Source organism: Miscanthus floridulus, chromosome 2, assembly GCF_019320115.1.
Source record: "Miscanthus floridulus cultivar M001 chromosome 2, ASM1932011v1, whole genome shotgun sequence".
Lineage (NCBI taxonomy): Eukaryota > Viridiplantae > Streptophyta > Magnoliopsida > Poales > Poaceae > Miscanthus > Miscanthus floridulus.
The window spans coordinates 179710694-179779789 of NC_089581.1; the positions used below are offsets into that span (position 1 = coordinate 179710694).

Below are 69096 nucleotides of genomic sequence, written 5' to 3' on the forward strand. Positions count from 1 at the left end.
CCAATAAAACAATAAACCATAAAATAATTAAAACTCAAACCAAGGAATAAAAGGTTGAAAGAGAAAAACTAATTCTATTTTTGCATAACAAAAACCACACCTATTTTTTTATACAAAATAGCTAAATAAATTACTAATATTTATATAAGTATGTTGTGGGCCTCATATCAAAAACTCCAATGAATATGGTGCACCAATTTGGAATCCAAATTTAAAAATCAAAATTGAATTCAAATAAAGAAGAAGGAAAATAAAACAGAAAAAGAAAAAGGGAAGAAGAAAGCCTCGTAGGCTCGGCCTGCTCGGCCCGCGCCAGCCAGCCCAACCAGCCTGCCAACCCCCTTCCCGTCTTCCCAGCACGTGCGTGTGGCCCACGAGTTGGCCTAGCACGCCCGCGCACCCTCCGCTCACCTGCTATCGCTGCCTGTCGAGCCCCACCCATCAGCCTTTCTCCTGTTCATCTTCTCCACGCCACACCCCAACCGCTCACGCCGATCGAGCCCCGACAGCGGTGGCAGGGGCGGGCCAGGGGGTCATGCCCAGGGCATGGCCTTGTCCCCTTGGCGCCGCGCCCACGCAACCACACACAGCCGTTGGATGAAATGCACACGCCTCCGATCCTCCTCAATCTCCTGCCACCGAACGCCAAGCTCCACGGTCGAGCTCGGCTATAAGAGCCCCGGTCCCGGTTGCCCTAGTGCATTCCCATGCCCACAGCCACCTTGTGGCCACCCCCTGTGCACCCGAGCCAAGAGAGAGAGCTAAGAGAGGAAGAAGGAAGGGAGCGGGGGAAAGAAGAAGGAGCCGCCGATGGAGCACCTCCGAAGCCGCCAGAGCAAGGACGATGCCACGACGCTGCACGGCACTATACGGCTTCCAGAGCTACATGGCCGCAACTCATCACTGCACCACCATCCCCTCTTCCACAACACCTACGGTGAGCCCCTGGTTTATCCCCTGCTCACCATCGGACCCTGCTACTCTGGCCATGGCACTCCATACCATGAGCGCGTAGGCCAAGGCCATCTTCGGTCTCTAGGCACACAAGCACAGCACACTCACGCGCACGTCGCAACCACCTTCGAGCACCAGACCACCGGTTCGAGCACCAGACCATCGGCCCGAGCACCAGACCACCGTGGCCAGTACCACTGAGAGCGCCTAGCGCCTCCCTGACTCGCCCGCCCTATTTGCTGGAGCCACTAGAAACTCACACGCCCCACCAAATGCGCTCTTGGCCACCACCACAGCCTGACCATGCCACACCGATGAGCGCCGCCATGCCAAGCCACCGACCACCGTGGCCGACGCTCTGGAAAGCCCTAGCCACCACTTAGTTCCCACCACCGTGTATGCCGAGGCTCGGCGGAGCTTATCCCCTCCTCAATTGGGCACCAGCGCCTATGGCAAGGCTCACCGACAAGGCATGTCGCCAGCAGGAGCATGGCCGTGGAAGAAACAGAGGAGAAGGGGCGATTTGAGTAGCGTAGCCCTGCACTCGGTGCATGTGAGCCGAGCCGAGGGAAAAGACGGTGGCCTCGATCCACCATGGACCCCGCCTTAGGTCCATGGACCGTGAACGTGGGTCCACCGTGAGCCACACTCACGCCCATAGCCTGGAAATGAGGCCTAGTAAAGGCCCACGGCTACGATGTGGTAGCGTCACAGCTTGCCACGTGTCCAGCCCGGCCCGGCCTAGACCCAAAGCCCGCCGGAGCCCGTTTGAGACCCAGTCCATGTTGACCGTTGACTGGTCAACATTGACCGTTGACTTGGCCCCACATGTCAATGGCACAGACACTCTGGACCCACACATCAGATGCTGACATCACGCGGGACCCACATGTCAGTAGCAACACAGCCGAGGTGACGTCATGCTGATGTCATGGTGATGTCAGCTGCTGACGTCAGCAGCCCTAGCCCCACACGTCAGTGACCTGACCCATTGGCTATTGACTCACCGTTGACTCTCCATTGACTTGACGTTGACTTTGGGCGGACCCACCTGTCAGTGACCCGAAAGTTCTGGTCCCACCTGCCGGACTGATGACGCTAATGACGTCATGCTGACGTCAGCTAGACCCCACCTGTCAGCTCGGAACCGAGACGCTGATGTCATGCTGACGTCAGCATGCCACGTGGACTAGTCACTGCATGACACGTGTCAGCCCAGAATTAATTTAGCATTTTTCTATTTTCAGAAATGATTTAAACTTCAGAAAATCATAATTAATTCATACGACCTCGGAAAAATATGAAACTAGGACCAAAATTCATCTAAAAACGAGCTCTACGCAATGAACTCATGTTTGAGTGCATTTGGCTCTTTTGAATTTTCATTGTTTCTTTGTGCTATTCTATAGACGTCGCTAACGCGACTATAATGCGATCGTTTGCAGACTCAGAGGAGAACCAGACAGACGAGGATCGTGAGTACCGTGAGGAGTACGGAGATGACTACACTGAAGGTGCCACATCCCATCCAATCTTATAGCACCTATTATGCATGGCTAATATAGAACTGCTATTGCTTTACTGCTACAGTCATATTATGATAGGAATTGCATGGTAGTATGCTTACTTGAAGGCCTTTACCTTGACGCAACCTTACCCCTGCATACCCTGCTATTAGGCTAGACACACGCTTACTGCTATATATTTCATTACTTATACTTCTACTACACTTATACTACATGCGTGGTGGAAAACTGGTGTTATCTGGACTATGGAGAGAGTGCTGCGTGTGTGACTTGGGTGTGTGGAGGGTGAGGGTTGTGTCGACCAAGTTGGAGTATACGATGAGCCTAGGCCAAGTCATGCCATGGGATGCTACCTAGGCACCCTTGGAAATAGATACCTGTGGTGGGTAAAAGGCATATGAGGTGGTCCTAGGTGTGAACCAATGATGGGAGGAGCCCAGGATGGAGGTGCTGTGGTGGCACGGTAAATGGAAACCCTATTGAAGACATTCTGGCTTGGTCACCCCTAAGGACTTACTAGTACTCAGATTCATCGGGAAGCCTTACATACCACTCTCCCTATATGGTGCGGGACGGCCGGACTACTTGGTAGGATATTGCCACTACTGCTAGGTTGATAGCGGACAGTGCGAGGGAGGTACGAGGCATGGAGGATCCCCCACACCCTTCCGAGACTTCATGGAGACCTTGTGGACCTGGCTCATGACTCATAGTTTTAGCCACCCTAGACAAGACTTGGGGTGTACCAGGGCTGAATGGTAGAGTGGCATTATCCTAGGCTAGCAAGCGGCCGGAATCAGCCTAGTTGACGACAGTCAGTGAGGAAGGCGGATCTTGTGGTTATGTAAAACCTCTACAGAGTGTATGGTTGATCGATCGATACATGTGCCGACTTGTCGGCTATGGACCTTTCCTGGGTTTCGCTTAAACTAGATAGAGAGATGAGTCCTTCTCTTCTTCCCCTGTGAGAGAGTGTCGGACGTAGCCAGGGGCTACGGGCCTTGAGACAGTGCTGAGAGGTATTTGGCCTATCGACTGAGCGATGGTATGGTTATGGTATGGTGATGGTGTGGAGATGGTGGTATATCGATCCTAGGATCGAAACCTGGCTCTAGGAAGGGAATAGGGTGGAATGTGTATGGGAATGGAGTTAAAACTTGACCAACTATTATTATATACTTGATATGCTACTGCATAGGAAACCCCGGCCTTATAGGTTTCTTTGATTATATCTAGCTTGCATCCAATTTCCACAAAGCAATGCTCATAGGGTGGGAGTGGCCAGTACAAATCGTACTGATAAATTTTGGCACACAGGTTCTGCTGAGGAGTTTAGCTCCGAGGAGTTTGACGGTTGAGGGGTTCGTGCCTACGCTTGAGTTTAGTGATCTTATCTTCAAGCTGTTCTGAATGAATGCTACTTTTGATTCCGCCAATGCGGTGATGTAATAATTTATGTAATTTCGTACTATTTGTACTCTGATATTACGTTGTATGGATGTGATATTCGACTGGAATTCAGGTAATATGATCTTCAATGGTCTTATTACACTTTGATGTTGTGGTTTTCCCTTCATGGAAATCAGGGTCGTTTCAGTTGGTATCAGAGCCATACTTGACCATAGGATGAAACCCTTTGGAATGGATAATAGAATAGGACGTGAACAGCCCTTCTTTCGGTTATATACCGACCCTGCATTTACTTTTATGCAAGGCTTATCTAATATTGACCTGCTAACACCTGTTCCTTAAAACATGCAGATGGCAATGAACGTTGATTGGCCGCCTCTAGGACCGCTACCTCTAAACCACGCCAAGCTTACCTTTGACCTATGTGAGCTTGGGGGTTTTGCACAGACCCTCTGTCGAGTTCTCGTCATGTTAGGTGTCCCCGATGAGCTTGTCAAGGTCACCTACACCAGGAAGCCAGCTCAGAAAGGAGGAATCGAAGGACCGATTGTCACCTTAGTCGAGTTCCCAGCTAGCACTACCTTACCTTCTATCCTAGCTTTCACCGAATTGACTATAGAGGACACAGTCAAGGAGGTACTGCGAGCTATCTCACACAAGGCACTTCATAGAGTGATGAGGGACCACTATGAGCACCTGAAGATGATAGAGTTCCGTCTACTTCCCCAGGCCCTCGACCTCAGCCTTACCCCTAGTGAGCAGAGTTTTGTAGCAGGCAGAGTTATCCTTGCCGAGGAGGATAGATGCCTTCATGTCTCAGCTATTCACCTACTAGAGTAGGACAGGTACGTGACTTAGCTGGAGCAGAGGAGACGTTAGGACTAGGCCCTTCAGTGGGAGCACCAGGAGCAAGACTCGTAGGGAGCACAGGAGCAGGCTAGTCTATTGGAGACAGTTGCTAAGCTACAGGACGAGCTCAACCATCGTAAAGAAGCCCACAGAGTCAAGGTCACTGACTCATAGGACAAAGTAGCCGACCTAGGCAATAGGAACTACTACCTCGACAGCAAGGTATTGGAGTTATAGAGAGAGTGGGACGACAAGAAGGATGAGGTCAACCGCAGAGGAGATAGAGAGAGATCCAAAGGAATTGATATGCTGAAAATCCAATCCCAGAACAAGACCATGACTTAAGAGCTAGAGGAGTTTAGGAAGAAGGTCGTTCACAACCAGGGTCACCTGATCGAGGCACTCAGGCAGACTGAGTACCTACAGGACAAGTGTGAGAGGACATGGCAGGCTTGGCAGAAGTCTAATAGGAAGTGCCTAAGGGAGATGAAGGGTATGTGGGATCAGCTACCCAAAGAGATTCGCAGCAAGACAAAGTCTAGGATAGAGGAGTTTGAGTTAGCCCCAACTTGCCTCAACCTAGATGCCTGCCCTACCCTACCTAGAGCCAAGCCTACTGCGGAGCTCACCGAGGCCTTGAAGTACGTATCCTGACTTCACAAGTCTGACGAGGAGATCGAGATCGAGAACAGTCGTATCCTAGCTGCGGTGTATGAGTTAGAGTAGGATGACCCTGTGTGGTCATGAGTCATGTAAGTAGCTTCCGTAAGTTGTACCCCATGATGTACCCCTTATGAGATGTATTATGAGACTTTATGCATAGTATGATTCTCACACATCTTCAAGTGTATCTACTGGAGATGATGCTATGTAATAAAACCCATGTAATGAATGTTTCAGATCTTATTGCATCTTATGAATCTTATTGCTTCTTTGTAATGAGTGTTGGATAGTATAAACGTTTTTCTTTAAATCATCAAAATCATGTAATCATATTGAATTATAAGCACTTATGGCACAAGCACTAAAATCTCTATGATCCGTGTTGCAGATGCTGAACCACCGATCTAATCGCCTAATGAACCATGGACGTGCGCCCACCCCCGAACCAGCCGAACCAAATGGGGGCATGGTGGCAACAATCGTGGCCGTGGATGTGGAGGGATACCCTTCCACCTAGAGAATACCCTGCCGCTTGGGGAGAACATTCCACCACCACCACCACCGAACCTGGCAGAAGTGATGGCATAATAGACCCAACTTCTTGCAGCTCTTGTTGAAGGAGCAAACCATTGCTAGGGAGGTCAGCAGAATGACTTCCAAAGGAAGCTGGAAGGATTTTTGAAGCTAAGGCCACCTACCTATGATGGCACCGACCCTGACCCGCTTGTAGCCGATGATTGGCTCAAGGAGATGGAGAAGTAGCTTGACCTCACTACTTTCACCGACGATGAGTGTGTTGGAGCAGCCGCACACCAGCTCACAGGTGCAGCATGCGCCTAGTGGGACAATTTTAGTGATTCCCATGAGGACCCTGCCAACATCTTGTGGGATGAGTTCGCTGAAGCATTCACTGAGTATCACATTCCTAAGGGTGTCATGGAGGCCAAAGCTGAGGAGTTCTGCAACATCAAGATGGGAAAAGACAGGGTGACTGAGTACACTACTCGTTTCACCAATCTTCTTCGCTATGCACCTCCCTATGTTGTGAACTCTGAGAAGGAGAAGCTGTACTATTACCGCAAGGGACTTAACCCGCACATCAAGCTAAAGTTTGGCGATATTGAGAGTAACACGTTGTGTGCTCTGGTGGATCGCTGCATCCAGATTGAGAAGGACCGTGCTGAAGCTGGAGAAGAGTACAGGGCGAGGAAGCATAAGCCTAAGGAGTCTCTCCATGGTCATGATCGTAAGAGGTTCCGCAGAGATGCACCATCTAGGGAATGCTCTCACCACAACAGGGATGATAACCCTAGATCAAGTAGGGGTAGTGGAGGCTACACTGCCAAATACTCCCACTTTGCTCAGGATCGTTACACCTAGGACCGTTATGTTCAGGACCGCAACACTCAGGACTATTTCAACTACCCCCGCTCAGTGAATGAATGCCCAGCACAGAACCGTTCCGCACTAAGCACTGGAAATTAGAAGGCACCCACACCAACCCCTATAGGCGGTTCACCTTTCACCTGCTTTGCTTGTGGCCAACTAGATCACAAAGCCACTGAATGCCCTCAGAACTCAGTTGCTCAGAAGTCTCAGTTCAAGGAATCTGCTACTCGTGGACATCTCAACCATCTGGACACCGAGGAAGCATAGGCTGCCCCTGACATTATGTACGGTATGTTTTTAGTTAATGGCAATACTGCATCAGTTCTATTTGACTCTGGAGCAACTTGTTCTTACATATCATCCAAGTTTGCACGAGAACATGACCTGCCTGTAACCCCACGCGAGAAGCCTATCATCACTAGCTCACATTTAGGAGACCTAAAATGCACCCACATCTGTAAGGGAGTGAGTCTTACCATTGAGGGTCATATCTTTAAAGCCGACCTAACCCTGTTACTTTCCACCAACCTAGATGTCATCTTACGTATGGATTGGTTAACCATTCACTGAGGTATCATATCATGTTCGCCTAGATATGTCCAAGTGACCCACCCATCAGGCCAAGTCATCAGATGTGAACCCTAGTCCAGAAAGTCCACCTCTATCTTGTGTGCCCTTAAAGCCAGTTTAGAAACATAGAAAGAGGAGAAGACAGTTCATGATGTGCCTGTGGTCAGAGATTATCCCGATGTATTCCCTAAAGAATTACCGGGTATGCCACCAGACCGTGATGTAGAGTTCATCATTGATCTTTTGCCGGGAACAGGACCCATTGCCAAGAGACCCTATCGTATGTCTGTTGATGAACTAGCCGAGCTCAAGAAACAGCTTGATGAGCTCATCTCGAAGGGATATATCAGACCTAGTGCTTCACCCTAGGGATCCCCTGTTCTATTTGTTAAGAAGGATGGCTCGATGAGAATGTGCATTGATTACCGGAACTTGAACGCAGTCACCATCAAGAACAAGTACCCCCTGCTAATAATTGATGATCTGCTTGATCAGCTTCGAGGAGCCAAGTATTTCTCCAAGATTGATCTCAGATCTGGCTATCATCAGATGAAGATTCGAGAGAGTGACATCCCGAAGACAGCTTTTGTGACTAGGTATGGGCAGTTTGAGTTCACTGTGGTATCCTTTGGACTCACGAATGCTCCCGCATACTTTATGAACATGATGAATAAGGTTTTCATGAATGAACTGGATAAGTTCGTGGTGGTGTTCATTGATGACATCCTTGTTTATTCACACATCGCTGAAGAACACGAACATCATCTGAGAACGGTGCTTGAGAAACTAGCCCAACATCAGCTATACGCAAAGTTCAGCAAATGCGAATTTTAGCTATAGGAAGTTGCCTTCCTAGGCCATGTACTATCAGCTGAAGGTGTCACAGTTGATCCAGCCAAGATTGGAGCCGTGAAAGAGTGGGGTCAACCCCGTAATGTGACAGAAATCATAAGTTTCTTGGGATTGGCCAGATATTATCGCCGATTCATTGAGAACTTCTCCAAGATAGCCCGTCTAATGACCAACCTTCTAAAGAAGACTAAGGAGTTTGAATGGATGCCCGAGTGCGAACAAAGCTTCCAGAAATTAAAACAGAAGCTTACCACAACTACTGTGCTAGCATTGCCTGATATCAGCAAAGATTTCATAGTCTATTGTGATGCATCCCATCAAGGACTTGGTTGTGTACTGATGCAAGATGGGAGAGTGATAGCATATGTGTCTCGACAGTTGAAAGAACATGAGAACCGTTATCCTACTCATGATCTTGAGTTAGCAGCAGTTGTGCATGCCTTGAAGATCTAGAGACACTACTTGATAGGCAACAAGTGTGACATCTACACCGATCACAAGAGCTTGAAGTACTTTTTCACTCAAGAAGATTTGAATATGAGGCAACGCCGATGGCTAGAGTTGATCAAGGACTATGACCTAGAAATTCACTATCACCCAGGAAAAGCTAATGTAGTCGTAGATGCTCTCAGTCGCAAGAGTTACTGTCACACCTTAATCACTGAATCTGTACCATCTGACCTCAAGGTAGAGATTGATGATTTCCAACTAGAGATACTACCGCATGGCTTGTTGAATGAGCTCCGCATACAGTATGATCTCACAGATCGCATCCGTCAAGCTCAGAAAAATTGTGAAGAGATCGAATATCTCTGTGGTTTGATGAAACTAGGCTATAAGACCAACCACCAAGAAGATGAACAAGGAACCATCTTGTTCAAGAACAGAATCTATATTCCATCTGACCCATTACTATGAGAGGAAATTCTATCAGAAGCTCACGATTCCAAGTACTGCATTCACCCTGGAGGTTCAAAAATGTATCAAGACTTGAAGAAACACTTTTGGTGAAAAGGCATGAAGACAGACATTGCAGGACATGTGGCATGTTGTGACACCTGCAATAGAGTCAAGGCTAAACATCAACAACCTATAGGTTTGCTAAAGCCTCTTGACGTTCCCGAGTGGAAGTGGGAGAGCATATCCATGGATTTCATAGTTGGATTGCCCTGTTCACAGAAAGGCAATGATTCTATCTAGGTGTTTGTTGATCGCTTGACTAAGATTGCTCACTTTGTACCAGTTAAGACAAAGACTAATGCTAAAAAATTAGCAGATCTATATGTTGAGCATATTCTCAGACTGCATGGAGCTCCCTCTAGAATTATATCTGATCATGGTCCCCAGTTTGTGTCTCGATTCTAGGAAGCTTTGCACAAGTCCATTAGAACCAAACTTGATTTTAGTACAGCTTACCACCCATAGACAGATGGACAGACAGAATGAGTAAATCAAATCTCGGAAGACATGCTTCGTGCTAGTGTACTGAATTATGGCACCGATTGGAAGAAATGTCTACCCTATGCAGAGTTCTCTTACAACAACAGCTACCAAGCCAGTATCAAGATGTGGCCATTTGAAGCTCTGTATGGCAGACCTTGTAAGGCACCCTTGATGTGGTCCCAACCAGGAGAAAGATCGTTCTTTGACTCCGCCAAGATTCAAGATGCTGAAGAAGGAGTTGCTCAAGTGAAGGAGAACTTGAGAATTGCTCAAAGTCGATACAAGAGCTATGCTGACAAAAGGAGAAGAGAACTTGAGTTCAATGTGGGAGACTTCATCTATCTCAAGGTATCCCTGCTACATGGAACTGTCAGATTCCATGTGAAAGGAAAGCTTGCCCCTAGATTTGTTGGCCCATACAAGATTTGTAAGAGGATTAGAAAGCTCGCCTACAAACTTGAGCTACCCAAGGAATTGATGGGTGTACACCCCGTATTCCATGTTTCACAGCTACACAAGTGCTTGAGAGTGCCCGATGAAGTAGTTCCAACTGATACACTTGACATTCAAGATACACTCGAGTATAAAGAACATCCTATCAGAATTCTGGGCAGAGATATCAAAGAGACCCGAAGCAAGACTATTCCTATGTGCAAGATCCAATGGAGCAACCACACCGAGAGAGAAGCAACATGGGAGAAAGAGTCTGACCTTCGACTATGATACCCTTACCTCTTCGAAGAGTACGTTACGCTTTAATCTCAGGGACGAGATTCTGTTAAGGCGGTAGGACTGTAACAACCCAAAAATCCATACACCCAAAAATACCAACTACAAAATTTTTCTTAAAACTCCCATGTGATGATGAGTGTCATATATAGAAAACCAACCTAAGAGATGCATTGGGTCTAACCCCAACCCAAGTTAACACATAAGCATGGCATGTCATTAGTTAATTGTGTTTAATTAAATTCTAACAAATAAAGTATTGCATATATTGTTAATTCAAAATGTGATTTGGATTTCCATTTGAGTTATGATATGCTTAACAACTCCAATAAAACAATAAACCATAAAATAATTAAAACTCAAACCAAGGAATAAAGGTTGAAAGAGAAAAACTAATTCTATTTTTGCATAACAAAAACCACACCTATTTTTGTTATACAAAATAGCTAAATAAATTACTAATATTTATATAAGTATGTTGTGGGCCTCATATCAAAAACTCCAATGAATATGGTGCACCAATTTGGAATCCAAATTTAAAAATCAAAATTGAATTCAAATAAAGAAGAAGGAAAATAAAATAGAAAAAGAAAAAGGGAAGAAGAAGGCCTCGCAGGCTCGGCCTGCTCGGCCCACGCCAGCCAGCCCAACCGGCCTGCCAACCCTCTTCCCGTCCTCCCAGCACATGCGCATGGCCCACGAGCCGGCCAGCACGCCCGCGCGCCCTCCGCTCGCCTGCTGTCACTGCCTGCCGAGCCCCACCCATCAGCCTTTCTCCTGTTCATCTCCTCCACACCATGCCCCGACCGCTCCTGCCGATTTCCTTCACCGACCGAGCCCCGACAGCGGTGGTAGGGGCGGGCCAGGGGGTCATGCCCGGGGCATGGCCTTGTCCCCTTGGCGCTGCGCCCATGCAACCACGCACGGCCATTGGATGAGATGCACACGCCTCTGATCCTCCTCAATCTCTAGCCGCCGAACGCTGAGCTCCATGGCCGAGCTCAGCTATAAGAGCCCCGGTCCCGGTTGCCCTCACGCATTCCTGTGCCCACCGCCACCTTGCGGCCACCCCCCTGCGCACCCAAGCCGAGAGAGAGAGCCAAGAGAGGAAGAAGGAAGGGAGCAGGGGAAAGAAGAAGGAGCCATCGATGGAGCACCTCCGAAGCCGCTGGAGCAAGGATGATGCCATGATGCTGCATGGCACTACACGGCTTTCGGAGCTACATGGCCACAACTCGTCACTGCACCACCATCCCCTCTTCCACAACACCTACGGCGAGCCCCCGATTCATCCCTTGCTCATCGCCGGACCCTGCTACTCCGGCCATGGCGCTCCATACCGTGAGCGCGTAGGCCAAGGCCATCTCTGGTCTCTAGGCACACAAGCATAGCACACTCATGTGCACGTCGCGACCACCTCCGAGCACCAGACCACCGGTCCGAGCACCAGACCACTGGCTCAAGCACCAGACCACTGGCCCGAGCACTAGACCACCATGGCCAGTACTGCTGAGAGCGCCTGGCGCCTCCCTAACTCGCCCGCCCTGTTCACTGGAGCCATGGGAAACTCATGCGCCCCGCCAAACATGCTCTTGGCCACCACCACAGCCTGACCACGCCACATCGATGAGCGCTGCCACGCCAAGCCACCGACCACCGTGGTCGATGCTCCAGAAAGCCCTGGCCACCACTTAGTTCCCACCACCGTGTACGCCGAGGCTCGACAGAGCTTATCCCCTCCTCAATTGGGCACTAGCGCCTACGGCAAGGCTTGCCGATGAGGCACGCCACTAGTGGGAGCACAACCATGGAAGAAACAGAGGAGAAGGGGCGAGTTGAGCAGCGTAGCCCTGCACTCGGTGCACATGAGCCGAGCCGAGGGAAAAGACGGTGGCCTCGGTCCACCATGGACCCCGCCTTAGGTCCATGGACCATGAACATGGGTCCACCCTGAGCCACGCTCATGCCCACAGCCTAGAAACAAGGCCCAGTAAAGGCCCACGGCTACGACGTGGCAGCGTCACAGCTTGCCACGTGTCCGGCCTGGCTCGGCCCAGACCCAAAGCCCGTCGGAGCCCGTTTGAGACCCAGTCCGTGTTGACCATTGACTAGTCAATGTTGACCGTTGACCTAGCCCCATATGTCAATGGCACAGACACTATGGACCCACATGTCAGTAGCAACATGTCAGTAGCAACACCGATGCTGACATCATGATGACGTCACGCGGGACCCACATGTCAGTAGCAACACAGCCGAGGTGACGTCATGCTGATGTCACGGTGATGTTGGCTGCTGACGTCAGCAGCCCTGGCCCCACATGTCAGTGACCTGACCCATTGACTGTTGACTCACCGTTGACTCTCCATTGACTTGACGTTGACTTTGGCCGAACCCACCTGTCAGTGACCCAAAAGTCCCGGTCCCACCTGCCGGACTGATGACGCTAATGACGTCATGCTGACGTTAGCTGGACCGCACCTATCAGCTTGGAACCGAGATGCTAACATCATGCTGACATCAGCATGCCACGTGGACCAGTCACTGCGTGACACGTGTCAGCCCAGAATTAATTCAGCCTTTTTTCATTTTCAGAAATAATTTAAACTTTGGAAAATCATAATTAATTCATACGACCTCGAAAAAATACGAAACTAGGACCAAAATTCATCTAAAAACGAGCTCTACGCAATGAACCCATGTTTGAGTGCATTTGGCTCTTTTGAATTTTTATTATTTCTTTGTGCTATTCTATAGACGTCGCTAACGCGACTATAATACGATCGTTTGCAGACTCGGAGGAGAACCAGACAGACGAGGATCATGAGTACCGTGAGGAGTACGAAGATGACTACACTGAAGGTGCCACATCCCACCCAATCTTGTAGCACCTATTATGCATGGCTAATATAGATCTGCTATTGCTATACTGCTACAGTCATATTATGATAGGAATTGCATGGTAGTATGCTTACTTGAAGGCCTTTACCTTGACGCAACCTTACCCCTACATACCCTGCTATTAGGCTAGACACACGCTTACTGCTATATATTTCATTACTTATACTTCTACTATGCTTATACTACATGCGTGGTGGAAAACTGGTGTTATCTGGACTATGGGGAGAGTGCTGCGTATGTGACTTGGGTGTGTGGAGGGTAAGGGTTGTGTCGACCAAGTTGGAGTATACGATGAGCCTGGGGCAAGTCATGCCATGGGGTGCTACCTGGGCACCCTTGGAAATGGATACCTGTGGTGGGTAAAAGGCATATGAGGTGGTCCTGGGTGTGAACCTGTGATGGGAGGAGCCCGAGATGGAGGTGTTGTGGTGGCACGGTAAATGGCAACCCTGTTGAAGACATTCTAGCTTGGTCACCCCTAAGGACTTACTAGTACTCAGATTCACCGAGAAGTCTTACGTACCACTCGCCCTATATGGTGCGGGACGGCCGGACTACTTGGTAGGATATTGCCACTACTGCTAGGTTGATAGCGGATAGTGCGAGGGAGGTATGGGGCATGGAGGATCCCTCACACCCTTTCGAGACTTCATGGAGACCTTGTGGACCCGGCTCATGACTCACAGTTTCAGCCACCTTAGACTAGACTTAGGGTGTACCAGGGCTGAATGGTAGAGTGGCATTATCCTAGGCTAGCAAGAGGCTAGAATCAGCCCAGTTGATGATGGTCAGCGAGGAAGGTGGATCTTGTAGTTATATAAAACCTCTACAGAGTGTATGGTTGATCGATCGATACATGTGCCGACTTGTCGGCTATGGACCTTTCCTGGGTTTCGCTTAAACTAGATAGAGAGATGAGTCCTTCTCTTCTTCCCCCGTGAGAGAGTGTCGGACGTAGCCAGGGGCTACGGGCCTTGAGACAGTGTCGAGAGGGAGTTGGCCTATCGACTGAGCGATGGTATGGTTATGGTATGGTGATGGTGTAGAGATGGTGGTATATCGATCCTAGGATCGAAACCTGGCTCTAGGAAGGGAATGGGGTGGAATGTGTATGGGAATGGAGTTAAAACTTGACCAACTATTATTATATACTTGATATGCTACTGCATAGGAAACCCCAGCCTTATAGGTTCCTTTGATTATATCCAACTTGCATCCAATTTCCACAAAGCAATGCTCATAGGGTGGGAGTGGCCAGTACAAATCATACTGATAAATTTTGGCACACAGGTTCTGCTGAGGAGTTTAGCTCCAAGGAGTTTGACGGTTGAGGGGTTCATGCCTACGCTCGAGTTTGGCGATCTTATCTTCAAGCTGTTCTGAATGAATGCTACTTTTGATTCTACCAATGCGGTGATGTAATAATTTATGTAATTCCGCACTATTTGTACTCTGATATTACTTTGTATGGATGTGATATTCGACTGGAATTCGGGTAATATGATCTTCAACGGTCTTATTACACTTTGATGTTGTGGTTTTCCCTTCGTGGAAATCGGGGTCGTTTCAGCTGTGGCTTCCTATGCTGCACTCACTGTTCACCTAAACGGTCATTTAGCCCATTTAAACACCGTGTAAACGCTACATGGTGGTGCGTCGTTTCTGTTTAATCACCTATTTACCCTGTTTAATTGGTCGTTTAGCCCATTTAATGGGACGTTTTGCCTGAATAATGGCTAAACAGTTGGTGACCGACTGTTTACCGTTTAGCGTTTAGGAAAACACTAGCCACACTCAATGGTTGTGGTGGTGATGAGGTGCAGTGCCCCATCTGTTGCGTCCCTATTCCTCAGATGGGGAGCAAGGTCGTGAGTTGGCGTCGTGATACAGAGGACTCCGCTTGTTGAACAGCGGCGGTTTCCAGCAATGCCTGGAGGTTCTGGTGGATCGCCCGTTCGCGAGGGTCATTTGGCTCGGATAGGTCGCGCAGGAGCATTACCGCGGCGGCAATGTTCTAACTGGCCCGAGCGAACTACGGGGGATTGGTCCCCCAAACCAGGCGTGGTGCTGGGGCTAACAGGCATGACCCTGAGCGCCGTTCGCCGGTCTATGTGCACGGGGCGCAGTGTGGTGCGCTAAGCGTGCTGGTACAATTGGTGGCTGATGCGGCCACTGTCATCGTAGATCCTCCCCGTGCTCACGTGTGAGCTCAGGGGTCTCCATGTGAGGGCCCAGCGGGGCGTGGGTCCGAAAGGACTCCGTTACCCCTAGCGGCTGTTCTAGGGCGTCCACCACAGCGTACTCCCGAGACCGACGGTGGCTAGGCACCATGTCGTCGATGGTGGAGTTGTCACTCCCGACATCATCATCCATGATGTCGAGGAAATAGGTGGGAGCATAGCTCGCCATTCCCATGAATTTAGACATGAGATGGTGCGGCACCAGCACCTTTTGGAGCCCCTAGGCATATGCGTCCGCGGAAGACACGAGGCTATAGGGTAACCAGCCATATGGCGGCTGCGACGGGGACAACGGTAACCCACCGGGTATTTGGTGGAAGATAGAGCATAGTACGTAAATAACAGGATGTATATTACTCACAGCGAGGTTTGAGCAGAGAGTTTGCTTAGAATGAAGTGTAGATGTCGCGTCGTCGAAGTCGTGCGTCCCAGAGTCGATGGAGGATGTCCCTCCGATGCGTGCTGGGTCGTGAGCCTGCTCGTGGAGGTGGAGTACACCAAGTCGGTCGGCGACAAAGTCCAGGCTTCTGAAGAGAAAGGCCTAGGATGGCTCGAAGACGGGTGGAGCCCACACTTCGATGGGCGAGAGTGCGGGAAATTCCAACGAGCCGAAGCGAATTGTATCGCCTGAGCCGGCCACGGCGGGGGTGGCAGAAAAATGGGCCATCCGATGACTGAAAAGTGTTGAACGTATAGCATCTTCCCCGGTAACGACGCTAATTATCGGTGCAGAAAATGACCAACTAGTAAATATTTGTAGTTTTATTGTACGTTGTGATCGAAGGTGGCCTAGCACTCAATGACACAGGATCTATACTGGTTCGGGCAACGTGCCCTACGTCCAGTCAGGGTCAATCGATGACTTTATTTCTGAGCCCAGGTGCTCAAAGTTTGCTGTGGGGTTACAAATGAGAGGAAGAGAGATGTGGTGTACAAGAGGTTCGGTTGGCTCCGACCGGAAGGGTCGCGGTCGGAACTTAGTGGTTCTACGGTTGTGGGGTGTTGATGTCGATCTGAGGAACTCTAGTCTTCTTGAATCCATCCCCTTGTTGGAGGGAGCGTATCCCCTTTTATAGATGAAGGGGATGGCTTTATAGGTGAGAGAGAGAGAGTATAGATGTTTCTAAGCCTTGTTGCCCACACTGATGAAGACTGGATCACCATAGAATGTCGAATGCGGACGGGAGGTCGTGCTATCTTCTCCAGGAAGGATGGACACTGGTACCTGTAAATATTATTTGATCCCTAGTGGCATGTGAGGAGCCATGCTATGTTCACCCGGTACGACAAATCCTGGTGCCCATACTGCGATCGATGTCTAGAGACATGCGGAGGCTTACCGTATGAGAGTTTTTAGCGGCCCCTACAATACCATAGGGGGAGATGTCGGCGCCTACAATACTATTTGTGTTAGGGTGGTTGCAGAGTACTATTTTAGGCAGGGTATGGTCCCTAGTACAGTGGTTTTGACTTGTGAGCCTACCTTGCCTTTCTCCGCACGTCTTCCGGTGCCCTCCAAACAGGGTGCCCCTAGTCAGATGGCTCTAGTCAGCTCTGAGTGCGCTGGTCAAAGAAGAGCGGTGAGCAGAGTTCCCACGAGCCCCGGTCGGGGGGTCAGAGTCGCGGGTTTGAAGTACGAAGCAGCGTTTTGGGCCATGCCTTCCTATTGGAGAGACCGTTTGGAGATGGCTGGTGCCTAAAGCGAGTTCTCCGGTTGGAGAGGTGGGCTGAAGAAGTTGATGAGCGGGCACTTGTTCTTTTGGGTAGACCTTGCGGTCGGCGACCGGACTGCCTTTTTGGTCCGTTGTGTTTTAGGCTCTTGGGTCAGCCTATGAACTACATGTTGCTTTTCCTGGGCCAAGCCCGGGTGTGGAAGCCGGTCCCCGAGGGACCCTGGTTTTATAAACCCGACAATCCCTCCCTCTCATATCTATAGCCCCAAATTTTTTATTTTTAGCCTTTTTTAAAAAAAATCACAAATATGTCTCGGAAGGTAAGATTTCAAAATCTAGACCCTTAGCTCGGCGTCATCGTTGCTGGCACCGAGCTTACACTGTTTGGCGCCACCGTTGCTGGCGCCGAGGTCTTAGGCTCGACGGTCGATGCAGATGTGGTGGTGACTTGACAGACAGCTCGCCGCCATAGATCCTAGCGCCAAGCTTGGCGCCATAGATCTTGGCGCCGAGCTTGGCGCTGTACATCTTGGCACCAAGCTTGGCGCCATGATCTATGGCGATGAGGTCGTGTTTTAACCCCGGCCCCAACCTTCCTGCTCGAGCCTTCTTCCTCTTCTTTCTCCTCTCTCTTGGCTTTTTTCTCTCCCCACTTCATCCTACCTCACGAATCAGAATATTAGACCTTGAAAACTTTGATTTGATCCGTAGATCTTCGAGAGCAAGGTATCCTCGCTCCCCTCCTAGTTTTTTTTGCATCGATTCGGTATATATTAGTCGATTTTTTCAACCTAAGACTCATCGTGACTTAGAGTTTAATGCAATTTTTTATATTTGTATTATACAACCCTAGGTTTAGGGTTTAATGTTAATTGCTTTCGGTTCTTAAAATGAAATTGGTTGTATTGTAGTTATGGTTCTCATTGACATTAATTTATGATGTTTTGATTTTTGTTTGTTAAATTACAACTGTTTTGTTAGATGCAAGAAATGTATCGGGAGGAGTTTTGGCTAAAATGGGGTCGTCCTCGAGAATTGTACCCGACGTGTCTAACAAAGATGCCCCCGTCCCTCCTGACGTCCCTGTCCGTAACTGTGACTGTGATTTTTTCGGCTGACGTGTTTTAATCGAGACATCCAGACACAGCGACGCGTTGCTTCTACACATACAGTCGTTTTAATATAAGTAATTATTTGCACTATCTTTTTTTTCCTTTGTGTAAGTAGGCTACTAATATTTTGTTGGAATATTGTTGTGTAGGACCATGAGAAGTGTTTTTTTTCAGTAGATCGACGGTGTAGACAAGTTTGACCCTAGATACCTCCTTTTCGACGATTGGTGTAGAGGGAGATATCCACGTGAGCACTTTAATCGGTGGGTTCCACCTCCCCTAACCCCCTGCCAATGACGGCTAAGGAGAAGCACCTAGCCACAGTTAGACAACTCGATGAACCTCCTCTGTGCGAATGTGGAGATCGAGCTGTGATAAACCCTAAGAATACGTTGGAGTTTGTGTGTCCGAACAAACACGAAGTAAGTGAAAAGTGTATCGGTTTAAATGTTTATCTCTATATGTGTGTGTACTAATGTATTCTCCTGTAGCGTTATGGATTTACGAAGTATCATTTCAAAGAGTGGCTCTACGGTCCTAAGAATCAATGGCCAGAGCCATCAAAGACAAAGAAAAAGAAGAAAGAAAGGTTCATTTACAAAGCACCGCCAGTCAAGTGCGAATATGGTGTTAAATCCAACTACGGTCTTGTCCCTTCGGAGCTTAGAATAGGCCATTATTGCGGCGTTATGGTTGACTATGATGAGATTGATTATTTTTGTGGTAAACATGAAATTATATTTTGTTTTTTTTTCTAAGACATATATGATATAATTTTTTGTTTGAACAGTGCACTAGGAAATGCATGTGGGAATGTTATGAGGGTCAAGCTAAGTTCTTGGATGAACTGAAGAGGAGGCAAATAATTGCATGGAAGAGGGGATATGGGCCTGATTACGTCAACCTATTCGTTAAACATCATAAAAACAAGATGCGAGTTTGCTAGACAGCGCGGTATTCGTAACCCGATCGATGTTGGGCTTGACAAATGGGGATTGAAGAGACAGAGGACGTTAGAGGAGGAGAGAGCAAGAAAGGAGGCAAGGAAGGAGACAAGAGTACAGATGCAGGTCTTGAACGAACATGTTGTTGCATTATGTGCCAGTGAGTGCTTGAGATCCTTTTTTCGTTGCCTGATTTTAAATCTAATATAATCGCGTTGCTAATTGATTGTATTTTATACATGAAGGGATTAGATGCACCGAGGACCATGCCATAGAGGTGGCTCCTGCAAGGTATGAGGAAAAAAGTTAGATGAGCACAGAACGCGAGCTGGTGGCACTGTTCAATCACCGATTATGTTGTCTGATGATGGGGACGAGGATGAGGACGACACTGCCAGGTTGAGCGATCTCATCGCTCTTGTTGAGGCGGGCTTGCAGGCGAAGGAGACAGAGGACGACACTAGCAAACTGAGTGAGCTCATCGCTCTAGCAGAAGTGGGCTTGTAGGCGGATGAGGCTGAGGACGACACTGGCAGACTGAGCGAGCTCATCGCTCTAGTAGAGGCGGGCTTGTAGGCGGAGGAGGCTGAGGACGATACTAGAGGAGAACCTAGGTGCTGTACACCCTCAACTGCAATGCCATCATCATCATCTCAAAGGCAATGCAGCTCCTCCCGAGCCCTTGCAACCATCTCACTAAATGAAGGCCTATCATTGAATAGCACAGGCACGCTTTGCATATCAACAAACTCAACATATCCATAGCGATCGTTTTCAACGGTGCCTCCATGATATATGGTCACTAGGTTGTCCATCTATTTCAAACACATAACGAAACACATGTCTTTTAGTCAAAAATACACACTAACTACTAACGTGAAGGTCTCTAGTTTTTAGATAAGTAAATGTATACTATGTACTAAGTACTACATATATATACTAGGTACTAAATATATACCTATGTATGTATCTAACTATGTAATAACTATATAGAAAACTAGTTATACCAACATAAGTATCTATATATCTATCTAAATATTTATCTACCTATTACACCCTAACTATTGTTAACTAATTACTAAATTACCAATTCAAACGAATAAAGTAACTTACTTTTCTGTGCAGTTGGTGGAGCGTTGGTGGAGTGCAACAGCAAGCCGCTGGAGCGCCTTGGCGTGCCTGGGCCGGAGCTCCCGCGCGCCTTGGTGTGGCGGATAGGGGCGGGCACGGCACGGCGGACTGTGCAGGGCGGGGCAGGCCGCGGACGGCCGGCGAGGGCACACGGGCACGGCGGCCGGTGAGGGCGCGTGGGCACAGCGGTTGGCGAGGGCGCGCCGGCCGCGGATGGGTGGGACAGGGCAGGGCCGCGGCGCCGAGTGGCACAACGGGCGCGGACGCGGGGGCGGCAGCGGGCGGGGCGGCGCGGGAGCGCGGGTGCGAGCGGGGCGGCACGGGCGGGCGGGGACGGCGCAGATGGGGACGGTAGAGAGAAAGAGAAAAAGGAACCTCAGGCCCATACATAAGAGGGCTTGGCGCCAAGATTGTTGGCGCCGAGCTGGCTGCCATGTCAGCGTCCATGGCGCCAACGTGGCCCCGAGCTTGGCGCCAGCAACGATGGCGCCGAGCTAAGGGTCCAGATTTTAAAATCTTACCTCCAGGGACATATTTATGAGAAATTTTCAAAAAAATAGCTAAAAAATAAAAAATTCGATCTATAGCCTAATATCCTCTCTTTTCATTTTTCTTCTTTTTTGACGAAACTTTTTCCATTTTTCTTTGACTTCTCCCGGGAGAAAGTCTATTTTACCCCCCTCTAAATTATTACTGCAGTCTAGGTTTTTTCAATCAAAAAATCTAAAACCAGGCATTTTATACTCCTTCAACTCTCATAACCATTCAAATTATGTTTCGGAAGGAAATCCGGTACTTTGAGATGCTTAGAAACGCGTCCGAGTCGATCTTTATGTAGATTGCTGGGCCAGTTTGTCGTGCACATCCGTGGGCCACGGATTAGTCCAGGTAGCTCGATCAACCCATCGGGCCTTCTTAAGAAGAGCAAGCACACAATCCGTCCTCTTTTTTTTGTTTATATAAAACCATACTTATAGTTTAGGACTATCAATAATGCATGCATGATACGCGTGTTGTGGCCGCTGCAGGCATGAACAATTTAGAAATATAGTCGTGGTATGTGTGTCGATCGAGTGAATTGTATACTAGTGCGCTTGAAATCATAATAATATGCATACAACTGCTTGGCACGTACATAGAGAATCAATCCAGATGTATCGTTATCTTTTTGCCAGGGTTTCAAGTTTCAACGGATAATAATATATAGCAGGCGTTCGAGTAATCTTGGATTTATTTATTTTTTTCCAACCGAGAAACCTTCCCATTCCCATTACTTGACATAACGGAAATACAGAGTTTGGAGGATAACATAACAGAAGCAAGGAGCTCGAAAACAGAGTCACGGTGAGCAAACTGGGACGCCTGAGACTCTGGCTCAGAGTTAGGACATCCGCTCACAGAACCTAAGGAAGACTCCAGGAACTTAAAAACACTAACAAACGCAGACTACGGAGCACATATGCCACCTACAGACAGGTTTCCAGCAAAAAGATGACTAAATCCAGTGAGCAAAAGGATGATTCAATCTTCACAGCCGCAAACTTGATGACTTGTTGGCAGTAGACCGATTTAAGCTCCAGCGTTATCTGAACCGGTTCCACCGTCTTGAAGTTGCTTTGTTGCTTCCGGTTCCTCCTTCTGACGCTTCAGGATCCCTTTCGCCACCTTCAGCATCGTGTTGATTCCCTCAATGAGTTGCTCCTTATCAGGTTCAGCATAGAGGCCTGTCTAGTAATTCATAAGTGCACAAATATGACAAAAAATATCCAGCGGACTTTTAATCACAACTTTGTCAAAACACGCTCTATTGCGCGCCTTCCAAATGGCCCAACAGATTGCTGATACACCAAAAACATGATATTTTTTCCCAGAGGGTAACCATTTAGCTACCCAACGCCAGCACTGGTCTAGATTCCTGGGAACAGTATCAGCTCCAAAGCATTTAGCTACCACAACCCATATGATTTTGGCCACATGGCATTGAAAAAAGAGATGTGAGATGCTTTCATGATTATCACAAAAATGACAAGCAGGGTCTCCTTTCCATTTTCTTCTGATAAGATTGTCTTTAGTTAGAATTGCATCATTAATCATCAACCACATAAAGATTTTGATCTTTGCAGGGATCTTACCCTTCCAGATCAGTTTGTGATAAACCCCAGCATCATTACTTGTCAATGCATTATAAGTGGACTTAACAGAAAATTTGTTGTTTTTCTCCAAAGACCATCTAATCTCATCAGAAACATTTTCAAGAGGGAAAACAAGTGCATCCCTCCAGATTTGCTCCCATCTATCTCTCAGCTCGGTTGGCAGCCACCTTCTAAAAGTTATTGGTATTTCACCATTCCTAGCATTCTTAACAGCTATATCCTTGCAATCACATAACTCAAAAAGATCAGGTGCAACTAAGCAAAGGGGTAGTTGATAAACCCATGAATCTTTCCAAAACCTAGTGTGACACCCATCTTTTGTGCAATTTTTTTTCCCAACAAGTAAACCTCTTTGATTTTAAGTAAGTCATACCATACTGGTGAATCATTCAGTCTTGTGTGTCACAGAGTGGATTGAATTGTTCCTCAAGTATTTGTGTCTGACAATATCTTGCCATAAACCTTCCTCTTTCTCTAGCTTCCATCACCACTTGCACAATAGGCTAATGTTCATTTTCCTCAAATCCTTAATACCCAAACCTCCTTTTTTCTTACACTTACACACTTTTTCCCATTTAATCAGGTGATATTTCTTCTTTGTCCCCCCTGCCAGAAAAAAGATCTTCTAATTCTGTCTAATTTGCTCACAGTTGTTTTGGGTAACAGGTAAATGGACATATGGTATATTGGGGAGTTATTAAGACTGGCTCCAATCAGTGTTGTCCTCCCAGCTATGGACATACAGTTCCCTTTCCAAGTATCTAATCTCTTGTTACTTTTATCAATAAGGGGCAACCAGTCAATAACATGGTCTACTTGGGCTCACTGGAACAACCATATATTTAATTGGAAAGAATCCAATCTGACAGTTAAAAAGATCAGCATATGTTTGTCCCAAACTTTCCTCATCATTAATCATGATAATTTCACTCTTGTTAAAGTTTATCTTGAGACCAGACAACATCTCATACATGTATAACAGAAATTTCATGTTGACAGCCCCAGTCATGTCATGTCTCAAACAAACGATTATGTCATCTGTGTATTGCAGGACAGCTACTCCATGGGGTATAATATGAGAAATCAACCCAGTAAACAGACTATTATGTTGAGCTCTAAAAATCAGCCTAGTCAAACAGTCTGCTACTAAGTTAAACAATATAGGTGACAGGGGATCACCTTGTCTGACTCCTTTATAGCTTTTGATATAAGGCCCAATAGAATTATTCAGCTTCACACTTACTGTTCCTCCAGTAACTACTTGCTTGATCTAACTGCGCCATTTTAATCTAAAGCCTCTTTTTTCCATACAATCAAAAAGGAGATTCCAGTTAACCTTGTCGTAAGCTTTCTCAAAATCAAGTTTCAAAATGATACCCATCTCTTTTCTTTTTTTAGTTTCATGCAAAATCTCATGCAGCCAAAGAATTCCAGTCATTATATTTCTTCCTTTCATGAAGGCTGTCTGATTGTTATGAATTAATTTGTCAGCTACAGCCTCCAGCCTAATTGTCAAAACCTTAGTAATTATTTGTATAGGCAATTCAGTAAACAAATTGGTCTGTATTACTGAATCTTACTAGACTCTTTAACCTTAGGCAGTAATGTTATAATCCCATAGTTAATTCTGCTAATATTCACATTTTCATTATAAAAGTCATTGAAAAGATCCATGATATCATTCTTAATAATCTTCCAACAACTTTGGTAAAACTCTACAGGTATTTTATCAGGTCCAGGTGCTTTGTTTGTTTCCATCTGAAATAATGCATGTGCTACCTCATTTTCAGAAAAGGGCTTGCATAATAAATCATTATCATTGTCATCAACCATAGATGTGTTTTCCCACGTATCAGGATCAGGTTGAATATTAAATCCTTGTCCAGGTCCAAAAAGATCAGTATAATACTTAGTAGCATGCTGTAATAAGTTTTGGTCTCCTTCTATTGTTTGATCTCCATCTTCCAAGGTAATGATGGTGTTTTTTTCTTTTCCTACCATTTGCACATCTATGAAAAAAAGTGGTATTATTGTCACCCTTAAGCAGCCATGTCTCATGACTTCTTTCAAACCAGTAGGTCTCCTCTTGGTCTAACAGCTTAAAATTTTCACAGAACAGCCATGTTTTTTTCTCAAATTGTTCAACAGATAAAGCACTGATTTCCTCATGGTTTTCTAGTTCAACCAGCTCATTTTGAATTTCTATTCTTTTCTTCCTTAGTTCTTCTTGAAGATTAAAGCCCCACCCCTTAAAGTACTGTTTGATTAACTTGATTTTTTGCTGGATTTTATCCAAAGATGACTTAGCTCTACACGGTTTATGCCAGATCCTTTCTACATTTGCATAGAAGTATGGGTTTCTCAACCAGTTGAGATCAAATTTGAATTGGATAAAGGGTAACTTATCACATTTACCTGAAGACAGTATCAAGGGATTATGATCTGAGATCACCCTGGGTAATTTTTTGACCAAAGTTTGTGGAAAATATCCTCCCATTGCTTTGTTACCAAAATTCTATCAAGCTTTTCTAAAGTTGGACATTCTTGGTTATTGGACCATGTAAACATACCTCCAGACATGACTATTTCTCTTAGTTCATAAAAATGAATCAAAGAATTGAAAGTATCAGTATATTTATGCACCCCATCCATAGTATTTTTTTTCACTTAGAAATCTGATGATGTTAAAATCTCCTCCAATCAATAAAGGTTCAGAATTTTCTGCATAGAATCTAGATAATTCAGATAAGAAGGCAATTTTATTTTCTTCTTGTGCAGCCCCATATACAATCAGAAGATTCCATTTGACTTTATTGTTTTTTATCCCACAGATTAAGCTGGAGCATATAATCACCCTGTCTAAAAGAACCAACATCATAGAGCTCAATTCTAACTCCAACTAAAATGCCCCCAGATTTTCCTCTGGAGGGATTCCACATCCAAATGAATTCCTGATTGGGGTCAAATTTTCTTAACAGTGTATCCTCACAATCTTTAATCATAGTTTCTTGTAAGCCCACAAAGTGAAATTGATATTCCTGAATGAGATTTTTAAGAAATGTAGCAACCCCTTTTTTTTCTAAGGCCCCTACAGTTCCACACTAGGCCTTGTAATGTCATTTTTTTCTTTGGTTTTTTCTCTTCCTGGCATTCAGAGGTATCTTAATACCTATTGAACCCAAGATTTACAAGCCAAGATCTTCTTGGTCTTGCTTCTTCCCTCTTAGGGCAAACTTAACTTTCTTACTAGTACTAGTCTTCTTCTTAACAGATAATGACTTGATGAAATCTTCTGACTCAGAAGATTCATCCTTATGCCATTCAGTCAACAATGTGTCCTCAAATTCATTGCTCTCTGTCAGATCATCAGTTGAAACCAAATTCTTCTTATTATGTTGTTTGTCATATAAATTAGCTCTAGCTAGCTCTAATTCCTTAACAGTATCAAAAGAATCAAATTCATCAATTTCAATGACAACACCCATATTTTTTTGCCAAAACACGCATACTGTTATTGTCTATATCAGCTAGAGAAGATGGGTGACTTGTGTTACCTTCCACGCAGCGCTTCTTAGCCATGTTTTCATACTTCTCCTCAGTGGTTAAGTGAATCTCCTTCTTCAATCTTTCACTTCTACGTCTCTCTTGAGGACCTTCATTAGCTTGAGTCTTCATGGCCTTCAACTTGGTTGCTTCCTGGGATCTCATCGTCTTGTCATCTTCCTGAGTCTTGGTATATCATCCTGACTTGCAATTTCAGCAACAGTAATTGTACTTTCTTGAGTGTTAATCATTCCATTATCCTCATCCATATCACCACCCTGAAAGAAAGGAGGGAACCAAGCCAACCTATCTTGGCGAGGCTTGGGTTTCGTGTTTATATATAGTCCAAAGGACAACAGATTACATCCAGGCGTTTACAACTTCAGGAGCAAGTCACGGTCTATCTCTACCATATTTGGTTCTACCATAATTAGGAGTCCTAACTCAACCGTGACATGCATACCTGACGGTTCAACCGTGAGTACTACTCACGTGTTGTTACATGTTACAGCCATGCCATACTTTAGATAATTACATGTTTAACACCCTCCTGCAATCTTAACTTGGTTTCTTAACCAGATTTAGATTGTTTCTAAATCTCTCAAACTCCCGACTAGGCAATGCTTTTGTAAATCCATCAGCGAGTTGATCTTTCGAAGGAATAAATCTGACCTCCAACTGACGCCTTGCAACTCTTTCTCTTACGAAGTGAAAGTCAATCTCAATATGTTTTGCTCTAGCATGAAACACAGGATTTGCTGAAAAATATGTCGCACCGAGATTGTCACACCACAGACACGGCAGCTCCTTCAGTCTTATGCCCAATTCGGTCAATAGTTTCTGAACCCACACGGTTTCAGCAGTGACATTGGCCAAGGCCTTGTATTCTGCTTCGGTACTAGACCGAGACACTGTTGGCTGTTTCTTTGCACTCCATGAGATCAAATTTGGACCGAAATAGACTGCAAATCCTCCTGTAGATCGCCTATCATCAATATCACCAGCCCAATCCGCATCGGAAAAAGCACTTAGCAAAGTTGAATGAGAACTCCAAATCTTAAATCCCGTATCAATAGTTCCTTTTACAAATCGTAAGATCCTTTTTACTGCCGACCAATGAGCTACGGTTGGAGCATGCAGAAACTGGCACACCTTATTAACAACAAATGCTAAATCAAGATGTGTGAGTGTTAAATATTGTAATGCTCCAACAATACTACGATATTTTGTACTGTCTTCAAGTGATAGCAATGCCCCATCTCTGACAAATAGCTTCTCGGTTGCAGCTAAAGGAGTCGACACTGGTTTGCACTTCGTCATGTGAACCCGTTTTAGGATATCCGACGCATACTTTGACTGCGATAGCACAATACCATGTTGTGTCGGCTTGACTTCAATTCCAAGAAAGTAATTCAGATTTCCCAAATCTTTCAGCGCAAAATCAGCTCGAAGATCCCTTAATAATGCGGAGATTGCTTCCATAGAAGACCCGGTAACAATTATGTCATCAACATATATGAGCATAAATATAACTGTATTTGACTTTGAATAAATAAAGAGTGACGTATCTGATTTAGACGCCACAAAACCGAGGCTAAGCAATTTTGAACTTAGCCTCGAGTACCACGCTCTTGGTGCTTGTTTTAATCCATAGATCGCTTTATCAAGCTTGCAAACATAATTGGGAAACCTTGCATCTTCAAATCCTGGAGGTTGTCGCATATAGACTTCTTCCTCAAGAACGCTATGAAGAAACGCGTTCTGCACATCTAACTGCGGAAGGCACCATCCACGTGATACTGCAATTGATAGAACAAGACGAATCGTGGCAATTTTTACCACTGGGCTGAACGTGTCTTCATAATCAATACCGTATCGCTGCTTGAACCCTTTTGCGACCAACCTTGCTTTGTAGCGATCTATACTACCATCAGCCTTCCTTTTCAATTTATATACCCATTTGCAATCAATAAGATTGTTACCTTTGGAGGGAGGCACAAGATGCCACGTGTTATTTTTGTGAAGTGCTGTGATCTCATCCTGCATTGCATTTGCCCATCTTTGATTCCCAAGAGCTTCTTGTAATGTCTGTGGCTCTCCTGTAGAAGAGAAAAATGTATATCTGATAGTACCATCAGTAAAAATCTTAGGCTTGCTAATACCGCTTTGAGAACGTGTCCTGGGTCGAGGTGCACTTGATTCGCCTGCAGTTGTGTCCTCTATGGCGGATCCGGCCTAGAGAATACCGTGCCCAGTGCTGGGGGGCTCGTGCGCCGTACTGACACGAGGCAGCCCTCCTGCACTTGGAGGCAGTGGCGGATGCACGATGCGAGATAAGGGGGGGCTAAAACAATGAAGATGTTGATTTGCATGAAGATTTAATGGTGAAATCAAGCTTTTGCTACAGTGATTAGGCTTGAAATCAAGAAATTAAGGGGGGCTGGAGCCCCCCCCAGCCCCCCCCTGTGGATCCGCCGCTGCTTGGAGGCGAGGCGGACGCAGGACTGGTGCTCGGCAAATTTGCAGTTGAAGAATGGGAGTCCAGGGCTGGTGCGCTGCTGTCGCTCATAAAATCCTCCGCGGAATCGAAGCCATTGCTGGCAGGCAAATCAGGCTCGATATCTGCACTAGTAGGAACCCCTTCTGCAGCATGTTGTTCTGGAGTCAAATGAGCACCAAATTGAGCACGGTTTTCTTCAACAAGCTCCTGCACACATGGCGAATCACTGGAAGCATCATTGTGATTATGATCATTAGAAGCATCAGCATTACAACTTACATCCCCCATATTATTCAAAAGATGAGAAGGCAAAAGAAGGATCTCATTGCGAAGGCGAGCACCGGCATTTTTATGGAGGCTCTCAAACGGAAAAATTGATTCATCAAAGACCACATCCCTTGAGTTGTTGACACGGCCAGTCGAGATATCAAGGCATTTATATCCTTTATGCATAGAACTATATCCAATAAAAGCACATCGCTGGGATCGAAAAGCAAGTTTTCTTGGATTGAAAGGTCGAAGGTTTGGCCAACACGCGCATCCAAAGACACGCAAGGAAGAATAATTCGGTTTCTCTTTGAACAGAAGCTCGACCGGTGTCTTGTAATTGATAACTCTGCTAGGCAAAAGATTAATCAAATATGTGGCAGTGAGAAAAGCCTCATCCCAGAACTTGAGAGGCATGGAAGCGTTTGCTAAAAGAGCAAGGCCAATTTCTACAATATGCCGATGCTTTCTCTCAGACGAGCCATTTTGTTGATGGGCATGAGGACATGACACCCTATGGGCTATTCCAATTTGCTGGAAGAAGGAATTTAGGCTCTCATATTCTCCTCCCCAGTCGGTTTGCATGGACAAGATTTTCCTATTGAATTTGCGTTCAACGAGACTTTGGAAATTTCGGAAAACATGGAAAACATCAGACTTCTTGCGCAGGAGGTAGATCCAAGTATACTTGCTATAGTCATCTATAAAACTTACATAATAGGTGTGTCTACCAACGGACTCAGGAGCAGGCCCCCACACATCAGAGTGAATTAACTAGAGAGGATAGGTAGACATATTATTGTTGACACCGTTTTTTGCACGTGTCAAAATAATCGGAGTGGACTAATCGGCAAGGGGAAAGTTATTGAATACTTTGATAGCCAATGAAAGCCAGTTTGTAAAAATGGTTGCCGATAGCTGGTGATGATCGATGGAAAGGTTGATTTGGACTCGGGCGTTGCCGATGAGGTTGGAGGAGTTATTGTCGATGCCGATGAAAGGAGGCTTGAAGATTACTGCCGATGAAACAGGGAGTATGCCGATGAAGGAAGACTTGAAGACTACTGCCGATGAAACAGGGAGTATGCCGATGAAGGAAGACTTGAAGACTACTGCCGATGAAGCAGGGAGTATGCCGATGGGAAGGAAGACAGTGAGATTTCCATCGTAATTGAGGCGGACAGGGAAATAGATAGGAGTTGATTTCCTTTTCTGTATTTGTTAGGTTATGATTCGTGTAAGAGTCACGTGTTTCCTTAGATATAGAATTGGTGTCCTAGTTGTGTTTGGTTGTGTCTCTTTAGATCAGGGTATAAATATGGAGTAAGGGGCAATGTAATAGACAATATCAATCAATATCAAAACCAACTTTTACTCCTATTTGCATCTACTTACTTTTCGGCGACTTCGTCAAATTTGCATATTTTTCCTTTTTACGAGTTCTCATTGATTCGGCGAGCTGCATCGCTTCAGTGCGACCTTCGGCGATTCTCGAGTTCCGCGTGAGCACCTCTTGGCCGTGACTTCCGGGCGTATCGCTGTTGTCAGGACCAAAGTGTTCGTATCTTCATCCTTGTCGATTAGCAGGTCAAATCGACTGGCACGCTTTGGATATCGATTCGGGTATTAGCCCTTTGTGTTTGCAGATCACTTTTGCATCAACACATCTTTTGGCACGCTCGGTGGGACCAATCAATCAATATGTTCAATTCCGAGATCGATCCAGGGAACATTATCGCAGTATCAGAAGAAGATCTCAAGGAAGAACAGAGGCAGGCTATGGAAAAAGCTGTAGAAGAATACAAGCAGCTTTGTCTGAGATCGTTTAGCTTGAACAAGAGTGGACAAGTCATCCAGAAGCAAGATTTGCCGTTGCCTCGGCAGGTTACCTTTGACTCCAATCCTGGTAAACTTCAAGAGATGGTTAATTCTGCAGTAAATCATGCTTTGATTAATTATTCCAATGTGCTGTCCAATACTGTTCATAATGCTGTGGTTCGAACTCTCAAAGAAGGACAAGCGGCACCACATTACGTTGGGCCTGCCTATCATCAACCAGAGCCGGCATCTGTCAAAACTCCATCGGCTCCTTCGGTCGTTGTGGGTACAGAAGTTACTTCCCCTCCAGCATTGGCAGGCTCACCTAATATTCAATCTACACCGATACAATCAGATCAGGTGTTACCAGGAGGGCGAGTTCAGCTTAATACAGATCTATCGGCATCAGCTATGTCAGGCCCTGTGTCTCAGAATAACCAGATTCCTACTAATTGGTGGGGATATGGCATGCCTCCAGAGTCATCTGCTTTCAATCCTAGATTACCTCAAGTGTTTGATGCAGCAGGAAGAGCGCCTATATCATCGGCCGTTTCGCCGATGGCTCAAGTGCCTCAATATGCCACAACTACTTCTGTACAACCAACTCCAGGAGGTTTCCAGATGCCTATGATTCAAACATTCAATTCAAGTCCATCGGCGAGCGTACTGCTGATGCAGCAGAAAGCCCCTGCTATGAATCAAACTGGGGTTCAGTTCATGCCTCAAACCGGTTATAATTATCCAACAATATCAGCAAATTACCAGCCATCGGTAAGTTTTGTACCGATGAGTTCTAATAATGATTGGTCAGGACAGTTACCTGTTCAACATACAGTTCAGCGAAATCAGCAGGTTGCAGGGATTCAACAAGGTCATATGCAAGCTGGTTTCCAGAATCAAGCATCGGCAGCCCAGCCGATGAATCCTTTCCAACAGGCTAATGGACCACAAGTAACGGCAAATATGCCGATTGCTGGAGATCGTGGGCTACAAAGATATGTAGAGGGATGTCAGCAGGCACCTCCTGTAGAAATTCAACCAGTTCGTCAGCAGGAGGCTGATGCTTTTTGGGCCGATAAGATAGCAGAAATTGTGAAGGATCAGTTTGGGATAAAGCCCAAAGTCAATACTTATTCTTATCGAACTCCATACCCTCCTGCATACGATTTAATTCCTCTCCCAAATCGGTACAAGGTACCGGATTTCACTAAATTCTCTAGGCAAGATGATACATCAACAATGGAACATGTCAATCGCTTTATTATTCAATGTGGAGAGGCAGCTAACAGAGATGAATTAAGAGTTCGTTTATTTTCATCATCTTTGTCTGGATCAGCATTTACATGGTTCATTTCATTACCACCAAATTCTATTATTACTTGGGTTGATCTAGAAAAACAGTTCCATAAGTATTTCTTTGCTGGAATCCATGAAAAGAAGCTTACCGATTTAGTAAAATTAAGACAGCGTAATGATGAATCGGTAGAGAGCTTTGTACAAAGGCTACGAGATGTAAAAAATAAGTGCTACAGCCTGGTGCTGGACGATCGGCAGCTTGCCGATCTGGCTTTCCAAGGGTTATTGCCACATCTTAAGGACAGATATGCTTCTCAGGAGTTTGAAAGCCTCAGTCATCTTGTGCAAAGGATCTCTGATCAAGATACTAGGGTTTTTGAACCTAAAAAGAACTGGAGTAAAAAGGTATCATTTGTTGAAGAAGTAGGAGATTCTGACTCTGATGAAGAACCAGTTATCGGCTTAGCTGAGTGGGTTAAGAATAAAAAGCCGATATCATGTCCCTTTGGTCAAAAAGAGCCAGAAAAGTTTACCTTTGATATCACCAAGGCCGATAAAATATTTGATCTTCTGCTTCAAGAGGGCCAAATTAAGCTGTCACCTAATCACGTGATCCCATCGGCAGAAGAGTTGAAGAAGATTTTGTACTGCAAATGGCACAATGCAACTTCACACAGTACAAATGAGTGCAAGGTATTCAGGCAACAGTTACAATCGGCTATTGAATCTGGGAGAATTAAGTTTGGTACTTCCAAGACCCAGAAGCCGATGAAAATTGATCAACACCCTTTTCCAGCAAATATGTTGGATGCCAAAGGGAAGACCAAGGTATTGACGTCAGAGGCTGCTGAGAAAAACGCGTCAGTAGACCCCCAACATCGGATAACTACCGATGATGCAAAGAGTAAGGGTTTGTTAGGAGAAAGCAGTAGTTCCAAAAATCCTCCTCGACCTGGCATTGTGATTACTCATCGAAGGCAGCAGGAGGGTTGGCGTCAACGTAATGACCGATATCGGCAACAGCAAGAAATGAGACGTCAGGAAGAGTGGAATCGACATAAAGATCATTGGAGATGTCCGTTCTTCATCCATTGCTGGGAAGAAGGTATTAAATTGCCAACTGTTGAAAATTGCCCTGAGTGTAATGGTTATTACGGAGTCAATCGTTTAGAAAGGAGGTTTCAACGTGGTAATCAGGGTTTGTCTATCAACGAGCCGATCAGAGGCAGAGCATCAGTGCATGATCGGCTGGGGGGCAGACTTAGTGTACATGAGAGGCTTGGTAAACGCGCTGGATATTTTCCAAGGAATCAAGAGGAGCTTGAGGAGATGGCAAACGCAAGAGTTCCCGATGAGGAAATATTCTACAGGGACCCTAATATACGTCGCGTAGAACCAACTAGGACTTGTTATCAGCCGGTTTGGAAGACCAAGTTTCCTCGATGGTGCCCAGAGGGTCTGACAAAGACGCAGAGAAGGAGGATGCAACGTGAGCGTCAGGAGGATTTATACCAGGAAGAAAATTCCTCCAATGAAAGGCCTGGTCATCAGCAGTGGCAGGTAAAACATAAAAATAAGGGTCCATCGGCAGATGTTAATATGGTATTCATGTTGCCGATGGAGTTTCTGGCACTATCTGATAATGAGGAAGAAGTTGTTCTCTCTGATCAAGTGGCTCAGCTAACACTAGATCCAATGATGGCTGTTTTTGAGAAACCTACCGATGACGAGAGACAGCATCTTAAAGCTTTATTTGTGAAGGGCAGAGTTGATGGGCAGCCTGTGTCTAAGGTACTTATTGATGGAGGGGCTGCGATTAATATTATGCCTTACGTGATGTATCGGAAACTTGGTAAGGGAGATCAAGACTTGACCAAAACCGATATGATGTTGAAAGATTTTGAAGGCAATGTGTCACCGGCTAAAGGGGCAGTGTGCGTTGAATTGACCATCGGCAGCAAAACCTTGCCAACGACGTTCTTTGTTATCAACGGCAAGGGTGCATATAATCTGCTTCTAGGGAGGGATTGGATTCATGCTAATTGTTGTGTTCCTTCTACAATGCATCAATGCCTCGTACAGTGGATTGGGGATAAGATTGAGGTCGTCCCTAGTGATTCTTCTTATATCATCGCATCGGCAGAATCAGATACTTATGAGCGAACTAAATGCATATCAGGAGAAGCTTGGGAAAAAGAGTTCCTTAGAGTTGCTGATTATGAAATTCCACCAATCCAAGCAGTCGGTTCTGAAGAGGAGTTTTAATGGATAGGTTTGCCGATGATGGAAAATTAGGTCAAGGGTTCACATCGGCAGATGATTTAGTAGAAGTAGATATCGGTGATGGTGATAGGTCGAGGCCTACTTTTATTAGTGCTAAGTTAGATTCTAAGTGTAAGCAGCGAATAACAGATTTGTTAAAAGAATATAAAGATTGTTTTGCTTGGGATTATACTGAGATGCCTGGATTAGACCGATCGATAGTTGAACATCGGTTACCTATCAAATCTGGATTTCGGCCACATCAGCAGCCAGCGCGCCGATGCAACCCTAATGTACTTCCTGACATTAAGGCCGAAATAACTAAATTAATTGAAGCAAAGTTTATTCGGCAATGTCGATACGCAGAGTGGATCTCTAATGTGGTTCCTGTTTATAAGAAAAATGGAAAACTTCGTGTTTGTATTGATTTCAGGAATCTCAACAAAGCCACACCGATGGATGGCTATCCAATGCCGATTGCTGATTTGTTGATTGATGCTGCGGCTGGACATCAAATTATTAGCTTCATGGATGGTAATGCAGGTTACAATCAAATATTCATGGCTGAGGAGGATATTCCCAAGACTGCTTTCAGATGTCCAGGACATGTGGGGTTGTTCGAGTGGATAGTCATGACGTTTGGTTTGAAAAATGCCGGTGCTACTTATCAAAGGGCTATGAACTTTATTTTTCATGAGTACATCGGCACATTAGTGGAGATCTACATTGATGATGTAGTGATTAAGTCTGGAGATATCACAGCACATTTAGCCGATCTGCGAGAGATACTGGAGTGCACAAGGAGGCATGGATTGAAGATGAATCCTAATAAATGTGCATTCGGTGTATCGGCAGGACAATTCTTGGGTTTTATGGTGCATCAACGGGGCATTGAAATCAGTAGGAAGTCTATTGATGCAATTAACAAGGTGATTGCTCCTGCCAATAAGACTGAATTGCAATCTTTGATCGGTAAGATTAATTTCATTAGAAGATTCATATCTAATCTGTCGGGTAAGATCAAGGCTTTCAGCCCACTACTTAAATTAAAAGCTGATCAGGAATTTGTATGGGGAGTTGAACAGCAATTAGCCCTTGATGAAATTAAGAAATATTTATCAAATCCTCCAGTGCTAGTTCCACCTCAACATGGGAAGCCTTTCAGGTTATATTTGTCAGCTGATGATGCAGTTATCGGTTCAGCTCTTATTCAAGAATTTGAAGGGAAAGAACGTGTTATTTATTATTTGAGCAGAAGATTAGTGGATGCTGAGACGAGGTATTCGGCTATCGAGAAATTGTGTCTGTGCTTATACTTTTCTTGTATCAAATTAAGGCATTATTTGTTATCTGCTGAATGTACGGTCATATGCAAAGACGATGTGGTCAAGTATATGCTGTCGATGCCGATATTAAGTGGTAGAATCGGCAAGTGGATTTTAGCATTATCAGAATTTGAACTACGCTACAAATCAACTAAGGCAGTTAAAGGGCAAGTGATGGCTGATTTTGTCACTCAGCATTGTAACACGGTGGATTCTCTGGGGATTGCTCCCTGGACACTTTTCTTCGATGGGTCCACATGTGGTGAAGGAGCGGGTATCGGCATTGTGTTAATTTCACCTCAAGGAAAGAAGTATGAGTTTTCATTGCCGATTGTTGCTACAGCGACAAATAATCAAGCTGAATACCAAGCCTTGATAAAGGGGTTAGAATTGCTGAAGGAGATACGTGCCGATGTTGTTGAAATCTTTGGTGATTCTATGCTAGTTATAAATCAATTGGCTGGAATTTATGAATGCCGAAGTGAAGCTTTGATTTCGTATTATGAAAGATGTTTGCAATTGTTGAAAGGATTTAGAGATTTTCGTCTTGAACATATCTCTCGATTGCATAATGAGGAAGCTAATCGACTAGCTCAGCATGCTTCAGGGTATCAGCCTATTCAGGAAGTGCTAACATCGGCAGTTGATATCGATGACTGGAGGAAAGAGATTGTCGATTATTTAAAGGATCCATGTAGAAATGTTGAGAGACGTATAAGGTTCCAAGCTACCAAATATGTGCTCCTCGATGATGAATTATATTATCAAACTATAGATGGAGTTTTACTCAGATGTGTTAGCAATGATGAATCGAAAAGCTTGATGGGTGAAATTCATGAAGGAGTATGTGGGGCACATCAATCGGCTTTCAAGATGAAATGGATGATCAGAAGGAATGGGTACTATTGGCCGACTATTCTTGAAGATTGTTTTAAATATTTTAAGGGATGCCAGGGGTGTCAAAAGTTTGGTAATATTCAAAGAGCGCCTGCATCGGCTATGAATCCTATAATCAAACCATGGCCGTTCAGGGGATGGGCTATTGATCTCATTGGTCAGATTTATCTGCCATCGAGTAAAGGACATAAATTTATTCTGGTTGCTACCGATTATTTCACAAAGTGGGTTGAGGCAATTCCTTTAAAAAAGGTGACATCGGTCAATATGATTGATTTTGTGAAAGAGCATATTGTTTACCGATTTGGTATTCCTCAGACTATCACTACCGATCAGGGTACTATGTTTACATCAGGAGAATTTGATGAGTTTGCTGTAGGTATGGGAATTAAAATTTTAAATTCTTCTCCATATTATGCTCAAGCTAATGGTCAAGCTGAGGCTTCTAACAAAGGGATCATCAAACTCATTAAGCGCAAAATTGAAGAAAATCCTAGGAGGTGGCATACAGTATTAAATGAAGCCTTGTGGTCATATCGGATGTCATGCCATGGTGCAACCAAAGTAACGCCTTATCAGTTAGTATATGGACACGATGCAGTGTTGCCTTGGGAAATTAAGGTTGGCTCTAGACGAATACGTTCTCAAAATCAGTTGACAGCCGATGAGTATAATACTCTTATGAAAGATGAGTTGGAAGATGTGGCGGGTCATCGGCTAAGGGCTTTAGTTAGTATTGAAGAAAATAAGAAAAGAGTAGCTAGATGATATGACAAGAAGGTGAAAGTAAAAGAGTTTGCCGATGGAGATCTGGTCTGGAAATTGATTTTACCGATTGGGACTAAAAGTTCAAAGTTTGGAAAGTGGTCTCCTAATTGGGAAGGTCCATATCGGATAAATCAGTCTATTCCTGGTAATGCATATATTTTAGAAACCCTCGAAGGGGTTGTGTTTCCCAGAGCGTTAAATGGAAAATATTTAAAGAAATATTACCCTAGTATCTGGACAGATGCATAAAAGTATAAGTGCCGATAACAGTACTATCGGCTAGAATTATGCAAGGGTATCAATGTCTCATAAAGTGCCGATACAATAAATAAGATTACACGTTCAGCAAGGATTGGATAGCTAATATCGCACGCAGGCGAATCTGGTCGGCTTCTTCCATTTCTTTGATATCGTCATCGGCAGCACCCTTCACAGGCTTGAGTTTCTTCTTCATGGCTAAAGCTTTGCGAGCTTGGATATCTCTTTCTTGCTGAAGGGCTTTGACGGCATTGGGTAGCTGGCTTTCTTCTTGTTGAGCATGAGTTAAGGCTGCATCGATTTCTTTCAATTCAGCCAATAGAGCTGCCTTCCTTGCCGATAGATCCAAGATTTTCTGCTTAAGTGCAGCACCCGAAGTCTGCAAGTTGACGATGCCCTTGTGCTTCTCATCAGCGATTTGTTTCAGTTGTAGCATCTCTTCTTTAAGTTGAGCTTGAGCTGCTCTATCGGCAATGCGCTGAGCAGCCCGTTGATATTGCAGTTGACGGCTTTCTAAGTGAGCTGCTGGGAAGAGTATTTCTTCGACATCGGCAGGGACCTGGCCACGAATTGTTTTGAAAATTGCCTTTGCGGGGTCCGAGTCATCTACCAGTTGGGCGGTACCTTGCTGTAGCAAGTTCAGGAGGGTTTCTAACTTGGATTTAGTCTCTGCCGATATTGTTCCCAGTGCAAGGGAAGAACTTGTTTCCTCTCCATCGTCGTCAGAAATGTCAATGGCAAAGGAAAATAGGCTGTTCGGGGAATCTTGTTCCTGAGAGAAAGACAAGGAGATCAGTCAGGGGTAAGTATGAGTATTGTAAAATCAGATAGGTTGATCGGTTTACCTATTTCAAGGCAATTTCCTGTGCTTGACTGGAGGAAGCAACCTGGAGTATGTCGTGTGGATCGGCTGAGCTTGCCGATGGGATATCCTCTGTGACTTCATCGGTGGTGGGCTCTTGAGGTATGATGACCGATGACATTGGGGCAGATGTAGGGATCGGCATAGACCTTTGTCGTTTTGGCTGTGCTTCAGTATCTGTTGAAGCTTTGCGCTTTGCTTGGACATCGGCAACGATTGGCTGGGGGGCATCGACACTTGTTGGTTGTGAAGCTTGGGCATCTGGTACGTTTGCCGATGTACCCAATTGTTGCTGTAAAACAAGTGTGAGATATGATATTTAATAGATAAAATGTAAAGTCAAGAAGCTACCTCTGAAGGAGTGGTGCTTGATATCGGCGGAATTGCCGATGACGATCCAGTAGCAGCTCTTACCCCCTGATGATTAAGGTTAATATAGTTTGTGATCGGCATAAGTGAAAATAAACAAGGTTGTTACCTTAAAGGCTTTGACCAAGGTTGTAGCAGCGGCCGATGGGGTAGCCCTGGATGTAGCCAATTTGGACTTAGAAGTGATGGTCTTGGTACGAATCTTCTGGTGGGTCAAAGCAGCTAAGGTGGGAGCGTTGTAGCCGATCGGCGATGTTGGGGAAACAGGCCGGAGGTTGAAGGGTTTCCCACTTTTGCTCACCGATGGTGCTGGGTTGTTAACCTGTTACAAGGGAATCAGTTACTGATAAATGAAGGGAAAAGCAGAAGGGAGTTAAAGGAAACTTACCGCGTCGTCAGGGATGGCATATTCAGGGTCGATCATGTGCCGATATGTGTGAGCAGAAGTTGCGAACAGTTGCTCTTTCCACTCTCGCCACCATTGCTTGTATGACTCGGTGATGAAAGATATTGGTGTCCAGGTGGATATATCAACATCTGTAGTATCGGCATCAGGAGAAAGTTGTACTACCTTGTTCCAGTCTGTTCCGCAGGTGATTGTTTCCCTGGGTTTGATCACATCGGCAAAGCAGAGTTTGATTGGCAGTTGCCCAAAAGCTAATTGGCGGGATACTGCCGATGGGTTGTAAAATTCATATGTAATGTTGGTATTTTTCCCGCTGCCGAATGTGTTTACTGGAATTGCCCTGGGAGTAATGATAGCCATCATGAGCTCATTATCTTGATTCAGAGTGTCATCGGCAAAGTTGAAAAGAAGGGGGAATCTGTTTTCTTCGTCGATATAAGGCACCCAGGCCCTATGATCACGAGAAAGACCATTATAGAAGCTTTGAAAGAATCTACCGATTTGGTCTTCGTTGGCTTCTATTCCAGGAAGGACAATTATGGCTTCACCAAAATTGAGGGGTGAGCGTGTTGCCGATTCATCATCCCCGAGCACATAATCTTCAGCAATTTCTCGTGAGAATTGTTGAGCAAAAAAGTCCCATTGCAAACGTTTGTGCATATGGGCATTCAGCCACATGTTGATAAACCACCACGGGCCTCCTAGGTTGCCGATGGGTTCGCCAAGCAAAAGTTTCTGAGACACTTGGTGAAGAAGATGATAGGTGGAGCTCAGAAGGTATCGGCCAAGAGGAAACCTTACGCCATTAGCTAAAAGTTCAGCTGCAGGGAGGAAGGCGTTGGTTGGTCCTACTGATCGACCACAGAAGATAAATTTTTCTAACCACATATTCAGGAATGTGGCATGTTCCCTCTGGCTAGGTGTCCCGGTTTTCTGGTATTCTTGAATATATCCTGTCCAACCGCCGATGTTACGGGTATTCACTCTATATTCAGGCTTTCTACCATAGATGGAGCCTTCATCGGCAGTTGAGATGTCCAAGCCAGTAAGCATGTGGACATCGGCAAGGGTAGGAGTAGCTGGGCCGTGTCCAAACATAAAAGTATTGGTCGTATCTGACCAGAAATAAGCAGCTGCAATTATCATTGATTCATTTTTCTGCATATCGGCAATAGAGAGCCTGATACATTGGTCTAACCTTCGTTCTGCCCAGTATACTTGCATCGATCTATTAACCCTCAAATACCAATCTTTCCACCCTTTGGTGGTTTTGGGCCAAGATCGGAATGTGTCTTTCCACAAATTCAGAGAGAAATTTTGGGCTCTAAAGGGAATTCTGTTAACCTCTGTGTTGATCAGATCGGTTGGATCTGGGTTGCCCATTGGTCCAAGGCATTGGACGTGCGGCTGATCGGTTGGAATAATTAATTTGTTGCGCAGTTCCTAAGGTTATGGAATCCAGAAGACAGAAGAAAGGAAAAATCACCAACTGAATAAATTTGCAAAAAGATCAAAGTAAAAGGTAATGGAAGTGGAGCGAACCGCGGGAACGTCGAAGTTGATGGCCATTGTCTTGAGGAAGGTGGAAATACGAGCCGGGAACTTGAAGTTAGCGCCGGAGAAGGGTTCTTGTTGGTTGAGGTCACGCGGTTGTTCGTCGGAGTCGCCGCCGGAGAGAGAGAATGCCAAGGATTGGAGGCTGAAGATAGAAAATGAGGGTTCCGGAGAAATCTATTTATAAGCCGCCCAGAATAAGGGTATTTTGGACTTATCTCTATGACGCGCGCATATAGGTCAAGGCGGTGCAGAGGGATATGGTAACTATTCGCGCGATAATCAGGGGATTGTACAGATGAGTTGATAACAAGTAATCATGACTTGGAAGGGATATCGATACATGATATTTTAATTCTGAAAATGGCAGCATTATCATGTTAAGATCTTGCCGATGGATTATTGTTTTGGTATCTCAATCATAATCAAGGCAAGAGTGGTTGGCGATTGTGCGATATTTACTGAAGTGCGTGAATCAAGATTAGATTTGATTGGATTTGATAACAAATCAAGTTTTGGCTTGGAGAATGAGTTACGGTAATTGGGCAAAGGCAAGTGTTATCTGGAGTAAATTTCGGAGCATTAATGGTTTTATACTCCGAAATTGGGGGGCATGTGTTGACACCGTTTTTTGCACGTGTCAAAATAATCGGAGTGGACTAATCGGCAAGGGGAAAGTTATTGAATACTTTGATAGCCAATGAAAGCCAGTTTGTAAAAATGGTTGCCGATAGCTGGTGATGATCGATGGAAAGGTTGATTTGGACTCGGGCGTTGCCGATGAGGTTGGAGGAGTTATTGTCGATGCCGATGAAAGGAGGCTTGAAGATTACTGCCGATGAAACAGGGAGTATGCCGATGAAGGAAGACTTGAAGACTACTGCCGATGAAACAGGGAGTATGCCGATGAAGGAAGACTTGAAGACTACTGCCGATGAAGCAGGGAGTATGCCGATGGGAAGGAAGACAGTGAGATTTCCATCGTAATTGAGGCGGACAGGGAAATAGATAGGAGTTGATTTCCTTTTCTGTATTTGTTAGGTTATGATTCGTGTAAGAGTCACGTGTTTCCTTAGATATAGAATTGGTGTCCTAGTTGTGTTTGGTTGTGTCTCTTTAGATCAGGGTATAAATATGGAGTAAGGGGCAATGTAATAGACAATATCAATCAATATCAAAACCAACTTTTACTCCTATTTGCATCTACTTACTTTTCGGCGACTTCGTCAAATTTGCATATTTTTCCTTTTTACGAGTTCTCATTGATTCGGCGAGCTGCATCGCTTCAGTGCGACCTTCGGCGATTCTCGAGTTCCGCGTGAGCACCTCTTGGCCGTGACTTCCGGGCGTATCGCTGTTGTCAGGACCAAAGTGTTCGTATCTTCATCCTTGTCGATTAGCAGGTCAAATCGACTGGCACGCTTTGGATATCGATTCGGGTATTAGCCCTTTGTGTTTGCAGATCACTTTTGCATCAACAATTATTTGTATTCGCATTAGGCAATTGATGACTCTTAGCTCTTTGACACGGATCACAAACTGACTTCTCACTAGCATCATCTAAGAACGATAACTCATTATTCTTTAAAACATGCCTAACAATGGGAAAGGAAGGATGACCTAAACGACTATGCCATCTATACATAGACGGCTTATTGACTCCAAACACCACTCTGGATTTTTTTTCTTTGGTTGCGCCAGGAACAAGGGGATAAACACCACTCTGCGTTTCATACTGCACCCCTCCTTTCTCCCGTGCTCTCGCATCCGCGCGAGCCGCGCCTCGCCTCCGTGCGAGATGCCCGGCGCACCGCCCCTCCCCTTAGCGCGAGCCGCAGGCGGGCCTTCGCTGCTCGAGTCGCCTGGCGTGCCGCCCCTCCCCTCCGCTCGAGCCGGCGGTGGCGGCGCCCCTCTCCTCCGTGCGAGCCGCTGGAGTGCCGCCCCTCCCCTCCGCTCGAGCCGCCGGCGGCGGTGCCCCTCCCCTCCGTGCAAGCCATCGGCGAGAGGCCGGCTCCCTCCGAGCTCGTGCGTCGATTGAAGAAGAAGGACCAGGATGCAAATAGAAACTTTAGTTGAGTCCAGTTGAAAGGCTATAGACTCACAGAAATAGTAGTAAATAGTGCTACACAGTTTGAAAAAAGTTCAGGTTCCCAGTGCAAAATGTCATACCCGAAATAATCAGATCAACCAAACAACCCGCTTATTTAGACAGCAGATTTTCTACATCGTGGCTTATTATATAATTCTGCTCAACTTATAAGCGAGACTCCCATAAGCTGAACCAAACAGGGCCCTAGTTTGCTACTCTTTTGGGCACGATTTACAGGAAAGAAGATTCAAAATTGTTCGTTTGCTTGTTCTGCAGTAATTTTATTCTTTGCTTCCGAATTCCCAATTTCCGAATGCTAAATTGATTGGGATGGTATATTATATCTAGAAAAATTAAATTAGATGTGCTTCTTATCACAAATTTCCTGGTTCATATGATATAATGGCTACCTTTGTATATTTTTAGGTGAAATGGTTAGAGAAACCCATTTTTGAATTCTTTAAAAGGAAAAGAGATGATTCAGTTGTTCAGCAATCTTCAATTCTTGCTCCTTAACTGAACTAGAACAAAGGCAAGACGAAGAACAACAATTACATGGATTTCTGTACATGCTAGACAAATGGCACCCCCCTATGTTTTGCTGCGAGCTCCGCCACTGGCTCACGCCATTGCACTGGATATATGGGCACGTTGATTCTACGCAAATATAGCAACTTGATTTAGTCACTATATATAATGAAGTTGTTTTTTAGAGTTCGAGGGCCATCGCCCCGGCCTTTCATTATCATAAAAGACCACAGATCATTTAGTTACAGTACAAAGTTTAACATTCACCACACCCAGCACCCGCCAGAGCTGGGGAAACAGCTTACAGAACACACGGCACAAGAGAACTACCACCAGAAAACTATAAAAGAGTTCTGAAAACATAACATCAGCCTCTCCCCAAACGTCTTCACACCGTATCCAGGATCTCATTCAGAGACCTCCACCAGGGGTTCTCGAAACCATGTGCCCAGTCCTTCTCCAGATGTACGCTCTCCCACTTGGTGTTGCTTGTATCAACAACAATCAGGCTTGTCAGCTCCCCGCCTGGTAAGGTAACCAATGGACCTCCGCAGCCGCTCTTTTGATCTTGTTTATGATATCCATCAATTGATCTCTCCTTTCTTGTGGACATAGGATTGCCCGCCCAGCTTTGCAAGGTCCCAGCTATCCTGTGAAGTAGTATTTCCATACTCTTCCAACCAGCCCTCTGAAAACAAATCTCATTCCTGAGTTTCCATAAATTCCATAAAACTGCAGAGGTGACAATATCATTCCTGAGTTTCCTCCATTGCTCATGCTGGTTCATGTGCTGCATGTCCATAGTCTACACTCTATCTGACAGCAAACCAGAAATAATTAAAGACGGAAAGCAATCAATGATCGCTGTATCTTCCTGTGGCCTTCTCCAAATAAGCTTGCAAAGCTCCTAAAAGAAAAAAAATCAAGGATAGAGTGAATCGGCTGAGTTCATCTTATTTTCCTTTTTATTGCCTATGCAAACATCACACCATCACATTTCATAGTTAGAATATTTGTTTGTTTCCACCGCTGCATCATTTATCCGGCGTTAACGCAGTGCCCACTGTGTGTCTGTGAAAATGCCAAACGGCTGAAACTTACAGACATAAAGGTATGGACATTTTCTTGCCTTTTGGTACATGACATCTTTATCTGTTCAAGTATGCTTCCTATAGATATTTGACATTGCTACGTCAGTTCACCAAAGTGAAAAATCATGTGCCTGTGTATACTCTTAATCTAAGAGAATTTTGATCAACTCATTATATGATGATGAGCACTGCTCCATCGCACCTGCATGTATAAATTTGTGTACAGATGGAGTTCTTATGCCAAGGTGTGCTCATGCAAAACCATTTCTTCATTGATCTATCCATTACTCTGGCAGCTCTGTTCCTCGCTTCTCTTCTATACAAAAGCACTCCATATTGAGGAAGGGACTCCATCTGACAATTTTACCTGGTAGTTAGTTTGCAAGATGGCTGTTTTTATGATAAGTTACTATCTACTAGCAGTGAATTATGTATAGATGTTGCTGAAAATAGATAATGTAGCTAGATGTGTAGCTAAAGAATAGCTTGTGCTACAAATGCTCTGAATAAAGCCATCCTTGCATTGCCCAAAATTGCAGTCTTCATGTTAGACCTCGGATATATCTTATTTCTATCGTTCTACCCTGTATTCTTATGTTGAAATATGCTTTCAGAAAATCTACAATTGATGAATTTCTGAGATATGCTTTCATCATCTTCTTCAGGCTTTTTCCAGCATCCAGATACAATCATATATCCTATTGCTAAAATACATTTATCAAACTACAAGAACTATAGCTGGATAACATAAGACTATTTTCAGCATCTCTCAAAGATGTTCAATATAAGTGACCTACAATTTTGACTTTTAAGTATGCTGAAGGTCTTCTAAGCATAATGATCATGCCATATTCCCTATTTGTTTAAGTCAACCTTGCAAAAACTATAGAATCATATATGTTCATTAGTTAGCTTGTGTCACACATATATATCTGTAAACATCAGAATCTAGCACCTCTTCCTTCTACATAGGAGTGACCCCCCTTCAGCAGGTACAAGGTCCATGTAAATTCGATCATTTATTATTTATTCTTAGCCTATAGACAATCACCGAATTCTAAGTAGCCAAATCCCCAAATTATGCATCATTGCTTCATAAAAAAGAAGCAACCAACAGGCCGGGGCAACAAAAATGCATGACCAAACTGGATCAAAATGGTATGCACTCTACCTAGGCGCGCGACAACACCGCGCGTTGCTTTCTAGTGAACACTAAACAAAACCATATATATACTAGTCTATCCTGATTTTTTTTTAAAAGAAATTGTAGCTCTCTGATAGAGGCCCCGCTCACTTCGCTAAAAAAACAAACCGAAACACCGTTCCGGCTGATTTATTGTGAGAGAAAAACACTGTTCCAGCTGAAAAAACAAGCTGAAAAGTATGGATTAAGCGAACAGGACCGGACCTATTGAAGCATAACTCCTGGAATCCTTGCGAGCAAATCGCCAATGACTAGTTTTGATCTATCCCATTGAACTTTGAACGGTCCGCCACCACACAATATGCACATCATATGCATTCATAATCTTGTAAACTCATAGAAAACTAAGTAGCACCAGATACTATGCAATAAATTTTGTTGGTTATGTATTGTTGTTCTCTACCACACTAGATCTGTATTTGAGTATTTGACATTGTCAGAATAGTTACATGCTTTATAACACCGTTTTTGTTAATTACAATCCAACCAACTAGTAGCCTCTCTGTTTCTCCTCTCCGCTTTCTTCTCCCCCTTTCTAAATGAGTAAAATACACCGGAGGTCCATTAACTTTCGGTGAAATGTCATTTAGGTCCATCAACTTTGAAACTGCATGTTTGGGTCCATTAACTTTCGTTTTGTGTCATCTAGGTCCATCAACTTTGACTCATGCATTTTTGGTCCATGAACTTTTAAAATGGTTCACTGCAGGTCCACGCATGCATACACGCACGTTGACTTTTTGCGTCGGTGGAGCCATGCCTGCACTCGCCGCCAGTTTCGCTTTCACCTTCACCCAAGTACTGTAGGAGAGGAGTAACTAATTACTATTGTAATTACACATTGAGAAGAAGGCCGTGAGAAGCCCATGCTGGTGTACGTCTCCCATGAGAAGCGGCCCGGGTTCAACCACGAGAAGAAGGCCGGCGCCATGAACGAGCTGAACGCTGCTCCGCCGTGATCTCCAACTCGCCCTTCATCCTCAACCTGGACTGCGACCACTACATCAACAACTCGCAGGCGCTGCGCACGGGCATCTGCTTCATGCTCGGCCGCGACAGCGACACGGTGGCGTTCGTGCAGTTCCCACAACAGTTCGAGGGCGTGGACCCCACGGACCTGTACGCCAACCACAACCGCATCTTCTTCGACGGCACGCTCCGGGCGCTGGACGGCATGCAGGGCCCCATCTACGTCGGCACCGGGTGCATGTTCCGCCGCATCACGCTCTACGGCTTCGACCCGCCGAGGATCAACGTGGGCTGGAGCTCACCACCAAGGCCGCCGTGGCGAAAGGCAAGCACGGCTTCCTGCCCTTACCGAAGAAGTCGTACGGCAAGTCGGACGCGTTCGTGGACACCATCCCGAGAGTGTCCCACCCGTCGCCGTTCGTGGACGCAGACGAGGCCGCCGCCATCGTGTCCGACGAGGCGACCATCACCGAGGCCGTGGCGGTGTGCACGGCGGCGTACGAGAAGAAGACCGGGTGGGGCAGCGACATCGGGTGGGTGTACGGCACGGTGACGGAGGACGTGGTGACGGGGTACCGGATGCACATCAAGGGGTGGCGGTCCCGCTACTGCTCCATCTATCCGCACGCCTTCATCGGCACCGCGTGGCGAGCTCCGGCGGCCGTGCATGTGCACGTGGCTGCCCGCACGGGCTGCATGCGCGTCAGGTCAGGGTAAAACAGAGCGGCGCATCATCACTCAGTAGTCATCAGTAGTGCCGGACGCGTGCCACTGCCGACTTGCCGAGTTTGTGCAGTAAGTAGTGTCGACGACGCGGCGGCGGCTTCTTCAGTGACCTTCAGTGTCTGAAGTGCCGGACGCCGGTGAAGACGAGGGCCACCCCGTACTTGTTGCAGCAGTCCACGGCGTCCTGGTCCCGGATGCTGCCGCCGGGCTCCGCGATCAGCGATGCCGCTCTGGCACGCCTCCTCCACCGCATCGTTCCAAGCTGCATCATCATTCCGGTTCAACAACACATTAATTAGCTAATAGGAGTAAATAACAAACGCTGTTTTTAGTGTTCTTTGTTGCATCCAGAACCATGTGATTGCTTGCTTCTACGTACGGTTCAGGAACAAGATAAAAATTGATCGAAATCAACTAGTACTCGATAAATGCTTCAATTCCAATTTTTAAGCCAGCACTTTTTGGTTTCTTTTTCCCTTACCAAACGGGAAGAAGGCATCGCTGGCCAAAGCAGCTCCCATGGCATCCTCCCCTGCCTTCTTGAAAGCAATCCTCAGGCTCTCCCGCCGGTTCGGTTGGCCACTGCCCATGCCCAGCATGCAATTGTTCTGCAGAGACCAGCCATCATCAGGCACAGAATCAATAGACTGTACAGCTAGCTATATCGCGCTCCCCACATAACCTAAAAGGTATGCATGCGTGCACTACTAACCTTAGCGATCACAATAGCGTTGCTCTTGACGTGTGACGCAGAGGCACGCGAATTTCGCGTCCGAAAGCTCACTGCACCCAGGAGTCCTCTCTGACATTTTTGTGAAGGTGATGTCTTCCGGGGTCAGATCGTCCGACTCTTGAGCCAACCAGCCGCCAGTCACCTGTCGCAGCAACAGCATTCCTTTCCCGCTCCTCTTCGCCTCCAGTATCCTCAGCGTCTTGGATTTCGCAAGAGGTACGAGCTCTACGGCTGGCCCTGAGGGACCGAGCAACCAGCCGCCGCCGCCCAGCATCGTCATGCATGCACATACCTGCCCTGATGATGATGATTCGAGCACGAAACACACATGCATGCCCGGCAGACGAGCGACGGCGGCGAGTGCAGGCATGCCTCCACCGACGCAAAAAGTCAACGTGCGTGCATGCATGCGTGGACCTGCAGTGAACCATTTTAAAAGTTCATGGACCAAAAATGCATGAGTCAAAGTTGATGGACCTAGATGACACAAAACGAAAGTTAATGGACCCAAACATGCACTTTTAAAGTTAATGGACCTAGATGACATTTCACCGAAAGTTAATGGACCTCCGGTGTATTTTACTCTTTCTAAATTATCTCACTCTGATATGTCCTGTTCGAACCGCGTTGACTGACGGCAACAGTTTGTGCAAGGGTGTGGTGTGGGCCATGGGCTAGCTCGTATGCAGGTACCTCGACCCATCTGGCCCAGTTAAGAAGAGCAAGCACACAATCCGCTAGAAAAGGCCTACACGCGCACACCTCTAACCGCTAGCTTGGATACACCCATTCGGCCATTCCTCACAGTAACGAGAGGGAATTGAGGTGAAAATAAACTGATTTTCTCTTCAATCCCCTCTAAATCTCATGGGGGAATGATTGGTCCAAAGGAGCCCTTAACTTGAGAGCTAGTATTTTCTGACTCGGTTTGTGAAGCCTGTATTCAGGTCTTGCTTGGCTGGACTTGTGTCCACCCTAATCCACATGTATTGAGATGAATTGAAGTAAAAAAATTAACTAATTTATACTCTAATCCACCATAACACAAGTGGATTGAGGTGAATACGAATGCAGCCAAACAAGCCCTCAGGATTATGCTGAACGTGGGATCTCTAAACTCTAGAGTTGGTTCAACACACCACACCAGTCACCATATACACACGCATAGGTATAATAGGTACATGAATTCTACATACAAATTAGTATATACGTACAAACATATGCATTCATATATGTCTCTTGCCATAGAAAAGATGATAAATAATATTTTCACTTAGAAAATATCACTTGTTTTATGCTACTTTTAAAAATCATAAAAATTATAATTGTCATATTTCTAAGAGAAAGATGGTTTTTTAATATTTTCAATGAATAGAAAATATTGTACACTCTATATTTTTGTATATGACCCATGGGCTTGTTTGGTTCAACTTAACTCTGATGAGAATAACAGAAAAAACAAAACAAAAAACACCATGCATTTCTATATTGTTTTCACCATGCAAGCAAAAAATATTGATATTAACATTGCCGCTGCAGAATCAGGAAATGCGGCAATGGAGCCGTGGCTATATAAACATTGCTCGATCTCGAACAGCTAAACCAAACATAGCCTTAATATATTGGGTCATTGCTATGTATGTTATTGGTGATCAGCATAAATGGGTGTGTGTCCTACCTTATCTTTGAAAAGTTAAAATTAAAGCACTCTTTATCAAAGACATGTTGTACAACCTCATGCATTTTAAAATCACAATACTTAGCACAAACTCAAGGTTGATTGTTCTTTAAAAGCATAACAAACTATAATTTCCTTCTTCGACGACGTAGATTTGTATTTGCTATTGTCATAGTCGTTACACCATAAGTTCATAACCCCGTCTTAATTATATATCTTATAATCCAATCAACTCGTATCCTCTGTATATGTTTCTATGACTATTCATGAAAAGTCTTTAGTTGAATAGTATTCACATTTAAAATAAAAACGATTATCACAAATAGTAGGTAGCTTTTTTCACATAACGAATAGTAGGTACCTAGCATAGCATAGTTAACAACTTAACCTTTTAATTTACTACAGCAATTAACTTTTAAATTTATTACGTCATATGTAACACATATAATTGAACATCTTGTCACCTTCACCTTTTGCCTCATGGATCCAAAGTGTACAACCATGGTGATCCACTTAAGGCCTTGTTTGGATGTTGTCGGATTCAACTCAATCCACATATGTTAGGGTGTAAATTAGTTTAAGTTCCACTTCAATCCACCTTAACGCATATGGATTGATGCGAATCCAACTGCGTATATGCAAACAAGGCCTAAACGCATGCAGTGCATATGTTACGGTGAAAGTGCATGGAGCATGGTCATCTTCGTCACTGTGCCATGATTCTAATCAATTTCTTTTGACTACCATACTTATACTTGAGTCAGAGTCAGACAATGTAAAGTGCATGGTCGTCTAGAAATCACGGCTACAGCGTCTAATAAAATATTTCACTAATACTATACTGCATACATGGTCTGAAGTCAATAACAAGTCCACTGGTGCACTGGCGTGGCAACACTGCGCTATCTTCTATCATGACTTTAGCAATCAGCTTTTCCTCTTGACGAAGACAAATTTTACTAATCTCGCAAGATGCGCATAGGGTTCTAATAATCTAATTGTAGGTTTATTCGCTAGTTGCTACTTCCGTCCTCAGCAAAATTCCATCAGCAAGAGTTACTGAAGACCAATGTTAGCCCGGGTCGAAGCACGGCAGCTTGGCAATGCGATGCTCATGCAAATGCACGAGATGAAAGCATGCAGCTAGCGTCGGTGGATGGTCAGATGGCGTACATCCTCTTGTACTCCTCCTCGACCCACTCGCCCTCCGACATGCCGGAGCAGGAGAAGGAGCGGGAGCGGCTGAGCCTGTTGCGCTTGATGGTGCGAATCCGCTTGGCCTCGATGCGGTGCGCGATCACCCAGTAGAGCATGGTGCCGATGGTGGTGGCCAGGATGGTGGTGCCCATGATGGTGACGGACACGGCCAGCCATCGCTCGGCGCGGCCCACGACCACGAACGACAGCGCCAGGAAGGAGACGCTGATGAGCACGCAGGCCACCCACATGAGCTTGTTGATCACCGCCATCATCTGCTTCTTGGCCTTGCGCTCGATCACCACCACCGACGTCTGCACCACCACGACGGCCAGCGAGATGAAGAGCGACACGGAGTCGAACACGAAGAAGATGATGAACGCCGTCTGGTGGGAGATGTTGGCCTCGCCCAGGTCCTGCCCGGGCGCCAGGCTGCCCGGGTCCTGCACGTACTCCCCGGGCACCGTGAAGATGCCCGCGAACGCCACCGTCGCGATCAGCACGGCCACCACCGTCGTCGAGTTGATGGCGTTGTTCAGCCCTTCCTCGTGCAGCTTGTTGATGCGCTTCGCGATGCCCTGCATGCGCACGCGCGTCTGCCGCGTCTGCTCCAGCTGCGAGTGCACCTCGTGCTTGATGTCGCTCACCTGCTGCTTCAGCTCGCGCTGCTGCTTGTTGACGCCGCCGCTCGGGCTGATGGCGCGCGCCGACTGCACGCCGTGCTCCGCCAGCAGCTCCGCGGCGTCGGTGTTGCCCATCTTCTCCGCCGTATCCAGCGGGGTCTCGCGGGACCGGTTGATCGCCCTGAGGTCCGTGTCGGGCATCGTGACCAGCCGCCTGATGATCTCGTGCCGCGCCTTGCGCGCGGCGATGTGCAGCGCCGTGTTGTCCTTGTTATCCGTCTGGTTGAGCAGCGCCGGCTCGGCGCCGAGGAGCGCGTCCACGAGGTCCAGCCGGGTGCCCTTGGCGGCCATGTGCAGCGCGGTCTGGCCCTTCTTGTCCGTGCGCAGCGCGATGCTGGGCTCCGCCTCCAGCAGCGCGCGCACCACCTCCACGTGCCCGTTCCGCGCCGCAGAGTGCAGCGCCGTCTTGCCGTTGCTGCGCGCGATCAGCGCCAGGCTCCCGTCCACCTCCAGCAGGAGCCTCACCACGTCCATGTGCCCCTGTGTCGCCGCCGTGTTCAGCGCCGTCGTGTTCGACGAGTCCACCGTCATCGATAGCTGAGGCAGCGCTTGCAGCAGCTCCCTCACGACGTCTGTATGTGCAGTGCATGATGGATGAGACATCATCGATCTCGACTATCGAAGGGCAATGGATGGCGATCATGCATGCATATGCATGAGAAAGGAAAAGGAATTAAAAACCAACCAATCAATACCTACATCCCCTTGCTTGGCGGCGATGTGGAGCGCGTCGTAGCCGCTGCGGGCCTTGATGCTGGCGGTGGCGACGTCGTGGTACTTGATCATCTCGGCCACCAGGGCCACGTACCCGTACTCGGCGGCCACGAACAGCGGCGTCTCCCCGGCCTGGTTCTGCCTCGACAGCAGCGTCCCGAGCTCCTCGGCGTCCTTGCCGGACATCATCTCCCGCATGGACGCGAGCTGCCCGGCGCGCGCCGCCGCGTGCATCGCGGTGTCGTCCCGCTTCCCCGTCAGCTGCTTCGTCATCTTCTTGCGCCGCGTCGCCGCCTGCGCCGCCCTAGGCGAGTCCATCGTCGCCGGCTGCTGCGGCCTGTACTCCTCGCCGCCGCCGGTTTGGTTCTTCGCTTCCATCAAATCAAACTCCTCGCGGGCACGTCGTCAAGACGATGCAGCAACAATGGCTGAAATGACAACCCACGTTACTCCATTAGCGCCTTGCAACATTTCCTCCCGCCTTTTTTCCCCCACTTGCCCAATTTACCTACTACATACAGTTTTTTTTTTTTTTTTGTTTCTCCCAATTCTAGCCTAGGCGTGTCTCAAAAACAAGAACTTTAGCTACCCAATCCCAGCTCAACGTGGAAATAAAATCCATGAACGGAAAAAGAAGTGACGAAAAAGAAGAGACGAAAAGGTCGAGACAAAAAGAAAGGAAGTGTGAATGAAGCAATTGTAAAAGGAAGGCATGCAAGTGCCCTCCCCACTCCATCTACACCCACACAAAAGCACCCCAATTTGCGTCAGAAAAACACACATGAATTGGGCTAGCAGTAGCATATACAGATCTAGATAGAAAACGATCGCAACGCGGCTAAGCAACGCCCGTCTCCCAATCATGTCCCCGTGTGTATCCCCGTTCCCTGACGACGCGATGCAATGTAATTCAATCACCGGGGAAAGCTGCCCCAGCACTTCCACCTCAGACCTCGCCACGAAAAGGCAGCCAGGAAGCAGATCAACCGGCAATGGCGAATCGATCGCACGAGCAATGGAACGCATGATGGGCATCCGGAATCCGCGTCCGAAATATAGAATCCGGGACGCCATGCGTGCCCCCCAATCCCCCATCTCTCTCCACTAATAGGAATTGGGCGGCGGCAGGCAGGCAGGCAGGGCACGGCACGCACACGGCACTCATGGATGGCTGCCGGAACCAAAAAAAAAAAAACATACCGGCGTGACGAGCTCTGCGGCGCATCCTCCAGCTCGCCCCCGGCGTGCATGTGAGCCATGGGGCCCCTAATCCACAGGGCGCACAGGCGGATCAGCGGATGATGCGAGGAAGAAGACAAGGGACGACGGGCAGCCCGATCGTCGTTAAATAAATCCCAAGTTGAATCAACGCATGAGCAGCAGGGATGGGGAAACGGAATCGAATTCCTGGATTGTTTGTTTTTTTTCCCGCTTTTGTTTGTTTATTACTTGTTATTGAAAAAAGTTCTCTCTGTCTGCTCGTTTTCTTGTGCCTAAATTAAGAAAACGAGCATGACTAATTGTGAGCCGTGACGTGGATGCATAACTAACGCTGATTTAGAGCTATCGTTGAGATGCAGTTCGGTGATCGCTGCAAATGTTAGGTGACGACCGATTTTTGTTTTGTTTTGCTTGGATTTCTTGGCAACCGGCAAAATGGATGCGGATACCAGTGTTGTGTGCCCACGCCCGCGAGCAAAATTTCATGCCCGCGCCCGCCACCCGCCACGGGCACCATCCTGTGCCCGCGCCCACTATTCGCGGGCATGCCTTACCCGTGGGCATACCCGTCTGCCCGCCAGATCTAGAGGAGGACAGCGCGTTGGTGCGACGGGATGGGCGACGCTGGCTGCCAGGGGAGGCGGGGCGGCTCGACGTCAACGGTAGCTAGGCGGGACGGCTCGACGAGGACGAGGATACGCATCTCCAGGATGACCGCATGCGCGCCGGCGTGGAGCGACCCGGTGCAGAGCAGCTCCGACGCACTCCTTCTCGCTGCAGGCCGACGATAGCGGAGGCCGGAGGGAACGCGCCACGACAGGGAGGTCCACGCGCCTCCTAGCCAGGTCGCCGGTGAGTGCCGTGCCGCCGCTCCTTGTTGCTGTGTCAGAGAAATCAAGGAGAGAGAGCATGCGACTAGTGGAGCGGTGGTGGAAATAGATGGGAGCATGCGGTTGGTGGAGAAATCAAGAAGATAGAATAGGATAGAATGAGAGGCGTGCGGTGGGAATAGATAGGGGAGCTGGAGGGAGCATGTTTGTTTGGCTGTGGCTTGTCGTAAACGATCGTAAATTTTTAGTCGAAACAGTATTTTTTTCTCACACAAACCAGCCAGCAGTACTTCTTCACGAACCAGCAACGATACGAACTAGCCAACCGAACAGGCTGAAGGTTGTGCAACTGGAGCGGGTGTGGCGGGTTTGCGGGTGCGGGTAGAACATTTTTTTGGCTCATTAGCTGATGCTCGTTGGGTTTAGAGACGTACCCGTATCCGTGCCCGCGGCGTATCCTTGCCCAGCGGGTCTATTGCCTGCGGGCATACGGGTATTTTGTATCCGTTGCCATCTTTAGACTCGCTCATGCTAATTTGGTTCATCTTCTGTTATTTTCCTCGTGGTGTTTGTATTTTTTAAATTTCTGTGAATGTCATTTTCGTGTTCATCCCGGCCCGAGGGTTCACATTTTTCCACCACCTCTTGATTGGGTGATGGGCTGATGGCGGAGCGACTGTTTTGGACGAGAGCTCAGCTCAGCTCAGCGCCGGAAACAAAAGGTGGGCGTCGACCGTCGACCGTTGACGCGGCACGAGTGCAGTGCAGCCTCATCCATTGACGTTGGCAACGAGATAGATGCGCCCGACGCATCAACGGCCGGGACGCAGGCTACTGAGCGATCGGACGGATATCCGTTGCTCGCCGACCAGTTCAAAACCGGTGAGGCGACTGGTACAGATCGTGCCGAGATTTCGCTGTGGGCGGTCAGTCCAGCTCAGGAACTCTGCACTGGTAATGACAGCAAACAAACGAGATGGACAACTGACAGAGGAATGGGAATTATCATACATTCATACTGGTTGGGGTGTTTGGTTCTTTAAAATTCATGTCACATCAAATATTTAGATACTAATAAAAAACATTAAATATAGATTAATTACAAAATCAATTACATAGGTGGATGCTAATTTACGAGACGATTTTTTAAGCCTAATTAATCTGTTATTAGCATATGTTACTGAGCACCATGTTGTCAAATCATATATTAATTAGGCTTAAAAGATTCGTCTCGTAAATTAGTCGCAAGTTATGTAATTAGTTTCTTAATTAGTCTATATTTAATATTCTATGAATGTGTCTAAACATTCGATGTGACAGTAATTTAAGAAGCATATGTAGAAACCAAACAGAGCCACTGTGGCCTTGTTTAGATCCTCCGTCAAAACTTTACGTTCCTGTCCCATCGAATGTTTGACACATGCATGAAGTATTAAATATAGATTAAAAAATAACTAATTGCATAGATTGCCACTACTTTGCGAGACGAATTTTTAAGCTTAATTAGTCCATGATTTGACAATAAAATGCCACAGTAACACATGTGCTAATACCGGATTAATTAGGCTTAATAAATTCGTCTCGTGATTTAATGACGGATTCTATAATTTTTTTTTATTAATATCATAACACCTCGTACAACACCGTGTAATATTCCATGCGACACACCGAAACTTTACGGAAAAAAAAAGCCTATATGTTATCGGCCATGAATGAGTTCATGACATGACATGACATGTATTTATTATGTCTTTTCTGAAGGAAAAGTTCATGGCAAATACGGCTGGGATCAAAAGAACGTTCTTCTGTACTAGTACAAACTACTCCAGAAAGCCTGCACTCTACATACATAACATACCACAAAGGCACAAAGCGTGGGCTTTAGGTGTAGGAGCTTTAGTTTACAGGATTCGCATATGCGTAAAGCTCCAAAGCGAAATCTCGTGCTGGTGGTGGCGCACTGACGGACGACCTCCAGCTCCAGCTTCCATCCATCATCTATCCGCCCCGCGTGCGAACTTCGTCACGAAGGAAAGAAAATGACAGTAACAATTGTAAAGTGGCCATTCTTTTGTTCGGCAGAGCGAAAGCCTCTGTTGCTTTGATCGCTAGGGTTTCTTTCCCCTCGAGCCTTTCTGAAGTGTGAACTGTAAAAAAAGTTCAAAGAAAATCTTACTACGCTGGAACTTAATGCTACTCATTATCATTACCAGTAACAAACTTGCAGCCACCATCTGCTACAGGCACAGTGTGGTTTTCACGTGCTAATCAACCTAGCTAATCATCCAATGGACCAATCATTCATTTTACAATAAGCAATGACAGCGAGTAGACAAGTCAACTGATGAGTCTACCGTCAGTGCCTTCAATTCACACGGCTTTAACGCTTTGGGTCATGCGTAAGCGTAACCACCACCTCTGTCCTCTGGTGTCAGTTTCCTTCTAGATCCTTTACAACCTGACGACTCTCCACGCATGAGGTTTTCAGAATCCAGACGCTGGAGTGAGACGAACGGCGATCAAGATGCCGCGAAGCTCTCCTCTCCCTACCCTACCTGGCTAGACGATGCCTCCTCCTCATTGCCCGTCTCCATCGGTCCATCACCATGTCGTAAAAGGCCCAGTTGAGTTGTCGAAAATTTTGGCAAAACAACACTGTAGCATTTTGTTGTTATTTAACAATTAGTGTCCAATCATAGTCTAATTAGGCTTAAAAGATTCGTCTCGTGGATTTCGTCTAAACTGTGTAATTAGTTTTATTTTTTATTTATATTTAATGCTTCATGCATGCATCAAAGATTCGATGTGACGGAGAATCTTGAAAATTTTAATATTTTGGAGGGAACTAAACAGGCCCCAACTTCCAAGTGCACTGCAGCCCCAGGGTGTCCTGTCCTACAGAGAGAAAGAACACCTAGCAACGGAATATCAGAACGTCAAATTTCTCACCTCTCGCTCTCACGTGCTGTGGAAAACGACTGGAAAAAGGCTATCCCTCGCTGCTCTCTTCTCCATGGACGCGTCTCTGAGAGCAGAATATCAAAACAAGGGTATCCAAATATATCATGCAACTGTCATGAGTCTGATCAAGGCCATGCACAAGGAGCACACAACATGCTGCATATAATAATATACTATATAATCTGATGACAAATCTATCTGTAAGTAGTATACAACCAAGACCGTCGCCTCCCGCCGATTCACGAACAAGGGGAATGGCAGTTTACACCAGCTTATTGGAATGTACAGAGTTAACCCCTAGCATCTCAAGGGTTGTGATGGATGTTTATAATATACATTCGTGTTGTATCACTGCCAAAAGGTTTGAAGGAACCAGCTGAACCGGGTTCATATGGCGTAAATACGGTCGATCTCTGAATCCGAGAACTCCGAATTGTGCTGCCATGAGTTTGAGCCGCTCCTCCTTGTCGACTTCACCCTCTTCCTGATTTTACGTGTGCGCTTGGACTTCACCACGTAATATGTCATTGTACCAAGCACACCAGCCATGATCACCCCACCTATCAGGGTCACCAGAAGCGCCGCCCACTTGAAGTGCCGCCCCACTACGATGTACGAGGAGGATATGAACGCAACTGTCGTGCACACTGAAGCCAGCCACATCAGCTTGTTGATGATCTCGATCACACGCCTCTCTGCTTTGGTCTCACCCCTAACCAGTGTTATCTGGACCACCACTACTGCTAAAGATGTGAAAAGGGCAATGGCGTTGAAGATGAAGAAGACCTTGAAGGCTGCTGCATGCACAGCTACTGCTACACCATCGTTGGTGTTACCGCCAGGCACTGTAAAGATTGCAGCAAATGCCACTGTGGCAAAGAGCACCGCCACAACAGTGACCGAATTTGTTGCATTGTTGATGCCTTCCCTGTGGAGTTTCCTTAACTCCTTTGCGATACCATAGACATTTTTGTTTGTTTTTCTGGCCTGCTCAAGCTGAGTATGCACATCCTTTTTTATCTCTGTCACTGTTTTTCTGAGCTCATCCCGAGGCTGATTCAGATCATTTGCTCTGACTGCACCAGCACGGGATAAACACTCCTTTATTTCTTGAGACTCCTCTGACAGTGGAAGGCCCTCGGCTATGTCGAATGCAGTCTTCCGATCCCTAGTCAATGCATTCACGTTCATATCTGGAAGAAGCAGAAGCACATTTACAATCTGCAAAAGGAGAGAAGCCTGTGAGCAGACAGCAGAACAATATTGCATTTGCAAGCAAAGAAACTAAATAATCATGCTAAAATTTCTACACTGGATAAACAGGGCAGGAGAATACCTCTGATCTTTTCTTTCTGGTTGCAACATGCAAAGCTAAGTTGCCATTTCTGTCAGGTAGCATGACTATTGCCGGATCGGCATTCACAAGAGCTTGAACAACTTCAGGGCTAGTTCCTTTTACTGCCATGTGTAGAGCAGTCTGACCTTTCTTATCAGTCCTCCGAGCAAGCTGGGTATCAGCATCTAGCAAAGCCTGCACGATTTCCACATGCCCCTGCCGAGCAGCAAAGTGCAAGGCATTCTTTCCATTTGCTTTCGATAACTCAACCAACCCAGAAACTCGCTCCAGCAGCAGGTTCACCACCGCAGTGTGGCCTCTAATCGCCGCAGTTATGAGAGGAGTCACATTCGATTGGCCAAACGTTTTCCCAAGGGATGGATCATGATCCAGAAGTACCTTGACAATATCTATGAACAGATGTCAGTACTCCACTTTTTGTCTATATAAAAGAAGTATAGAGAAAAACTGAAAATGGAAGCAGGGTTGATACTAGCTAGTGATAATACACTACAGTCAGTATACACTATCAGTATAGATTAATTCCAGCACCAGACACTGAAAGACTCACAAGTAAGAGAACAATTAATCAAGTATAGTAACAAATGAGCCATGGAGATTGATTAAATAGTTACAGAGTACATGTTCGTATTAAAAGATTGATCAACTTACAGAAACAAGTGATTGATCTTTAGTAGGACTTGGAATCAGAAGTAATTTAAGACGCCATGGATTTTTACGTATGATGATGCTCACCTCTGTGGCCCTCTCTTGCAGCGACGTGCAGAGCATCGAATCCGGACTTGGTCTTCCTGGTGAGGCTGTCCTTGTCGGAGTGCTTGAGTAGCTCGACGACGATGTCAAGAAACCCCTTCTCGGCGGCGATGAGCAACGCGGTGGCCTCCATCTCGTTGGCCTCGTTCACTATCGCGGCGCGGATCTCGGCGACCTCGCTGTCGAACTCCTCGCCGGTGCCGGTCATCTGCGCGTCGATCTCGGCGATGATCTGGCGCACGGCCTCGAGGTCCCCGCGCTGCGCGGCGAGGTGGAGCTCCGTGTCGTTGTGGCGGCCCGTCACCTGCTTGACGTACTTCTTCCGCCCCGCCTGGTCCATCCGCTTCCCGGAGTTGGAGAGCACTAGCACGGGCGCGGCGGCGGCCGCGGCCGTCGGCGACGGCGACGAGCTGTCCAGCCGATTGCTGGAGCCGGACATGACCAGCACGGCCCCCCTCACGGGTGCCGGCGATGACGCCGGGGAGGATTGGTCCAGAAGGTTGCTGGAGCGGGACATGACGAGCACCGGGCGCGCGGGCGACTGGTCGAGGCGGTTGCTGGAGTGGGACATGACCAGCACCGGGCGCGACTGCGACGGCGACCCGGCCGGCGACTGGTCCAGACGCTTCCCCGAGAAAGACATGACGAGGCCTGGGCGCTTGGCCAGCCGGGGCGGCGACTGGTCGGGCCGCTCCCCGGAGGCGCCCACGCTCGACGCCGGCGACGGCGCCCCCTCCGAGCCCGGCGACGCCGGCCCGATCTCCAGGTCGGCCATCCCTGCGCGCAACCCAAGGTGAGCGATCCCTCAGCGAACGATCGACAGAACTCGAATCGGGCCGGACCAATCAAGGGTTACGAGGAAGTGGCGGGCACCTTTGCCGGAATCGGCGGCCATGGCGGTCGTCGTCGGGCGGCTACGGGCGGGCCGGAGGCATGGGAGCGGCGGGAATGGGCGGTGGGGAGGCGAGCCGCGGATGGCACGGAAGCGACGGGGTGGAAGAGGAGGAAGGCGGAGCGCAGAGGGCGACACGGACGGGAGGGATCGCGCTCGGCGCTCGACCTGGGGTGGTGTGGGGTGGGCTCGCGTCGCGGTCTTCTCTGCAGTGTGCAGTGTATGTGTATGTGTGTGGTGTGTGACGAGGGAACGGGATTGGCAACAACTACGGCACTAGCATCGTCATCGGTTTGGTGATACGAAGACTTTTATTTGTGGAGGAGGATGACATTAAGGCGGAGATAGTGTTGTCACTGTAGAATAATTTTCTTCCATATCTTCTCTATTTTATTATGGTTAGATCTAGCTATAATGAATGACTATAGATAATAAGTTTTAGATCAGGCTTCCTCGTTCTTCGATGACAGAAAAAAAGAAAGATAAAAAAAGAAGTTTTTCAACTCCACCTACATAAATATTGACCATCGTTCGTTAGGCATCTATTCTCAGAACTTTTGCCGAGTGTTTATCTGTACGGTTATCCATACTGTAAAATGTCGTACATGTTTGGTTTTAAAATCTGAAGCTATCTATAATGTGAGCACAACTTAGATAAAAATTAGTTTCTGAATATTTATGTAATTCAGAGTGTTTGTAACGTATTCACGTACCCGACTGTTATCTAATATAATCTTCTCTCGTCGAAAAAGAAAAGAGGGAACGGGATTGCAGCGGCGTTTGGTTCTTCGGTTTGGTTGGGTTGGGTTTCCCGGCTTCCGCTGTTGTTTATGTGGCTGGGCCTGGTGCGCCGGGCCACCTGCCGATCTGCGTTGCATATGGCCATCTGTCGCTTTCCCCACGAATAATTATCTCTCCTGTTTTCGTGCAAGTGCCTGTCAGGCTCACATGAGTTTGTTAATACTACGAGATGAATACATCCGTGTAAACGTAACATTAAGTATGCGGTAATTCACTGTTTTTTTAAGAAACTAAAACATCCATATATTCACGTGTTTCATTGCAGCTAAAATCAAGCAGTAATCTTAACATATACCACTACATTCTAAATTTAGGTGCGTAGCAAATGCCATGTATCTTGAACAGTTAGAATGATATACAGCTGGTAATAGATGGAGTAGTATTTATCATAGTACGTTATGGCCATGTTTGATTCGCTGAAAAAACAAGTTGAAACATTGTTCCGGTTGATTTGTTTTGAGAGAAAAATATTGTTCCGGCTGAAAAAAAAACAAGCTGAAAAAGATGGATTATAAGAGAAGCGAATAGAGCCATCCTTCTCCTCCTTTGGTCCATCCATCACTACAATAGGGCTGGAGACTTGTAGTCAATGATACTTTTTTTTTTCAATTTTCCAAATCTAGCAACTCTTATACGTACCAGCTTTAATGAACTTTACTTCTTGTTAGGATCAAATTACCCTGACGATGCTGGTGGGGGTAAGCCGGAATAGTGGTACCACGACATGTCGGTGGTTGGACACTTCAAATGGTTAGCATAGAGAGGTTTGCATAGCTCAAACGATGTTGGCATCACTGGCTCAACATAGTAGTAGTGAAGTCAGCATAATAGATAAAAGGTGGCAAGCAAAGGCCTAGCAAAAATAGCAACATGATAGGCTAACGACATCGGCTCTGTTCGCTTTGCTGAAAAATCATGGCTGAAAGTATATCGTTCGCTGATTTATTAGAAAATACTATTTATTCACTGAAATAGTACGGCTCGTAACGCAAGCAAACATGACCACAGTCTCTAACGCAGGCATACACCGTTGACCTTCCATGTACGTACAACAAACTGAGACCACTTTTGTTGGGAGCGTTCTTAGGTCACAACACACCACTCCGTGATTGCTCTAGCATGTTGTCAGGTGAGGCGTACATAGTGCCTGTTTAGTTCTCAAAATTTTGCAAAATTTTTCAAGATTTCTCGTCACATTGAATCTTTGGACGCATACATGAAGCATTAAATATAAATAAAAAATAAAACTAATTACACAGTTTAGACGAAATTCACGAGACGAATCTTTTAAGCCTAATTAGACTATGAATGGACACTAATTGTCAAATAACAACGAAAGTGCTACAGTACCATTTCTCAAAAAATTTCACCAACTAAACAAGGTCATAGCTTCTGCAAGACGCATTGACACCCGACAAGGCTATTGAATCCTTCTTCTTTTTTTTACTGGCACCGAGTCTACATGGCCCGGCAAGTCCATAATCCAACATAGCACGCTGGGCACGGCCTAAGGAGTGACATGGCAGAGATCAGGTCATGGGGGGCTCAAGCCCTCCCTATCCATACTAGAGCAGTGGAACCCCTGTGAAACCTCATGAATTTTTAGACAAAGTTCTATAGTGTAGGGGAGCTGAGACTTAATATCGAGCAGCAGTATTGTTCAGCCCCCTTAAAATATTTCCCGGATCCGCCGCTGGATCAGGGTGCTTAGGTGGGATAAAGGACACAAGTGGGTATCCAATACTCATGTTTTATGGGTCAGCTAGTTTAGTTCATAACAAAAGTAATTATATGGCATTGCTATTCTAGTTCATTTTAAGTAAGGTTTGGATCAAACTAATGACAAAAACATACAGGACTCGCATCCTATGGCCTGTTCGTTTCGACCGAAACGATCGTGGATTATTACTGCTGGCTGGTTTGGTGTGAGAGAAAAATATTATTCTAGCTTATAATCCACGATCGTTTACGATCAAGCGAACAGGCTGGTAGATGGGATTTGGATTATGAGTTTTTTTAATATATATAACTGATCATTTTGCCATGATCATTGCATATTTAAGGGTCAAGTAGATCAAATGACTTGGAAGGGCTAAAGTCTGCAATAAATTTGTCCACTTACTCCTATCAAGAAGGTAAAGTTGTAGGAACAGTAAACCTTGAACCGTATGTTTTGGAAGTGAAAGCCAAAAAGCTTAAATTTGGCCCCGTTCGCTAGTTTGAATCTTGGCTGAAAAATACTGTTCTGGCTAAATTGTTGTGAGAGAAAAATACTGTTTCGGCTGAAAAAACAAACCGAATATAAGGTAAGCCGAACGGAGTATCATGAATCGGCTACAAGATAACCAATTGGATGTGGTACATGTGAACTGGTTGATGGACTACCAGCCCGATCGCATATGCTTTTCTAGCAACTGCAACTGCAACTGCTTCACGTATTAGCTCACATATTAGAATAGCAGATTTTAGTTTTCTGTTTATAGCCACAGTTGCAGCTGCTTCACTTGTTAGCTACAAAGATTTTATTTTTCTACTTGCAGCCACAGCGGCATCCTAAAAAACTGCAGCTGGCACACCACCGTAGTCCATAGATGCTCTTCGTGTTCGTCCTAGTGGCAAGTCTGAAAGCGCGATGCCACGATCCGGCCAAAGGAATCCGCCATGGGTGATGGAACTGGATGGTGGGAGAACCCCGAATCGTTGCGTGCGGGCCTCCTCATCATTCCATCTCCGTCTCCGAGACGCACGTGCAGTTCTGCGCCGCGTGCCGGCAGCCCGGGACGCGCCATCCGGCATCCGCCATGGGGCAACGCGCATACCGAGCACACGTTCTGCCTTCACCTTTTTTTTTTTATAATGGCAGCCACGGCTTTCCAAGCAAAAACAAACGCGCAGCCGGTAAAAAAGGCGCCAGCCGGTAAAGAGGTCTCTTCTATCCAAACAGATCGAGACATCCAGCCGGTAAAGAGGTCTCTTCTATCCAAACAGATCGAGCGAGGAACCACGAGGGACAAGGCCCACGCACAGCGTCACAGCGAGACCGCGCAGGGTGCATAGACCGGGTTAAACATCCCTGCTCTGCTCCTCCCAGATGCCCTGCCAACAGTGCATTAATCCGGTTTCGCGTCTCGGTCTGGATTCTTCACGTGGTCACTGGTCACTGGTCAGCTTATTGCTGGTTGGTGAGGTCAACGAGTCCACTCCCCGGCCGGCCGCCCCGACAGCAACAAGGCAACCTCGGTGGGCAGACACGTCAGCTTGTCAGTGGAGTTACAAGGTTACCCGCACTTGTTCACCTCTATTTTCATCTTAAAAAAGAATATTCTATCCTACTCATCGAGATTCTCTACTCTATACGCATTTCTCCCGCACCCGTGTTATCTCTATCTTATACTCTATACCTACTATTCCATATTTTATTCCCCTCCCTACCCCTTTCTCTCTCTTCCTAACTCTCTCTCACTCTCGCTACAGTGTTTGACGTGTGAACAGTCGGCCTCTGGAAAATAGCGCTCGCGCAGCCAGCCGCTACGCGCGCGTGCGCTTTACAGGCGCGTGGTGCAGCGTTTATAGGCGCGCGTACGCGATGCAGGGCCCTTTAGCGTCCAGCGGTGCGGACAGCCTAACAATGGGGTACTACAAAGCAGGGAGGACGAGGGGCTGCTCAGAAATAAGGTCATGTTTGGTTTCCACAAGTCAGGTGACTTATTAAGTTAGGTGACTGAAAACTAGTGACTTATAAGTTATGTATGTTTGGTTGTAGATGACTTATAAGCTCATGCCTATTAAGTGAAAGGTGTGGGCCCCACACGAAAAAGGGCGGTTTATAAGTTTTAAGCAGGGGTGAACTAGCTTATTTCTTATAAGCAGGGGTGACTTATAAGTTGGTGGTGTTTGACAAAATCAGTCATTTATTTTACTTTTTAACTTATAAGTAGGTGACTTATTTAGAATTAAACATGTCCTAAATGCCTCGCACTCGCTGCATGAGAGTTCTCTTTCTGGCCGGTTCGGCTCGCAAAATTTTGGCTGAAACTAGCTGAAAAACACTGTTCTGGCTGAATTGTTGTGAGAGAAAAATATTGTTCCAGTTGAAAAAAGAAGCCGAACAAGCCGAATATGAGGTAAGCCGAACGATGTGATCAAGGTTGAAAGCTGAAACTCTCCTTCAAGGAACAACGCGTAGGTTTTCTGCTCCAGACATGACTTAGAGTCTTCAAGCACAAGCAGAAACACACTGATTCATAAGATATGTGGCTTCTGTGCTGGAGTTGATACATCGGCATTCGCCAGTGGCAACACCCACACGAGACGAGTCCGACGAAGTAAGAAGAGAATGGAATTGGGGTGCCTCGTTGATGCAACTTTTTTTTGGAATTTCTAAATATCTATCAGCAAATTTCTTGTGTTGTTATCTTCCACTTTCGTGTAGTTCAAACGTTTGTTAACGTTCGTGTCTTATTTTTCTGTATACAGGCTTACGTAAGTATAATGGGCCTGTATCTTCAGTTCTGCCGACCATGTAGGTTTTGCTGTTTTCATTTTGTATGTATGACACACGAAGTTCCCCGCTAGTTCAACTTGAATTGCATACGTCTGTGATGTTGCCGGCAGCGGCGGCGGCAGCTGTTGCGGCAGCGGCGTCGTTGGCTGCAGCGGCTGCAGAGTTGTCCGCAACAGCGGCGGAACCAGTTGTTGAAGGCAATGGTTGAGGCGTGTTAGGTGTTAGATTGATCTCCAATCCCAAGCTGGGCTCAACAACCTAGTTGGGCCTTTGATCCGCGTCTTGACCGGGGGCGTCCAGCCCACTATGGCTGGAGGGCCCCTGTTACACTGCGTAATAAATAGAGGTGGAGCCGACGACTCAAGTCACGAGGTTCGCCTGAGCTACAATTCCCCACCGACAAACCCTAACCCGATCAGAGAGGGGCGCAGCCAGTGATGGAAAGCCACCAGTTGCGCCATCATCGGTCTTCACCGCTGGTCGCCACCACGCATCACCGTCACCATCTTCGCCGACCATCGCTGCCCTTGCGCAGCCTTCACCGACTCCATGGTGGACGCGAGCGGATCGAAAGCCTACGATGGTCGGTAACTTAGCACTACTCCTCCCTCTAATCTCTGTCTAATTCATGTACTAGGACATGCTATATATTTACATGATGTACCCAGCTAGATCTATGACTTTGTGATAAGGAAGAGTTACAACAATGGTACTAGAGCCAGTGTTTTCTAGGGTTTTAGATCTAGAACGGATGAACGATAAAACACAGAGTAGATCTGTTCGGATCTAAAAAAAGAAGAGGGTTTTCCTAACCCTAACCCTAATTGGGTGAAAGAAAGAATAAAAGGAGGGCTCAGTTTCAAGTCTACTCAAAACCGAACCCTAAACCCGCAATCAATTCAGAAAGAAGAAGAACAGAGCAAATTCCTAACTCTAACCCAAAACCCTAACCCTAGATCCCCAATCGGTTGAATCCGAGAAGAACAAACCAGACCCAAATCAGAAGGGAAATAAGGGGAAGGGGAGGCCTGCCTCGACCGCTATTGACACTGCCGTAGTGTGACTCGCCGGCGTGCGGGGAGAAGAAGGCCGAGCTGGGGGCGCTGCTCACCGGGCTCTAGCCAAGGAGGCACCGCGGCCAGGCTGCTCGACGGCGGCGCGCTCACCCGCTGGGGAGCGCGCACGTCGACGAGGGGGCTAGCAACGGCGTCGAGGCCCTGTTCGCTCTCATCGTTGCCTGCTCTTCGCTTGGGCTCACGCGACTGAGCGAGAGAGAGAACGGGAGGGAAGGAATGGCGCTAGGGTTTCGCTCGCGTCGACCGAAGGGGGTTTTGTTTACCCAATAACACCGCTCGACCGTTAGATCAGCGCGGACGGCTCAGATCGAGCGAGCCATTTCGCGGCCCAGGTGGGCGCGCGTGGCTACAGTACTTTGTCTGCCCAGGCCCACGTTGTGGCCTAGGTGCGGCCAGGCGCCGCGCAGAGGTGGTGGGCCGAGACGAATTGCCGGCTTCAGGCCCAGTAGTAGTAAAGAGGGAGCCCAATTTTCCTTTTTTTCTTTTTTAGTAAAAATTGAAAAATGGAAAATGGCTCAAAAGAAATTAGAAAAATGAATTTTTCCTGTGGGTAAAATTCAAGAAAATGAGTTCATATTTTCTGCTGCGTATTTTAAAGTTGTTATTTTCATTATTAAATTCGAACCAACGGGAGAATTTAATTTTGAAAAATGGATATGTTTTTAGCTTATTATAATATTGTTATTATTCTGACCAATGTTGATTAATGACAATATTATGATGAGTTTTTGTCATGTATTAATTCTATTTCTGCCCAACGGTGATGTAGAATTATTGTAGAGGACAATTGTATGTTTTAATTTTAACCAACGTTGGAACTAAGACATATAATTGTTATTATTATGTTTATGTTCTCACTCTATATAAATTGTGTTTTCAGGAGGATACAACTTGATGGGTTGTATCAAAGAGATCCCCACTCTCAAAGGTGACAACTACATGGAGTGGAAGAAAAAGATTGACCTGCCCTTCATCTTGGCTGAGGTGGACTGAGTAGTCACCTCACTGTGTCCCACTAAACCTGTGGCACCGGTGAGGAAGACAAACGAGGCTGATGACGCTTGGGCAACTAGAGAGAGGGATTTTGTATTCCAAAAGATGTCCTATCACCTTGAGCATAGAAAGTGGGTCACTACTAACAAGAAATATATGGCTATGATAAAGAACACAATTGAGCCTGCAATTGTGGGCTCAATCTCAGAGTGTGACACCGTCACTGAGTACATCGATAGAATAAAAAGTCAGTTCATTGGCTCTTCAAAGACATATGCTACCCAATTGATAAAGCAGCTAGTGACAGAGAGATACTTTGGAGATGGTGGCATAAGAGAGCACATACTAAGAATGAGCAATTTGACATCCAAGCTAAAACCAATAGATTTGGCTCTCAAGAAAGAGTTCTTTATCCATCTGATTTTTGCCTCCTTGCCAAAGGAATTTAACATTTTTGTTGTCAATTACAATATATAGTCCCAGAAGTGAGACTTAGGGAGGCTCATGGCTATGTATGTGCAAGAGGAGGAGAGAATGAAATCTATCAATGGTGGCACTATCAATATGTGAAAGACAACAAGACAAAAAAATAATGCTAACTCCTCCTCAAAGTCAAAGGGAAAGGGTCCCATGCTGTATTAGCCTCAGCAGAACAAGTTCATAATAGAGAAAGACTAGTATCTCTATTATAAGAAGATGAGACATTATAAAAAAGATTGTCCCGATTACTTAAAGATGACCATGGCAAAGAAAGGGATTCCGTTCGACGAGGACTACGCAAAGAAGCGAAAGACACATTAAAGTTGCAAATAGAGTTCGAGCAGATGTCGAAGTCGTTGGTGATCTTTCTCTAGAGCTTGCTGATGGCTTCACACTTTTACTTAGAGATGTACTTTATGTTCTCTCTTTACAGAGAAACTTGATTAGTGTTTTATGCTTGGACAATGATGGATATGATTGCCATTTTAGAAATAGCAAATATAAGATAATATTTAATAATGCATATGTTGGTCTTGCTATCTTACAAAATGAGCTTTATTTGTTATCACTACGTGATGATATGAATGTTGTATGCGATGATGGGAACGTTGCGTGTGACAATGAGAATGTATCCTCATCTGTGGATGTAAACAGAGAACGAAAGAGAGCTCACGATGCATGGTCAAAATTATAGCACTGTCATTTAGGCCATATTTCGAGGGGGAGAATAGAAAGACTAGTTAAGAATGATATTCTTCCTCTATTAAAGTTCTCAGATTTAAAACAATGCAGAGAATGCATAAAAGGAAAATATGTAAAGAAAATTAAGAAAGATGTCAAACGAAACGTAGGAATTTTATAGATTATACACACAGACATCTATGGTTTGTTTTCTATAAAGAGTATGGATGGTTATGATTCGTTCATAACATTCATAGATATTACTCCTGTT

General features: G+C 46.1%; 2 protein-coding genes and 2 long non-coding RNA genes across 4 annotated transcripts; all 4 read right to left on the reverse strand.

The window, feature by feature from the left end:
- Positions 1 to 38328: 38328 nt before the first annotated feature.
- LOC136540861 (uncharacterized) lies at positions 38329 to 38911 on the reverse strand. The gene is made up of 3 exons (XR_010780032.1): positions 38814 to 38911; positions 38687 to 38752; positions 38329 to 38627 (listed from the first exon to the last, which is right to left on the reverse strand). It is a non-coding gene; the product is annotated as an uncharacterized lncRNA (long non-coding RNA).
- Positions 38912 to 47337: 8426 nt separating this feature from the next.
- LOC136540862 (uncharacterized) lies at positions 47338 to 48136 on the reverse strand. The gene is made up of 3 exons (XR_010780033.1): positions 47984 to 48136; positions 47753 to 47879; positions 47338 to 47533 (listed from the first exon to the last, which is right to left on the reverse strand). It is a non-coding gene; the product is annotated as an uncharacterized lncRNA (long non-coding RNA).
- A 2478-nt stretch (positions 48137 to 50614) lies between these two features.
- LOC136540863 (ankyrin repeat-containing protein At5g02620-like) lies at positions 50615 to 54516 on the reverse strand. The gene is made up of 2 exons (XM_066532895.1): positions 52258 to 54516; positions 50615 to 52134 (listed from the first exon to the last, which is right to left on the reverse strand). Exons 1-2 carry the CDS (start codon positions 52652 to 52654, stop codon positions 50843 to 50845), a joined length of 1689 nt encoding a protein of 562 aa, XP_066388992.1. The 5' UTR covers positions 52655 to 54516; the 3' UTR covers positions 50615 to 50842.
- A 2929-nt stretch (positions 54517 to 57445) lies between these two features.
- On the reverse strand, positions 57446 to 60528 carry LOC136535913 (ankyrin repeat-containing protein ITN1-like). Its single transcript, XM_066528357.1, has 4 exons — positions 60272 to 60528; positions 59381 to 60175; positions 58625 to 59034; positions 57446 to 58509 (listed from the first exon to the last, which is right to left on the reverse strand). The coding sequence occupies exons 1-4, from the start codon at positions 60291 to 60293 to the stop codon at positions 57676 to 57678; spliced, it is 2061 nt and encodes a 686-aa protein (XP_066384454.1). The 5' UTR covers positions 60294 to 60528; the 3' UTR covers positions 57446 to 57675.
- Positions 60529 to 69096: the final 8568 nt, after the last annotated feature.

What these genes read in the sequence shown, in the direction of transcription:
- LOC136540863 (XM_066532895.1), bottom strand. Translation starts at nt 52,654, where the DNA reads ATGGAAGCGAAGAACCAAACCGGCGGCGGCGAGGAGTACAGGCCGCAG. An exon ending in CGCCAAGCAAGGGGATGTAG is followed by an intron (nt 52,135 to 52,257) that starts GTATTGATTGGT and finishes CTGCACATACAG; the next exon opens with ACGTCGTGAGGGAGCTGCTG.
- LOC136535913 (XM_066528357.1), bottom strand. Translation starts at nt 60,293, where the DNA reads ATGGCCGCCGATTCCGGCAAAG. An exon ending in TGCAAGAGAGGGCCACAGAG is followed by an intron (nt 59,035 to 59,380) that starts GTGAGCATCATC and finishes ATCTGTTCATAG; the next exon opens with ATATTGTCAAGGTACTTCTG. An exon ending in CCAGAAAGAAAAGATCAGAG is followed by an intron (nt 58,510 to 58,624) that starts GTATTCTCCTGC and finishes CTCCTTTTGCAG; the next exon opens with ATTGTAAATGTGCTTCTGCT.